The sequence below is a fragment of the Microchirus variegatus genome (assembly GCF_963457635.1).
Source record: "Microchirus variegatus genome assembly, chromosome: 6".
Taxonomy (NCBI): domain Eukaryota; kingdom Metazoa; phylum Chordata; class Actinopteri; order Pleuronectiformes; family Soleidae; genus Microchirus; species Microchirus variegatus.
In genome coordinates this window covers 23,663,560-23,727,997 of record NC_139807.1, presented here as the reverse complement: position 1 = coordinate 23,727,997, position 64,438 = coordinate 23,663,560, and the positions used below count along the sequence as shown (strand labels likewise).

Here is a 64,438-nt window from a genome sequence, read left to right as displayed (position 1 = left end):
TTTGGCAGCTCACAGGGTGACGTAACGTTACTTTGCTTCTCACTGTGGTGGCAGCTAATATGCTGCTGCATGTTGCTCGTGTTGCCGCTATATGTTAGCAGTCTTTTGCAATATTTACATGCTGTTTTGGTTTTGTCTGTCCATTTCTCACCGATTGTATTTGTGTATATAGTGAATCCAAAATGCCGCCACACAGGTGATTTTAAACAGCTCGGTGCATCCTCTATCTCAAAGGTGGGTAAATGAAAGTACATATCTATATCCATCTCTAGACTCTGGGTGGATTGGTCCTGCCAAGTATGTGTGTACTAGCTCTAGAGGGGTTTTAGCCCTCACATCAGGGTCTCTATTTCTGGTCTGGTAAAACTTCCCCTGAGTGCACACTTCACAGTGTAGAGGTTTGTTTGTTGAACCTTTAATTTTCATACCGTCCACATCTGGTAACCTCTGAATGTCATTGTAATTGCAGTGCCCCAGTATCTCATGCCATGTCTGCATATAATGACAACCCTTGCATTGATCATCACATTCATCGTCATCATTATTATTTACTGTGTACAAATAATATAGTCTATCATGTACGTGAATATGGAATTTGGTACTGTCTTTGTGGAGGAGAACGTCCTTCTTGGTGCTAACAGCATGCTAATCATCACCAGGTATACTGGTGGCAGAGCAGCCCGCTACAGCGGCTACTCGTTGTGAACCCAACATACATAGCACCAAACTTGGAGGGAAAGGAAAAAGTCGAGAGATGTTCTGCTGCTTCTCATGGCACTCACTGCAACTGCAATCAGCTGCGTGCAGGAGGACTTTTATTAAATCACGCCCACACCCAAGTGGCTCATCAGTGTTAATCACAAATAAAGTTTTGCACATCATTAACAAAAATAAGCATTCAATAATTGAGAGCACCATTCAACATTTCTAATTTTCATAACTAGCGCAGTGCCTGAAGGAAGTATGTATTCCTATAGTGGGAGCTGAAGAAGATTTTTCAGTTCAGTTTCAGGATAAGGAACGTGCAAGGCTAACATAATACAAATAATGCACAATCTCATTAGGCACAATACTAATGTTTTCATTTTCGATTAGCATTAGCATAGCTAGCTGTCAGCCACGCTGATCGAAAATTATAACATTTGCGTTGTGCCTAATGAGGTTGCACAGTGTTTGTATTATGGGGACCGTACCTATGTTCCCCGGGTCCTATGTTCCCCGCTTTGTATGTGACCGGGGAACATAGGACTCTTTCTCTAACCCTAATCCTAACCCTACACTTTTTCAAAAAAAGGGTCCTATGTTCCCCTGTCACATACAAAGTGGACCTTTTTTGGGGAAAAACGGGGAACATAGGACCCGGGGAACATAGGTACGACCCTGTATTATGTTAGCCCTACGCTAATGCTAATCGTAGCCTCGCTAGCTTACCTTTGGAAACAGCCGCAAAGTAGTAGCATATAGTAGCCGCAAAGTAGTAGCATGCTAATACAAAATTTTCATGATTTTCCTTCATAAATCAGTGGTTATTTGAATAAGAAATTTCAGTTAAATATATATAATATAGGAGACAAACACAGTGATATTTGAGAGTGAAATAAAGTTTATATGATTTACAGAAAGTGTGCAATAATTATTTAAACAAAATTAGGCATGTGCATAAGTAAAAACAATAATTTTGTGCATCCTCCTTTTGCAGAAATAACCTGTAAATGCTTCCTATAGCTTCCAGTTAGAGTCTGGATTCTGGCAGAAGGTATTTTGGACCATTCTTATTTACAAAACATCTCCAGTTCAGTCAGGTTTAATGGTTTCCGAGCATGGACAGCTTTAAATCACACCACAAATTTTCAATAATATTCAGGTCTGGGGACTGAGATGGTCATTCCAGAACGTTGTATTTGTTCCTCTGCATGAATGCCTTAGTAGATTTTGAGCCGTGTTTAGGGTCGTTGTCTTGTTGAAAGATCCAGCTCTGACACAACTTCACCTTTGTCACTGATTCCTGGACATTGTTCTCCAGAAACAGCTGATATTGAGTGGAATTCATACGACCCCAACTTTAACAAGATTCCCAGTCCCTGCACAGGCTTCACAGCCCACAGCATGATGGAACCACCACCAAAGTTTACTGTAGGTAGCAAGTGTTTTTCTTGGAATGCTGTGTTCTTTGTCCGCCATGCACAATGCCCCTTGTTTTGTCCATATAACTCTATTTTAGTTTCATTAGTCCACAGCACCTTATTCCAGAATGAAGCTGGCTTGTCCAAATGTGCTTTAGCATACCTCAATCGACTCTATTTGTGCAGAGAAAAGGCTTTTTCTGCATTACTCTTCCATACAACATCTACTTGTGTGCTGAATAGTTGAACAATGCACAGTGACACCATCTGTAGCAAGATGCTGTTGTAGGTCTTTAGAGCTGGTCTGTGGGTTGGCTGTGACTGTTCTCACCATTCAGAGTGAATGGTTGCTTGTCTCTATGTGTTGGCCCTGTGATGGACATATGAAGTGTCCAGGGTGTGACCCCACCTATTGGCATTAGCCGCCTTCCTCAGCAGAGGTAAAGCGGTAGAAAATGAATTAGTGAGTGAGTATTAATTAGGGCTGTAATCAAACAAAGAAACTTGGTCGACTGAAGCCCTGAAATTTCAACTAAAAATCGACTAATCGGGAGGAGGGGGGGGTGCTTTGCAAGTCCGGCTCTTAATTTGAAAAGACCAGCAGCCGCGGCTGGAGTTCAACAGAGTCTGGACAAGGGGGGTGTTCTCTGAAGACAGGCTGTTACCTGCGAAACACAGGTGCTCTAAAACTAACCTATTAGACTTGGTACTTTCCTCCTAATGAAATTCACCATAAAAAAATAATAATGAAAAAATAATAATCAGTTGACCAATCACAATTTTGGTCGAGCCAGAGCGTGTCGGCCAATTAGTCGACCAGTCGACTTTGACTTTACAGCCCTAGTATTAATATCTTTACAAGAATCTCTGTGAGAAAGTCTCCCGATTAATGAGTGTCATCAGCAGACCACATGACACACAATTATTTATTTATCCTGCAGCAATGAAAGTAAATATAAGGATGAGTAAAGCAGTTTAATCCTGGCCGGTATTGGAAATGGTCGTGTTCAAAGTCAGACGTATTCTAGTCTGGTTGTACCAAGGATATCAAAGGACTCATATTATACCCTATTTCTACAAGTTAACCTCGTTCCCCGGTGTGCTAATGAACATGTCTGTGACATCCTTTGGTCAAAATTGTAAAAAAAAAGATATATTATGCAAAATCAACTTCTTAATCATTTTAATACTTATATTTGGAACTCTGAAGGCCCTATGAGTAGGCAAAGTGTGAAGAATGATGACTCACTCATCTTTTTTTGGTCCACCTCAGTCTAAGTACAGGAGATAAAACACACACTGTTGACTTCTGTCTTGTTGTTACGTATTGATGAGACATTCCTGGAATTGTTGCCTATGGAGCTCTACTTTGTCCCTAAAAAACGCAAGAGTGCGGGCGAGGGCAATAGTATCCAGAAGAGCGGAAGTCCACAAAGTGTTCTATTCTTGGCTGCATAGTGCAGCACAGTGTTCTACACAACTTTCAGCCTCAGAGTCATCTTTAAGGTATTTTGACCGAAGCATGTCACAGACATGTTCCCTAATGAACACCAGGGACACCAACTATGTGCTGCACTGTCAACCATGAATAGAACACTTCACATACTTCCGCTCTTCCGGTTATTGTTGCCCTCGTCTGCACTCTCGCGTTTTTTTAGGGACAAAGCGGAGCGAGACAACAATACCAGGACTGTATCATTGTTATGTAACAACGAGACAGAAGTCAACATTGCATGTTTTATCTCCTGTACTTAGACTGAGGCAGACCACAAAAACATGAGTGAATTATCTTTTTTCACACTTTGCCTACTCATAGTGTGACAGCCACAGTCTATGCCCTTGTAGGTAGGGCGCATCTCTTGGAGACCCTGGTCTAGATCTTAACCACATTGACATTTCCCATCAGAAATAAGATTTTAGTTAACAATCAATGCAAATATGGACTAAAATAAGTGTTAATTTCATGTCATGATGCATGTGATTATCAAACTTATTACTTCAATGTCCCATCACCCACTTTTCTCGCAAATCAAATATTTTGTCCAAGTTCAGCTTTAATCAACAGAAAAACAGGAACTAGTGCAGTTAGACATTAACTGCATTTTATTAACACCTGCGTGTTTTTTTTTTTTGATTAATTAAAATTAATCAGGTTAAACCTGAAATTACAGCATGTTGAAACAGTCTATGATGTTATGAATGTGAAACAGTAACAGTAATGTGTTCACACTCAACACTGTGTGTGTGTGTGTGTGTGTGTGTGTGTGTGTGTGTGTGTGTGTGTGTGTGTGTGTGTGTGTGTGTGTGTGTGTGTGTGTGTGTGTGTGTGTGTGTGTACTTGTATTTATATATGTGTGAGGTCCAAAACAAGTACACACCTGGACCTGGTTTTAGGGTTAGGGTAAGATTTAGGGTTTGGCACTTAGTTGTGATGATAAAGGTTACAGGGCTCGGTAAATGTATTATGTCCATGATGTGTCTTCATTCCAAAAACAAGTTTGTATGCGTGCATGTGTGTTTCTAGCTGTAGTTCCTCAGGTAAACCAATCTGTGAGGCTGGAACTTCTCCCGACACAGAGGACACTCAGCCTGTGAGCAGCAAAATAAACACAAACACAAACAACAATGTTAACATTTGCACAGATAAGTTGAGGTGCAGAGAGTCAAATTTCATCAGAACAACAACGTCAGTACCTGGAGCTTTATACTCTCCTCAGTAAACTTTGCCAAGCCAGTTTAAATTCAAACATGGTCTACATTAAGTCACAGGGTGTGGCTATGGTTTTGTGGTAAAATGGGTTGTGAGAAAAGCTAAAAGACAAAACTATAGTGTAAAAAACTTTGAGTGGTCATTAGGTCTTGAAAATCATGTAATGAATTAGGGCAGCAACACTTAATCGATTATTAACCAATCACTAAATTAATCAATCATGGATAGCTGACACTGCTTCAAGATGTCAAGATGTCATGATTCCAGGATTTTTCAGACCACATGTTGAGCCCGGAAATACAATACAACCCCAACGTTCTCAGCAGTGACTGAGCTGTTTGTTTTGAAACTTTAGGGCTTCATAAATGGGCTTCAATAATGGTGCAGCGTTAATTGGAACTTCCAGTCTTTGGGAGCTTTAATATAAATCTAAAATTCTAAATTAACATTAATGAAACATTAATAATATACACACTTTCAAACTGTCATGTCAAAACATTTGCATTAAAAACAAATTAATGCATCAACAACAAATCTATCAATAACACGAGTATCTAATGACAGAGCCGTCTGAGCCAGCGGATCATTTCACCAGGACAGGCAGGAGGTAATGCTGCAGACTTTGCACATCTAATGTCCACATGACCCCCATGAGTTTTTAAGCTCCTACTCAGAGGTTGCGCTAGACTTTTTTGTTGTCTGTCATTTTGACTGACAGGGTCATAAAAATCCTGTCATAAGCTATTTTTACCGGTCACTAATTTTTTAAATGATAATAAATATTCAATTGCATTTCATTTTAATTCATTTTTAATTAGTTTTCAGTCCAAAAAAACTGAACAAATAATCCACACCGTGGATACACACATCAAGCAGAATATGAAGAATATGTAACTTTTTCTCCGCAGTAACAAAAACATCTGACTGTATGGCCCCAGTACCTACATATGAACAATAAATAGTGGTAGGGATGCACCGATTTTTCAAGAAGTTTGACCAGCCGATTCCGATTCCGATTTCAATTTTTAAAACCACTTTACAGCATACAGAAAGATATATATTTTTGCATATTTTCTTTAATAGAACATTTTAACATAGAAATACAATCAGTTCACATCCAATATCCAACTAAAAATACAAAAACTAATCACTACCTGTATGTGTAGTTTATTTAAGTTTCAACATATTACACAACATAGTACCTTCACACAAATAAGTAAATTAACTAATGACCAAGAGCACACATCTCTCTCTCTCTCGCCCCTCTCTCTCTGCGCACACAGGTTTAAATGACAAACAAACTGTTGTGTCGTGCTATAATGCAGATGTGAACATAGAGGGCGCTGTTGTATGTATGTGAAGTAAAGGTGTGCTTGTAGGCAGGAAGAAGAAGAGCGAATAAAGCGCGTAGACTGAAGCACAGATAAGTTCTCCGGCTATTTATTTTACAATACTAAACACCACATTTTGGCGACGAGGATGGCCGTTTCCGTACCTTTGCCTGCACCTTTCATGCCTTGCCCAGGCGAACCTGCTATCGCTTTTACTATATGGTTGAAGATGTTTGAGAACTACATGCTAGTTATCGATGCTACAGGGGATGGCTGGCCCGATGCTAGCAAACGCGCCATTCTTCTCCATGCACTGGGAACAGAGGGACAGAGACTGTTTTATGCTTTGCCAGATACTGGTGATACTTACGCTACAGTTGTGGGTGGACTGAAAAAGCACTTCGTTCCCAAACTTAATGTAATAGCGGAACATCACAAGTTTCGTCAGCGGGCACAGAGACCGGATGAGACGGTAAACGAGTTTCTGGCTGCACTACGTCAACTCGCTGCTGCTTGTGAGTTTGGGGATATGGAGGAGCAGATGCTTCGTGATCAACTGATAGAACGCATTGGCAATACACGCATACGAGACAGACTGTTGCTGGAATCAGACCTGAATCTGGCTAAGGCTACTGCATTAGCTCTGCAGATCGAGACCGGAATACGCAACGCGGACGTCCTTTCTGACAGCACTGCTGCTGCACCGGTGAGAGCCATACACTCACACTCGCAGACGCGGAACAACCGGTCGCGGGAAAAGAAGAAGCTGGCCCCGAGAACCGCACCTGCTACGGCTCCGCACAACGGTAAACGTCGCTCCTGCTACCGCTGTGGATCTACCAGCCACTTGGCTAATAAGCCATCATGCCCTGCAACCAAAGCCACATGCAACTCCTATGGTAAGATGGGACATTTTGCCAAAGTTTGTCGGTCTGGCCAACAAGAGGTGCGTGAGGTACTGATAAATGAACTAACTGTGCTTTACATGAATGATGCTGTGCAGGATAAAATCATCTGTACTGTACATGTTGATGCTAATGAACATTCTCATGATGTTGAGCTTGTTGTGGATACAGGTTCATCTGTGTCTATTATTCCTGTTAGCATATACCAGAACCTCTTTCCTACATGTGAACTTGCTAAGCCTAATGTAACACTGTGCACATATTCAAAAGAGAAAATACAAGTTGTTGGACAGTTACATGCAACAGTAACTCATGAGGGACATTCAGCTAAATGCTCATTTATGGTTGTTGAGTCAGGTGCTGCTTTACTTGGGTTAAACCTGGTGGTTGCTCTGCATATGTGTATTGAGGGTAACAAAGTTATTCCTGCTGCAAAACCCAATGCCTCTCCTGACCCTGAATCAACAGTGCCAGTTGCACTACCACTGGTTGCTGCAGAAGCTCAGGTACAAGAAGTTGGATGTGCAAGAGGATTTGTGCACACGATACAGCTTAAGCCACATGCCATTCCAGTTCAGCAGAAGCTGAGGAGACTTCCTTTCTCAGTGAGACAGGCGGTTACTGAGGAGCTCAAAGACCTACAAGACAGGGGTATAATTGAACGCATTGATGCGTCACCATGGGTCTCTCCCATCGTTGTCAAGCAGAGACGAGATGGAGGAAAGCCTCGTATGTGTGTAGACTTGAGAGAGCCAAACAAATCAATTGTCTGTGACTGCTACCCCTTACCACACATGGACGAACTGCTCACCAATCTGCGGAGGGCTACTATGTTTTCCACCATTGACCTTGCCTCTGCATATCACCAAGTGTTGCTCCACCCAGATAGTCGTGATATAACTGCATTCATCACACATGAGGGCCTTTTCCGTTTCTGTCGTGTTCCATTTGGCCTTGCTTCAGCTCCGTCAGCTTTCCAAAAAATTATGTCTACCATACTGTCTGGCCTCCCAGGAGTACAAGCTTACCTTGATGATATTATATGTTATGGTGTCACTCAGCAGGATCATGATGCTAGCTTACGGAGAGTGCTGCATGCCTTCAATGAGGTGGGACTCAAGCTGAACATGCGTAAATGTAAGTTCAAGCAGTCATCTTTGTCTTTCCTAGGACACACTATATCCAAAGATGGACTTCACCCTGACAAAGATCGAGTCAGCGCAGTGGCTCATGCGCCTGCCCCACATGACACAGGTTCCCTTAGATCCTTTCTTGGTCTTGCATCGTGGTACAGTAAGTTCATTCCTAACTTTACCACTGTTGTTGAACCATTACGTGCCACTCTTAAAGACTGTACTGATCTGAAGTTCACCTGGACTGCTGAGGCTGAGTCCAGTTTTGCCGAACTCAAAAGGCTGATACTTGAGAGCCCTGCCCTGGCACTTTATGACCCTGAACTGCCTACTCTAGTGACCACTGATGCTTCGGACTACGGGCTGGGGGCTGTACTCACTCAACTCCACCCGGACAACACTGAGAGAACTGTTGCCTTTGCTTCCAGGACTCTTTCCCCTGCTGAAAGAAAGTACTCTACTGTGGAACGTGAAGCTCCTGCATGTGTTTGGGCGGTAGAGAAGTGGAGAACCTACTTGTGGGGACGTCACTTCATGCTTCGTACTGACCACCAAGCACTTACATCTCTGCTCACATCCAAAGGGACTGGTCGCGCTGGTCTGAGAATTGCCAGATGGTCAGCTAGATTGCTTTGTTTTACGTATGATGTTACTTACCGTCCAGGCAAATTGAATGGGACAGCTGACTGCCTTTCCAGGCTTCCACTTTCCACTACGGGAGATGCGTCTGAGGTACCAGACATGGTCGCTGCTGTCTTTCACGAGTCTGTACATGCTGTTTCTTTGCCAGAATTCACTGCAGCCTTTGACACATGCCATGAACTGACCCAGCTGAGACGTCAGATTCAGACAGGCTGGCCCAAATGCCGGAAGAATATGACACCTGAACTTGCTCCATACTTCCAGGTGAGAGATGAACTGGCCGTTGAAAACTCACTCACCATGAGGGGCACCGATCGCTTGATTGTTCCTGTTTCACTCAGATCCAGAGTGATTGATCTGGCACATGAAGGACACCAAGGACTGGTGCGTACAAAGCAGAGACTTCGTGAGCTATATTGGTGGCCGCAAATGGACAGTTATGTACACAATATGATAGCTTCATGTAAACGAGTTTCTGGCTGCACTACGTCAACTCGCTGCTGCTTGTGAGTTTGGGGATATGGAGGAGCAGATGCTTCGTGATCAACTGATAGAACGCATTGGCAATACACGCATACGAGACAGACTGTTGCTGGAATCGGACCTGAATCTGGCTAAGGCTACTGCATTAGCTCTGCAGATCGAGACCGGAATACGCAACGCGGACGTCCTTTCTGACAGCACTGCTGCTGCACCGGTGAGAGCCATACACTCACACTCGCAGACGCGGAACAACCGGTCGCGGGAAAAGAAGAAGCTGGCCCCGAGAACCGCACCTGCTACGGCTCCGCACAACGGTAAACGTCGCTCCTGCTACCGCTGTGGATCTACCAGCCACTTGGCTAATAAGCCATCATGCCCTGCAACCAAAGCCACATGCAACTCCTATGGTAAGATGGGACATTTTGCCAAAGTTTGTCGGTCTGGCCAACAAGAGGTGCGTGAGGTACTGATAAATGAACTAACTGTGCTTTACATGAATGATGCTGTGCAGGATAAAATCATCTGTACTGTACATGTTGATGCTAATGAACATTCTCATGATGTTGAGCTTGTTGTGGATACAGGTTCATCTGTGTCTATTATTCCTGTTAGCATATACCAGAACCTCTTTCCTACATGTGAACTTGCTAAGCCTAATGTAACACTGTGCACATATTCAAAAGAGAAAATACAAGTTGTTGGACAGTTACATGCAACAGTAACTCATGAGGGACATTCAGCTAAATGCTCATTTATGGTTGTTGAGTCAGGTGCTGCTTTACTTGGGTTAAACCTGGTGGTTGCTCTGCATATGTGTATTGAGGGTAACAAAGTTATTCCTGCTGCAAAACCCAATGCCTCTCCTGACCCTGAATCAACAGTGCCAGTTGCACTACCACTGGTTGCTGCAGAAGCTCAGGTACAAGAAGTTGGATGTGCAAGAGGATTTGTGCACACGATACGGCTTAAGCCACATGCCATTCCAGTTCAGCAGAAGCTGAGGAGACTTCCTTTCTCAGTGAGACAGGCAGTTACTGAGGAGCTCAAAGACCTACAAGACAGGGGTATAATTGAACGCATTGATGCGTCACCATGGGTCTCTCCCATCGTTGTCAAGCAGAGACGAGATGGAGGAAAGCCTCGTATGTGTGTAGACTTGAGAGAGCCAAACAAATCAATTGTCTGTGACTGCTACCCCTTACCACACATGGACGAACTGCTCACCAATCTGCGGAGGGCTACTATGTTTTCCACCATTGACCTTGCCTCTGCATATCACCAAGTGTTGCTCCACCCAGATAGTCGTGATATAACTGCATTCATCACACATGAGGGCCTTTTCCGTTTCTGTCGTGTTCCATTTGGCCTTGCTTCAGCTCCGTCAGCTTTCCAAAAAATTATGTCTACCATACTGTCTGGCCTCCCAGGAGTACAAGCTTACCTTGATGATATTATATGTTATGGTGTCACTCAGCAGGATCATGATGCTAGCTTACGGAGAGTGCTGCATGCCTTCAATGAGGTGGGACTCAAGCTGAACATGCGTAAATGTAAGTTCAAGCAGTCATCTTTGTCTTTCCTAGGACACACTATATCCAAAGATGGACTTCACCCTGACAAAGATCGAGTCAGCGCAGTGGCTCATGCGCCTGCCCCACATGACACAGGTTCCCTTAGATCCTTTCTTGGTCTTGCATCGTGGTACAGTAAGTTCATTCCTAACTTTACCACTGTTGTTGAACCATTACGTGCCACTCTTAAAGACTGTACTGATCTGAAGTTCACCTGGACTGCTGAGGCTGAGTCCAGTTTTGCCGAACTCAAAAGGCTGATACTTGAGAGCCCTGCCCTGGCACTTTATGACCCTGAACTGCCTACTCTAGTGACCACTGATGCTTCGGACTACGGGCTGGGGGCTGTACTCACTCAACTCCACCCGGACAACACTGAGAGAACTGTTGCCTTTGCTTCCAGGACTCTTTCCCCTGCTGAAAGAAAGTACTCTACTGTGGAACGTGAAGCTCCTGCATGTGTTTGGGCGGTAGAGAAGTGGAGAACCTACTTGTGGGGACGTCACTTCATGCTTCGTACTGACCACCAAGCACTTACATCTCTGCTCACATCCAAAGGGACTGGTCGCGCTGGTCTGAGAATTGCCAGATGGTCAGCTAGATTGCTTTGTTTTACGTATGATGTTACTTACCGTCCAGGCAAATTGAATGGGACAGCTGACTGCCTTTCCAGGCTTCCACTTTCCACTACGGGAGATGCGTCTGAGGTACCAGACATGGTCGCTGCTGTCTTTCACGAGTCTGTACATGCTGTTTCTTTGCCAGAATTCACTGCAGCCTTTGACACATGCCATGAACTGACCCAGCTGAGACGTCAGATTCAGACAGGCTGGCCCAAATGCCGGAAGAATATGACACCTGAACTTGCTCCATACTTCCAGGTGAGAGATGAACTGGCCGTTGAAAACTCACTCACCATGAGGGGCACCGATCGCTTGATTGTTCCTGTTTCACTCAGATCCAGAGTGATTGATCTGGCACATGAAGGACACCAAGGACTGGTGCGTACAAAGCAGAGACTTCGTGAGCTATATTGGTGGCCGCAAATGGACAGTTATGTACACAATATGATAGCTTCATGTGTGTCATGCCAGTACAACGATAAGACTGCAAAAACTGCACCTGCACCGCTCATACCTGTGGATCTTCCAAATGGACCATGGGAAAAAGTAGGGATTGACATTACAGGTCCTTTTGACCATGCTACATGGGACTGTCGCTTTGCCATTACTCTGATTGATTACTATAGTAAGTGGCCTGAGGTAGCTTTTGCCACTACGGTCACTGCTGAGGTTGTTATTCAGTTTTTGACCACTGTGTTCAGCCGTGAGGGAAATCTTCTCTACCTAGTTTCTGATAATGGTTGTCAGTTCATCTCCCATGCATTTGCCAATTTTCTGAGGGAGAGAGAGATAAAGCACCTGCGCTCTAGTGTATACTATCCAAGAGCTAATGGAGCCATCGAGAGGTTCAACAGAGTGCTTAAGGAGTGCTTACAGACAGCTGACAAAATGCACAGACCATGGTAAAAACTGTTACAGAGTTCTTACAGTACTATCGTGCCACACAACATGGTACAACAGGAGCTACACCATTTGAGTTGCTGAGACACAGAAAGATGCGCACAAAACTACATGTACTCCCTGTCTCACACAACATCAAGACACACGCACAAGTGGAAGAGACGGTAAAACAAAAGCAACAAAAAAGCAAAGAGCACACAGACAGAAAGGTTGGTGCAAAAGTACCTATGTTCCAAGTCAATGATACAGTGCGTGTCCGAAGACCTGAACATGTTCCAAAGGGATCATCCAGATTCACAGAACCCTTGACTGTCATCAAGAAAGTAGGACCTAACACTTACCTGCTCAGTGATGGTCGGAAATGGAACGCATCCAAGCTGACATCCTTCCCTAAAGGAGCTCTGACCTCCACTGGTATAGACAACAACACTACTTTTGATGGATTTATGGTGACTGAGAATATACACCCTAATGTCCAAGAGCTAGGCCCAAGGCGGACCCAGAGAACAAGAAATTCACCCCAATGGCTGACAGGTTTTGTTAGATGAAAGAGCACGTGATTGAAGCACTGATACAGGGGTCCTTATAAAAGGAAAATGTTTTGATACTGTTCCTTTTGAAATATAGGAATAGAGTTGTTGATATAATGACTGATGCAAATAAGGTTCCATACTGTTACAATGATTTGCTACTGTTAATTTGTGTGATGCTGAGAACTGAGTTAAAGAAAAAAATTTTATGTTTGCAAGTGGTTTAACATTTCATACAGTGCATATCATTTAGTTAAAATCACGTGATGTGTACATTTGTTTAACCTTACATATCCTGTGGAAGAAGATGAGTTATACTAAGGTTCATACATTCTGCTATTCATTTATAGTACTTACGGCAGTTGATATTTGTTATTGAAAGAAGAAGAAAAATGCTTCATTTAATCAGTCTGTGAAAGTAATTCCTTCAAGGAAAAGGGAAATAATGTGTTGTGTTATAATGCAGATGTGAACATAGAGGGCGCTGTTGTAGGTATGTGAAGTAAAGGTGTGCTTGTAGGCAGGAAGAAGAAGAGCGAATAAAGCGCGTAGACTGAAGCACAGAGAAGTTCTCCGGCTATTTATTTTACAATACTAAACACCACACAAACAAATGCTGATCAAACGTTTAGTGCAAGTGATTTAAGGTCCTGACTCTTGCCGCGGCTGCGCTGATGTTGTGTAATCAAATACACCGGTATGGCGCATCATACCGGAAATTCACATCATAACGAAACTAAAAACGGTATTCGTGTGAACCGGTATACCGCCCAGCTCTACACTCTACTACATGTGCTGTAGCCGCGTGCACGTGTGTTGCTGAAGATGCGCGATGCGGGTGCATATGACCGGCTTATTAAAATCAGAATATTTCTGTCTGACCGACCGGTCGCCGATTGCGGCCGATCACGTGAAAATCGGCCGGTTCCGGTCACTGGCCAATTAATCCTTCCATCCCTATATGAGCGGGTCACAGATGCGCTCCAAAGCCTCCTGTCCATAGCTCTTTAATGCGCTGTCAGCACCACCCGGAACTCTGTACTCCGCCTCACCTTCTTGCTGTCGCTTCCTCGCTCTGCCGAGGCCAAGGGCTGAGTTTGTTCTTCATCTTCATCTTCATCTGCATCTATCCCTCTTTTTTCACCTCTTTTATCAACATCGTTATTGGGCTTTTTAAAGAAACTTCTGACACTCAACTGCCGTGACATTTTTCTTCTTTTCTACTTTTCTTATTCTACAAGAGCCAATTACTGTAAAATGCGCTTCGCCACCAAGTGGTCAGGGGTGTGAATTGCAATCTGTCAAAATGACGGATGGCCCTCCGATTTTTCCGTCACCGTTTTAAAAAAACGGATAATAACGGAAAAACTCGGTTAACGCGACCCCTGCTCCTACTGCATATTTTTAAAGGTGATATTTTCTTTAAAAGGAACCCTGGCTATAAAACTTGTAGTTCTTAAAAGATAAATGTTAGTATCAGTTATAATACATTGATATAAAAAACCTTCTTGATGTCTTCGTTTTTATAAAATTTGTAAAAATAGTTTAACTCGTAGGTCGCCATTGTTGTTTACGTCGCAATGCACTCTGGGTAGTGACGTAAAAAGGTTGACTGGGGGCTTCGGGACCCTGTTGTGACTGTTCAGCATAAACATGTCATCTGTTCAGCCTTTTCATTTTGAACCCGAGCGAAACATACAGGAGGAGGACAGCACTGACAATGTTTCACAAAATGAGCATCAAAATGAAGCGCAAAAAAGACGGGATGAGGCAAGAGTGGGACAAAACCGGTGGTGTACGTGCGGCAACTGCGTCTCCATATATGGATATACAGTGAAGCGGCGACTGCAGATGCGGGTTGTCTGCTCAGGAGAGCATCCAGCGTCTCTTGTCTCTGCCGCTTTTTAACGCGGATTTCACTCGCTTCACGCGGGCGTTTAGGCTCCTTATGTGGGAGAATTGTCGGACAGGCATTTGGTTTAAGTCTCCGTTTGTATCCACCCGCTCCGGTGAGGTCTTTTAGCAGCTGATTTCACTGGCAACATTTACCAGTGAAATCATTTTAGGCTCAAAAACATGGCTGTAATGTCCATTACTGACCATCAAAGCAGCGATAATAAAAATGAGGGCTAAAAAAAAGAAAAACTCTCCAGTGGCACGGGTGTGTCGCCAAACGGTTCAGGTTTTTAAACCTGCACTCGTTAGGTGTCCACCAGAGTGAAGGATCTTGACTGGGTGAGATGCTGTCTTCATTTCTGTAGAGCTTGTGTTGTGGCCCCCACCCCCGCCCTAAACATAAGCGCAAGCTCGTTTGCACTGCACGCACACACACGCTTGGACACGCAACAGCCACTGGAGAGAACTGCTGTTGTCACCATGTAGGCTAACGTTACAGGTGACTGGCCACACACTCATCCTGCCTTTGAGCACCACGGACAGCGGCCGAAGCTCCTTAGTTACCTTTCCGACCCGCACCCACCTTTCCCATTCACAGAAACGGGCTGGTGACTCGTCTTCCTCAAAGCGCGCATCATCTGAGACTGCATGGAACAAAAAAAGTCCAATCCCTAGTCTGACACTTTCAACAATATATCGATATCATTAGCAACATATATAAAGAAGATACATTCAAATAGCCCGAGGCAACTAGGAGATAATAACTTATACCTAGAGAATTTCCGGCCCATCATCTGAGACTGCATGGAACAAAAAAAGTCCAATCCCTAGTCTGACACTTTCAACAATATATCGATATCATTAGCAACAAATATAAAGAAGATACATTCAAATAGCCCGAGGCAACTAGGAGATAATAACTTATACCTAGAGAACTTCCGGCCCATGCTCTGCTGTGACAGCACACAGTCAGTCAGTGTTCAATGGCGGCGTCACGTCTGTCTCTGTCTCTCGTCGAATTGTTTGTATAGTGTCTAATCCATGTATCGTGAAGTCCCATCCCTGTGTCAACTGTGTCTAGTCTTATCTTTTGTCTGTCTAATGTCTACAATGCTGGATCTACAAAAGATGCTTGCCGTAATACTCTTCATATGGATGTCCACATTATCAAAATAAAGATGATGTGACGCCCACTAATGTGTGGTCACATGGGGGGGGGGGTATTATTATTTTATCTATATTTTATTTTTCTGCCTTCTATGTTTGTTTTGGAGCAACACAATTGAGAGTTTCTGTTCTGGGGATAAAAACCTGCAGTGCGCTTCCAGAACAGTGGGGGGCAGTGTGGGGTGGCGGGTTGGTTTTGGCACGGTGTGTTCAGAGAGGTACCCTCTTGTCCTCATTGTATACAGTGATGCCAAAGAAACTTGAACATCACGTCTCTGTCTCTCTCTTCGTTTGTGATGTTTTCCAGGTTTGTTTTACATGCTTTAGCTACATGATACGTGTACTTTGTAGTGTTGTTTTGATGTACTATATACTCTGTTTGAGTTAAGTTGATCGATGTAACTCGTATGTTTCTCACACACACACACTCGCATTCACCCGCGCACACACGCACTTGCGCGCACACATACACACGCACTCACACACGCGCGCGCACCCACGGACAAGCACACATATATATTTCATTTATTTGCTTGATTTTTGGTATTTGTTTCCTCCAGTGCCTAGTCATATTAACCTGCAGGGTTTTGAATAAGAGGTTTTCTAAGAAGAACAAGGAATATAAGTGCATAAGTGCACATTTCAGAAAGCTGAACCTAAAAGACATTGTCATTGTAAGGTGATGTGAATGTATGATGTATTTGGTGTTATTGTTGTGTGTTGACAATAAGGACAGGTTATAATATTGTTATGATATTTAATATGATAGAACAGGTATTTATAAATGTGTGCCAAATGGACATTTTGTTATGCAATTTAGTAATGCAAATCAATGATAAGTCATCAGGAGGAAATATGTTGAATAAAGCATTGTATTCAGTGATGAAGAAACTTGAACATCACGTCTCTGTCTCTCTCTTGGTTTGTGCTGTTTTCCAGTTTTCCAGTGTTATCGGTAGAGACAGAATTCCAACAGTACCAACAGTAACTATTAGCTGTCAACAAGGTCTCCGCTCTGGGACCTGTAACAATGACACTTGTGAGATTCCACCAGAAGTGGAGTTTCACTGTAGATGCCACTGTGTCAGAGTAAAAGCAGATGTAACCCAGCATAAATGAAGGTATTCTTCCCTTAAAGCAGAACTAGACCGGAAGTTCCTATTATCGCTGTTTTTTTTGGTGTGTATCTGCGTCATTACCTTGTTTATGAAGCCTGACGGTTCGAAACAAACAGTTCAGCCATTGCTGAGAACGTTGTGTTTTATTGTAATCTCGGGGCTCAACGAGATCACTGAAAATCCCGTACTAGTTACGTAAGCAGCGGTTCTCCTGAACAACTGATCGTCCTGCTCCGGGCGGTAGTCCGGGCACATCCGGTTGCGTACATTGAACCGCAGAAGAAGAAGAACGTCCGTTGTGGAGGTGTTTCACGAGCAACAGTGTCTTCTGACTCTGGGTCTGACTCCGGTTTAAAGTCATAAAGGGACTGCGGCGGGGAGTCGTGACGAAGCTATTTTTAAACACTGTTAAAACAATGTTTTGATAATGAGTAGCAATGCATCCACCGCTCCAGAGAGGGAGCTGCGCTTCTGAGAGCTGACGTGATAGATTACGTCACTTCCAGATACCTGGCCAATCACAACACAGGTGGGAAGGCTCTACGCTGGCTGGCCAATCACAACACACTCTGTCTTCTCGGGCGAGATTTATGGCTGAAATAGCGCGACTGACAAGCGCTTCGAAAAGGACATTTCAATCGGCTCGTTTACATCAACTAGGAGGATTTTGACCATAAAAACAACTTAATATATGTAAGTAGACCTCCATAACTCACATATATGTGCAACTGGACCACTCTATGTGACCTTTAAAGAAAATATCACCTTTAAAAAAATATGCAGTAGAAGCTTAAAAACTCATGGGGGTCATGTAAAAACATGTGGACAACCAAAAACAACCCGGTGCTAGGGTTTTGACCTACTAGTCAGCAACAAGGTATCACTCACCTACAGCTCGGCTGATCACCTACTTCTCCAGGCCTCCGAGCACTGCAACCAAAAACCATCAGTTGGACTTCCACCAGAGATCCAAGTAAGACGAAGAGGCAGCTGGGGTGGTGTGCGAACAAGACTCTGGACTCTGGAGGGCGTCCAATCAGGCCTCCTCTTCCCTCCATCATACTAGCGAATGTCCGCACTCTTAACTTCTTCTTTGCGGTTGCCCCCGGGACCAGGGGATCAAACAGCAGAAGCGGAAAAAAACCGTCACAGCGCACTCATTGAAAAGCGGCACCGGAGTGTCAGTGTGATTATGTAAACAAAAGAAACACGTGTCGACTGGACAACAGAAAACCCACAGATTCCAGCGGTACCATTTTTATCACTCTACGACCAAGATTCACGGATCCAGCCCCCAAAATAACTTAAAAATAACAACTGACTTTCAAGAAATACAAGCAGAAATGTTGTCTTACCTTTGCCCTTTATCAAAACAAGTTATTTCCTGTGGAACAAAACCACTTCTAATGAAGAACTACACTTTTCAGCATGCTTTGGGAACAAATCCCGGTCTGATTGATCCTAACAGAGCGACATTAGATTGTTCTGATTAGAGAAAGGCGAACGTCCGCACAAATGCGTCATATGCATTTATGTCCTTTTGACTTGCTAATGAAGTGATTCTCACGCATTTGGACTGAGGTCTGATTATACGGATTTAGAGGTTTAAAACAAGCTGTCAATCACCCTAATTGACCAAGGTAAGCCAGAGCTATGGCGCTGTGTAACTGAAGACGCTGCAGAGTCACAGAGTTGTTATTACGCACCGCACAGGGAGCATCGATTTACAGCGAGTTATCATACTTTTTTTTTTTTTTTTTTTTCAAAACAAGTTCTTTTTAGATCTGTAGTGGCATGTAAATAAAATTGAATGGGTTTTTAATAATTTGGTACCTAAGAAATCTCAAATGACAGATGGTGCCAAACTGTGCCAACAGAGAACGCCTAGACATCTCTTTACTAAAACCTCTGTAATTTGACTCTGCTTCATTTCAACAGCATCAGACTTTGCACAGCTCATGTCGTTACATGACCCCCATGTGTTTTTAAGCTCCTACTGCATATTCTAAAAGGTGATATTTGCTTTAAGAAAAATTTAGGCGAGAGAAAAAAATCCTTCAGTTATGCTGTGTTCCAAGTACATTTACTCTGACGCAGTGGATAGTGAAACTTACACCTCTGGTGGAATCTCACCAGTGTTATCTTTATACCAAGCTATATATACCGAGCTTGTAACTGCAGAGATTTACTCTATTTAGTTTGGGCATGTCATTTTCGAGCAGGGACTCCAAAAAGAGGGTCAGGGAAGAAGTGGTTAACAACAAGACAGAGCTGCTGTATGCTAAGTGCCTGGTGGAGAGAGCCTACAAGGACGCCTGCATAATCACCCTCACTGAAACCTGACTTGACGATGAAGTTCCAGAGTCTGAGGTCAGTCTCTGACAGGACCCGTCAGTCGGGCAAAGAGAGAGGTGGTGGGATCTGCATCTACGTTAACAGATGGTGCGATAACATCAAAGTTCAAACAGGATATGCACACCAGACATGGGGATGCTAACAGTGACTCTGCGTCCCTTTCATCTACCGAGGAGGTATCACAGTCTACAGTCGCAAAAATCGGTGAGTTTTTGGGCATGGGAAAGGCCTCAAAAATGCGATTCATTTGCCGGAATAATAATAATAATAATAATAATAATAATAACTCTTTCAGCACAGTCATGCTCGAACCCTAATAATAATTATAATAACTCTTTCAGTTTCAATAGGGTTCTTGCACAGTCGTGCTCGAACCCTAATAATAATTACTCTTTCAGTTTCAATAGGTTTCTTGCACAGTCATGCTCGAACCCTAATATTATTATTAGGGTTCGAGCATGACTGTGCAAGAAACCCTGAGACTGTAGGATTATTCCCTACAGTCTCAAGAGGGTTCTTGCAGTCGTGCAGTCGTGCTCGAGCCCTAATAATCCCTACAGTTTCAAGAGGGTTCTTGCACGGTCGTGCTCGAACCCTAATAAAGAATTCCTTCAGTGTCAATAGGGTTCTTGCACAGTCGTGCTCGAACCCTAATAATAACTCTTTCAGCTTCAATAGGTTTCTTGCACAGTCGTGCTCGAACCCTAATAATAATCCCTACAGTTTCAAGAGGGTTCTTGCAGTCGTGCTCGAACCCTAATAATCCCTACAGTTTCAATAGGGTTCTTGCACAGTCGTGCTCGAACCCTAATAAAGAATTCCTTCAGTTTCAACAGGTTTCTTGCACAGTCGTGCTCGAACCCTAATAATAATCCCTACAGTTTCAAGAGGGTTCTTGCAGTCGTGCTCGAACCCTAATAATCCCTACAGTTTCAAGAGGGTTCTTGCACAGTCGTGCTCGAACCATAATAAAGAATTCCTTCAGTTTCAATAGGTTTCTTGCACAGTCGTGCTCGAACCCTAATAACTTTTTTAGTTTCAAGATGGTTCTTGCACAGTCATGCTCGAACCCTAACAAAGAAACGTGGTTATGAAGATAACACGAATGCGAACGTGTGGGTGAGCAATCCAACACGATCAACACAAAGAGAAGTTAACAAACAGAAACATAATCTAACTCTGCCCAGAACACATTTCCTCTTACTGTAAGCCGATATCAAGTTGTGTGGTCCATCCGTGGGTCCGGTCCAGTTTGTTGGAGCCGCGGAGTGTGGACGGGCCGTTATTTGGCTCACAGCAGACAGCTGTTGATCCTCTTTGTCTCTGAGTGGAAGCAGTTTGGGCGTCAGGTATGGAGGGATGCGTCGGCCGAGGTGTGATCCCCACTGGCGGAGAAAAGGAAGCTGGCGGCTTCTTCAAAACGGGCATCGTTCCCGCAGCATGGGAGAGCCGCATGCCGGAGGCCATGGCCGTAGCCATGAGGCCCTGGGCCAGGGGCCCTCGGCCCGAGGCCAGAGAACCAGCAAGAGAGGAGGAGCAACAAGGAGAAGCAACAAGAGCGAAGGAACAAGAGTCTGTCTTCCAATTTATATGTCTTATCAGTCAAGGGGCCATAAAACAGAGGCATACAGGCCTTAGACAAAGAACTATTGATTACAGCCACACGTTTAGGTCCCAACATTATTATTATTATTATTATTTTAGTGAGAATCAACACATAAACCATGATGACTATTTTTCTGTTAACTCTAGTTGACCAGCATGGTGATTTAAGCAGACCAGCTTCATAACACTGAAACCTGTGAAGGGAAAAACTGTGTTCTTTCCCTTCTGCTCCTCTCTTTGAACACCAACGGCTTGACCTCCAGTCACCAGTCTGTCAAGCTTCTACTGTTTGCAGAGGACACCACCCTCATTGGTCTGATCAACCAACTCCAGATGTGGTGTCACAAAAGCAACCTGGAGCTCAACACTGCTAAGCCAGTGTAGATGATTGTGTACTTCAGTACGATCCCTATCACCCTCCATGACTCTGCAGTGGACACTGCGCCATTACTTCGTTTATGAAGCCCGAAGGTTCGAAACAAACAGTTCAGCCACTGCTGAGAACGCTGTGTTGTTTGTAATCTCGGGCTCAGCAAGATTTCTGAACAAAAACAGGTCCGGTTACGTTAACAAGCATTTCTCCTGAAAAGTGGATGCTCCTGGTCCGGGCACTAGTCAGGACACATCCGGTTGCGTACATTAAGCTGCAAAGAAGAACGTCCGCTTGTTTCGCTTGCGACTGTGTCTTCTGACTCTGGGTCCGACTCTGGGTCAAAGTCGTAAAAGCGACTGTGGCGGGGAGTTGTGATGAAGCCATTTTTAAACACTGTTAAAACAATGTTTTGATAATGAGTAGCAGTGCATCCACCGTTCCAGAGGGGGAGCTGCGCTTCTGAGAGCTGGTGTGCTGATTACGTCACTTCCAGGTATTGGCCAATCAATCACAACACAGTCTGTATTCTGCGTGTGAGATTTCAGTCTGAAACGAAAGCTTCAGTGAGGAGAGATTTATATTGGCTCGTTTCCAGCAATTAGGAGGTTTTTGACCATAGGGACTGCAACTGTAGTTAACATTGTATTTTAATATTGATTTATAGTTTATCGTTTAATTTAGTTAATATAGTCCATCCATTTTCTACCGATCATTTATCATTTTCTTTTTTATTGTATTTTTGGCACCAATTGCCTGCAGCAAATTCCCTATATTGATTTAAGCATACATGGCAATAAACCTGTTTCTGATTCGGATTATGATGAGTAGGCTCATAGGGGGAAAATATTTTATTATCTGTTAGCACTCATCACTGTAAAGCATATGTTTATTCCAGTGTTTGGAGTGAAACTGTGCTCAAGTTTAAAAATGTTTCAATGAAAAAAAAAAAAAAGAGAAAAGACAGTGTGAACTTACTGGATACACTTTTTGTTCGATGATTGTGTTTATAGCTTTAGTGTGTTAATTGCAGAGTGTTGACTTTGATGTGACATAAGAAAATGTCACATCAACATTTATGTGAATATTAACACAGGAGCAGTTATTACAGGCTGTGTTCATTGATGGTGTGTATTTTTAAAGTGTTGTTAGATTTTGTAAAACTTATTAATGGACATGAGTGACAAAAAAAAAAAAAATGAAATAAAATCCTAATAATAGGTTGATAAACAACCAGCAAACAGGTTTGACCTCTTTGCTTCTGTGTCACCGTGGATGTGGAAAAAGATGCTAAGCCAGTGTACTGTTGACTGAAAATATCCTGACCTTGGTGTTGCACCACTCTGTGATGCACTCCCAGCAGAACAGGTGTCCACAGGGTGTGGAGGTCGAGTGTCTTCTCTCATCCAGACAGAGAATACAGCGGGCGACTCTGGGACTCCCACTTGTTGTGCGCTGAGGACTGAAGACACAAAGAATTTCTATTGTGTATTTCATAAAGGTCTTTTTAAACAACACTTCAGTGAGAGAAAGTCCAGTGACTCTTGCCTTGACCTGCTTGTATGCTAAATGGAAACCTTGACTTTCAGGCTATAATATTTGTTCTTTATTGCTTAATTGTATTTATTTGAGCATTCCCTGAGCCCTATTAAGTCATTTTAATTGGTGACAGTAACACCTTATCAAAGTCAGCTTTGTTGTTGATTCTTCACATCTACCAGACATAAAAAGGAATCTAAATTATGTTTCTCACTATCCTACGGTGAACAAAAGACAAGACAAATATGTCACAAGTAAATACAGTAAAGTGTGAAAGTGTGAAAGTGCGCAAGCACAACAAATAAAGACAGACATATCTTGACACTAAAGTAAACAACAAATACAGTGCACAGTAAATCAAGACATTTACTGATACTAAAACTAGCCTACGCTGTCGGGGGCCGACAGCAAGGGGTATATCCAAATTTGAAGGCAATATCTCATCAGTCTGGAAGATAAAGCCGAAAATGTGTTTTTAGCATAATAAATAAATTAATTTGCTAATTAATAATAAAGCTACAAAGATAGGGATAATTCTCAGGTGGTATGTGATGCCCATGCAAAATTTTAAGCCAATACCTGCAATACTTTGGAAGATACAGGCGAAAATCTGGTTTTTATATCATTAATTAATTAACTAATTAACAATAATGGTAGACAGCTCAAATCAATAGGGATCATCTACAGGGGGTATGTGACCCATAAAAAAAATAAGAAAATTTAATCTCAAACGCCTTTCCAGTTATCGCGTTAACGGCTAAAATCTGCGGACGACGACGCGGACGCACGAGACCGATTCCATAATATCTGCGCGCGTTTCTCGCGGATATAATAAACAATAAGAGAGTATTTCAGTGTAAATGTGACCCGCCACGGACCAAGCGGGAACAAGTCGGCCGAGCGCAAAACGAGAAAAACAGGAAAACGTGTTTTTTTTTCAAAATTAGGGATTTCCGTTTTTTTCAAAATTACACAAGTTGAAGTTTTGAAGAAGCCACTACATGCTTCAAATCACAGTATTGTGGGTCTTAAAACCATAAACTTTGTGTTTGAATAAAGGTTGTTTTATCGCTGTGACTCGCTCCTAGTTTGGGTGTGGCGATCTCACATTCCAGAGCCTTTGTTGCTTTTTCAGCCAATCAGCTGACGATCACTGAGAATACACATGGCTAATTAATATGCAGCTCTCACTCAGAGAGCGAGAGCGAGAGAGAGAGAGAGAGGGAGGGGGAGAGAGAGTGTGTCGAATGTCCAGCGTATGTGCAGTGTGTATGTGTGCAGTGCGAAATGAAAGCGTGATTATCATCAAAGCAGTCATCATCAAAGCTTTGTTTGACAAATGAAGGCAAAGAGAACAGGACAATGAGTCTGTGGCTGAACAGCTTCTTCGCGGACAGGGACAGAGAAAGCACAGAGACGGCTGTGTGTGGACTGTTAGCATTTTAAGCTAGCGATCTTTATGCTAACGTGTTAGCAGACGTCATTGTCACAAAAACAACAAACAGATGGATTATTCAGCGGCTGAAAGAGAGCAGGACACACACGGTAGTTGTCTGAGATGATGACATGACGCCAGCACCGCTCTATCTCCTATCTAATAGGACTTTTGGAGGCGAACAGACGTAAAACTGACGAAAAGGAAGCACGCCCGGACCTCTTATCTGATCGGAGGCACTGAAGTCTGCCGGAATACCTTTCAGTTTCTTATGGGGTGAGTTTTCATTAACGTTGTTAATCTATGTTATGTTAGTGTTCATTCAAAGTCACATACAGACGCACGTAGGGACGCTGTCTTTTAATAATCCACTGTGCGTTTCATAACGCCGTTTGGCTACATTGTTATTAGCTATGCTTGCTTAGCTCGCTAGCTCGGTACTGTATTATTACAATGAGAATGATGCGCACATCGAAACTTCTGTTCGGTCAGATGAGCGTATTATAAGCCGTAAGAGGAGCATGTCACGGCCCTCTTTGAGATTTTGTACACCAGCAGGTTCAGTTTGATAATTCAAATGCTTTGAGACGAAACTCCCGTGTTCGAAACCTAACATTGCATTGAATGATGTGTGAATGCCACACCTTTGCATGCATGAATCACACATGATTAACACAATGTGTGATGAACGTGTTAATTACACGTGCAATTCATGCACATAAAGGTGTGGCATTCACACATAATGCAAGCAATACTACGGATCAATCTATACTGATTCAGAGATAAAGTGCCTGTTAACATGAACCATGATCTGAAACAAGTATTTTTTTATTTTTTTTCAGAATCCTGGGCATAAGGATTGGCATTTGAAGTTGCTGCCAACCCATGTGTCCAAGGCCTCAGTGTGTTGTCTATACATGAGGTCGGCTAAGGCTCTTGGTATGTGTATAAATTGATTTCTATACAATAGCCAAATGCTTATATAGCTCCCACAGATCAAGAGTTATCAGCACTTTAGGTATTTATATTCAAAATTCTGCATTTTATGAATAAAAAAATCACGAATGGACATGATAGTGTTCCATGTGAACAGTGAGCCATGTTTAAAATATCCTGTTGTGTGCTTCTATTCTGTCACAGCTTTGATGCCAACAGACCAGGTGTGGTGCTTGCTCAAACTCACAGTGATGCAGAGCTTCAGCTACTGCGCAACCCAGGAGTTCTGCCCCCTGTTGACAGTCTTCCCGTCCTGGCCCCACCTGGACTGACCATGGACAGGCAGACGTATCTTTTTGAAAAAATCAGGCCTTTCTGTTCTGATGAGACAAAATACTTCACATGCCCAGCACCAAAGGTTACAGCACAGAAGAGTAAGCAGAAGAGGGTGCGCTTGTGATGTCACCATTTAGCCTGCATATCAACTGTGATGGACAGAGTGGGTAGGTACAGCCACATTGTGGGGGAGGAACTGGTATTGAAGATGATAATATAGTCCATGGTCTGGAAAATATTGAACTCTCCTTCACACACTTAGATATATTTTATTTGATATTTGAAGTATGTATCTATCTTTCACCTTTCTTGTTTCTCATTTTTATTCAAGTGCTTTTTGTAACAGAAGGATTTCCCTCTGGGGATCAATAAAGTAAATTCTGATTCTTATCAGTCCACTGAAGTACTTACAGCAAATAACACTACATTGACATGAACTACATTCATTCCTTTGTTTTCAAACTGCTACACTGTTTCTGTCCTGTGGGCTAACAGACATCAGATGTCACTGACAGCTAGACTGGGTGGGGGGTTGTGACCATGTTAATGTGATGCAAATGAGCAGCTATTGGCCTGGCTGCTCAAGAAGGTCGAAATCTGTCAGGCTGAATTTCTCCCTAAAGCAGTTTGAGGAGTGCCTACATTCAAATGGCCACATCTTCTTCAAAAATGATCAGATGGACAGGTGTTTGACATTGTTGGAAAGCTTAGAAGTCACACTTTCAGGATATGTAAATAACTCCAAATGTCCCAAAGTAGACTTGTGAACCCTTTTGCCATGGCTGGACACAAATGTAAGAAGTAGCAGGAAAACGTTTTTATGTATAAGTTCGGAGTTGTAATAGTGAACAGACAGTCAGTAGTAGCAGCAGAAGTGTTCTGTTTGAGATAAGTGTGCAAGTGGCATAGTAGTGAAAAGTAATTTTTGTGGGTCACAGGGGTTCAGAGTACAGAGTTTTCTTTTTTTTTCGGGGGGAATTACGATTGGTGGTTTGTATCACTCACAACTGTGATCACTTTTCGGGTGAGGCGGATACGTATCACATTTACATAGCACAACCCCCTCCCGGTCTAAGCTGTCAGTGAAACCACACCCTGCTCTGTATGAGCACAGATAATATAGTTGTGAGCTACACTGCTACACAGAACAATACACATACAATACATGAAAAAACTGGACATAATAACCTCTTAAGATTTGAAATTAAATAACCTAAAAAAAATATAGGGGGGGGGTGGCTTATTCTGTTATCATTTCTTGTCCTTACACTTGTGTAGTCATACAGTGGTATGCAAAAGTTTGGGCACCCCTGTAAATTTTCATGATTTTCCTTTATAAATCATTGGTTGTTTGGAAAAGAAATTTCAGTTAAATATATCATATATGAGACAAGCACAGTGATAATTGAGACGTGAAATGCAGTTTATATGATTTACAGAAAGTGTAAACACACACACACACACACGCGCTTCAATAACTGTTAGAAAGTTCCACACACTCTCCCCCCCCCCTCTAGCAGTACTCTCCATCAGCTGATTGGCCCGAAAAAGCAACAAAAGCTCTGGAATTTGAGATTGCCACACCCAAACTAGGAATGATTCACAGCGATCAAACAACCTTAATTCAAATAGAAAGTTTATGGTTTTAAGACCCACAACACTGTGATTTGAAGCATGTAGGGGCTTCTTACAAACTTAAAGTAATTTTAAAAAACGGAAATCCCTACTTTTGAAAAAAAAAAACTTTTTCCTATTTTTTCTCGTTTGTGCTAACCATGTGCTTTCACTCATGGTTAGTGGTTGGCTGAAGCCATTTATTGTCAAATGACTGTGTTTACTCCTTTTAAATCATAATTACAACACAAACTATCCATGACCCTGATCAAACGATAAAAATAAAAAATTTTGGTCTCATCATTCCAAATGACTTTGTGCCAGAAGGTTTGAAGCTTGTGCTTTTTGGTGTATTGTAAGTGGAATACTTTTGTGGCATTTGTGTAGTAATGGATTTCTTGTGGCAACTTGACCATGCAGCCCATCTTTGTGCAAGTGTGTCCTTATTGTGCATCTTGATACAGCCACCCGACATTTTATCAGAGATTCCTCTATTTTACCTGAAGTTATGAGTGGGTTTTTATTTGCATCCCGAACAATGTTCCTGGCATTTGTGGTTGAAAATGTATTTGGTCTACGTGACCTTGGTTTGGTTTCAACAGAACCCCTCATTTTCCACTTCTTAACTAGAGTTTGAACACTGCTGATTGGCATTCTCAGTTCCTTTGATATTTTATTATATCCCTTTCCTGTTTTATAGAGCTCAACTACCTGCAGATCCTTTGACAATTCTTTTGCTTTCCCCATGACTTGGAATCCAAAAAAACGTCAGTACAGCACTGGATGAAAGATGCACGGGTCTGTCAGGAGTCCAAAAACTCATCGACCTTTTATACACACCCACAGATATAATAATAATAATAGTCATAACTACTAATAGTCATTCAATTCCGTTTGTGTCAAATTGTGTGCATGTCAGGGTCATTATGGGTAATTATGATTTAAATAGAGTAAACACAGTCGACAATAAATGGCTTCAGCCAACCACTAACTATGAGTGAAAGAAAAGTTTTTGTGTTATCATTCATATTTTCTGAAAAATGGCACATAATTCATAAATTCTGCCAGGGTATGTAAACTTATGAGCTGTATACGACACTGCAGTTCCCGGCCCACACAGTGATGCAGCTGTGCACTTGTCACTTTTGTCACTTAAGACAAAAGTTAAAGCGGACCTAGACCGGAAGTTCCAATTAACGCTGTTTTTAGTGTGTATCTGCGCCATTACCTTGTTTACGAAGCCCTGAAGTTTTGAAAACAAACAGTTCAGCCACTGCTGAGAATGCCGTGTTTTATTTTAATCTCGGGCTCAGAGAGATCTCTGAATAAACCCGGTCTGGTTACGTAAACAGCAGTTCTCCGGAACAGCAAATCGTCCTGCTCAGGGCACTAGTCCGGGCACATCCGGTTGCGTACATTGAACCGCAGAAGAAGAATAACGTACGTTGTGGAGGTGTTTCGCGAGCGACAGTGTCTTTTGACTCTGGGTCTGACTCCGGGTCAAAGTCATAAAAGGGACTGCGGCGGGGGGTCGTGAAGAAGCTTTTTTTAAACATTGTTAAAACAATGTTTTGATAATGAGTAGCAGTGCATCCACCGTTCCAGAAGGGGGAGCTACGCTTCTGAGAGCGGGGGTGCTGATTATGTCACTTCCGGGCATTGGCCAATCACAACACACTCTTCTGGGTGTGTGATTTCAGGCTGAAATATCGTGGCTGAGGACAGCTTTAGAAACGAGAGAATTTCTATCGGCTCGTCTACAGCAACAAGGAGGTTTTTGACCATAAAAACAAGTTAATATATGTAAGTAGACCTCCATAACTAAGATATATGTGCAACAGGACCACTCTATGTGAGCTTTAATATCAGGTCCAACATAATACTCTTTAGAATATTCTGATACCAACATCACTCAAACTACCAAGTGGTTTGAGTTGACCACCGAGCCATAACCACCATTTTAAAAACATAGAAACATAATTGTTCTGCTTGGATTGGATTTTACATTTCCCTCTTTCCAATATTTGATCCAGCGATTCTGCCCGGTGTCAGACCATCACCGTTAGTCTGAACGGGGTCTGTGTTTTGGACCCTGTCACTCCAACAATGAATATTTACATAAACATACCAGTCAGTTGCCCAGGGTATCTGCAGGTTTCAGCAAGTCAAATTGAATCATTTTTAAGACCTTCAATTCCATGTTGAATGAAATTTAAGCTAGAAAACACTGTCATTCAATGAGACTCATTCAAGTTTTCTTCGTTTGTCTGTTGTGATACTCAGTGCTGTCTGGTTCAATGGCTGTATACATAGAAGTGCAGTTTAACTGCATGTTTCCGGCCAAGTACATCTACTAGTCCGGAAAAAAAAAACATTAAATAGAAAAATGTAAGACCTTTGAGTAATGTATTTAAGACCAGCATATAACATTTTTAATGAATTTGACATTTTAAGGTCTTCATTTTAGATACATGAATGTAAGACTTTTTAAGGATGCACAGACACCCTGGTTGCATCAGTCAAACAGTCTGACACATGAAGCGTACACAGACAGCGGGTTCAGTACCTGAGCTTCCTGTATCGCTTCCACTCCTTTCTGGCTCTTTGTCTCTGTCTCAGGTTGTTGAGCTGGAGACTGACAGTGATGACCAGCTGAAAGAGGGACACTGTGCCCAGCAGCCTGTAACTGTTCCTGATGGTCTTGTCACTTCTGTCCAGGCCCATCATGTGCAGCTACAAACACAAAAAATATTAATTACAGTACTGTGCAAAAGTCTCAAGGGGTCACCACCTTTGTTGTTATTATGTCTGCCAAATACTGTGTTCATTAGTATTGGGATTGGAATGTGACTAAAGGTTGGGCTTATATAACTGCTAACTGTCCATGACTTTACCTGATACACCGTGTGTTTTTTGTAATGCTGAAGCACGTCTTGAATAAACCTGATGTAATGGAATTTTGTCGCAGCAGATGTTTGTCAACTTGAATAGTAGATATTACCAGTAACATTCATTAGATTCCACCCCAGGTTTAAGAGAGCCAGGGATGTTGGGCTGAAGCTTCTCACACGTTTCCCATTTTTCAGGATGTGTTCCAATGAAGTGATCGAGAAATAATTATAATCTATGGTCATAATAGCATTGCTACAACAACAAATCTGATAGTGACCAGATAATTTTTCATCGTATAGTATATATAACATGGTGGTTTAACTTGATCTCCATATGATCTAAAGTTCTTTATCAACAGCAATAGTTTTTTGTGCAGATATAATGAGGTCAGCATGGCTCAGAGGTTAAGTGGTGACCAGAGCGTGTTGGAGTCACCTTGAGCAAAACCACTGAACCTCTAACTACTCCTGATGCTGCACAATTATTGTGTGAATTCCAATCACTTTCAAAGAGGCAGAAGACATCATTTTGAAGCTAATTATGAAGATCAAATGTTTTAAAGTGTTTGGTAAATGTGCTTTAGTTTATTTGTAGCTCAGAGTGAAAAACATCTCCACTGAGGACACCATCCATGCATTTTACTGAAAAGTATAACCAATAAAATAATAATTACTCAGTTATTATTACTCAGTCTCAGGGCCCTGTCAGAATATCAAGGAGAATCAGCTTTAATACTTTTTTGCAAATATTCACTTGAGTCAAGTTTGAATGCTAAAGTAGTTCCATCACTCCTAGGCTGGAGCTACTTATACAAAATAAATATAACTTTTATAATCTTTTTAATGAGTAATATATTTAAAATGTAAAAACAATGACCTACATAGCTTATACCAGCCATCCTCTTAGATAGGTGATAGAAGGAGCCTCTGATGTAGAACACGGCCACATGGAATCTGTGCAGGAGGCTCAGACCCTGATGTAGGACAAAGATGGCTGGCAGACACGCTCTCCTCTGAGACTCCGACAGCAGCCCCACTGCCCTCTGCATCCACTTCCTCAGCCAGGACTCCAGGCTCCATGTCCCAGATGCTGCCTGCCGCCGCCGCCTCACAGTGAAGCTCTCCTGCTCACCTTCAAGCTCGTTCTCCAGACACACCAGGAACTTGTCCAGGAGATAAGGCAAGAAAGCATGGCAGAGGACAAAGAGGTCACCTCTGGCCAGAGAGGGTATCTTCCACTTAGAGGGATCCACCTGGATAATGCTGACGTACTCTTCCCCTAATGTTTGGTTACCTGGTGAGCAGGATGTTTTAAATACAAAGGTGATTATAAATAGAAAGAACAGTCAAAAAAATGTCTCAAATTAAAGCTACAGTAGGCAGGATCACTGGAAAAATAGCTGATTGTGTAGTTTTGTCTGCACTTGACTGATTCTAAGGTTTCTGTGCAGCAGTGAAAGGGGTCTGTATGCAGAGGATGTGTAGAAGAAAAGCCATGACCCTAAGTGTCTGCTCCCTCTCTGAACTGCCCAAAATGAGCTGATGATGTGCTAACTCTCAGTTAGCTAGCTAACTCGCACTCACTGCAGCAGCAGCAGTAGTAGCTGCTACTGCCTCACGTCATGTGCATATTAAAGAGATATTTCACTGCTGGGAAGTTGAATGTCTATTAAAAAAGGGTCATCTATGGAGTAGAAATGGAGTGAAATAATATTTGAAGAAAGTGCCTTCTTGGCTGAGAAATTCAGAAAAATGTATTTATTGCTCATGTACACAAACGACAACAACTCCCAGAATGCTCCGCTCACTTCCGGCTCCAAGTCTCGCAGCATTGCTACCTCGCTTCCGTTACCACAGTGGAGAGTGAGTGAGGATCTGCAAATTACTGGGTTTTTTTCTCTATGGTGCTAAATTGTACCGGGACGTGCAGTAAAAACAACGAAAGGACAAGCAGTAAGTGATAGAGATAGTGACGATAAGACAAACAGCCTCCCTGGGAATCAGTAATTTCTCATAAAATGTGAATAGATGAAGACAATGAGGGGGTTTCGTTTACATTTTTAAAAATATTATCACAAAGCAGGTTTTAGTTGTTTATTCGTCGCTCATTAACATTTATTTTCAAACGTATTATCGATGTATTAACGAGCTGCTGTGTGGATTCATTGAGGAGAGGAGACTGACATGCTGCACTTTATCACTGTCTTCAGTCCCGGACATCGAGGCACTGATGATTAGGGATGCACCGATTGCCATTTTTGGGGCCCGATTCCGATTACCGATTTTTCAAGAAGTTTGACCTGCCGATACCGATTTTAGCCGATTCCGATTTAAATTTTTTAAACCACTTTTCAGCATACAGAAAGATATATATTTTTGCATCTTTTCTCCTTAATAGAACATTTTAACATGGAAATACAATCAGTTAACAACCAATATCCAACTAAAAATACAAAAACGAATCACTATAAAATAGAAGTATATATAAAAATACAAAAACAATTGTCATGATACATTTGAACATGCTACCATGGAACATAATAACTTGAAGTGTGACTTTTTGAACAGATTGCCACTATAAAATATAACTAAATAATGCTGTGGCATATTCACACACATCTTAAAAGTGCAGTGTTATGGAACCATGTTGTTCACATCCAATATACAACTAAAAATACAAAAACGAATCACTACCTGTATGTGTAGTTCTCTCTCTCTCTCTCTCTCTGAATGTTGGGAGTGAGCGTGGCTGAGAGTGTGGTGAGTGATTTACTAACTTTTTCTAACAAATTCTATCATCTTCTTTTTTGCTGGTTGGTGGTTTTTTGTTGATAGTTAATTTTTCTTTTATAACCAGTGATTTTGATTTGTTATTGTTTATAGTTGTAGAGTTATTTGTGTTTGCCGGTGTCTGCCGGCTCTGCAGCCCTGCAGACAATGGCAGCACCTGGAGTCTCCGGGTTGGAGAAGCTGACACGCCGACACGCCGTTAGACTGTGTCCGGGTGTCGGCGTGTCAGTGGAGGCGTGTAGCCTCGCCGTGGGCGCAGTTGTTGGCTATGAAAGGGTCAAATCTGCGTCCAGGATGAACAGTGCTGTTGTTATCTTTTTGGACAGCACTGACAAAGTGAGTGTTATTGTAGAGAGTGGTGTGGTGGTCGCAGGATCACTGGTGCAGGCGTTACCTCTGGTTACTCCTGCCAAAAAAATTATTATTTCGAACGCACCTCCGTTTCTGAGCAACGAAGCTCTGGTGAAGGAACTGTCGCGGCACGGGAAACTCGTGTCTGCCATCAAAATGATTCCGCTCGGGTGCAAATCTGCTCTCCTGAAGCACGTCGTGTCTTTCAGGAGACAGGTGTTTATGATCCTGAAGGAATTTGGCCCTGAAATTCCGAGTGGATGATTTCGATTATACTGTGCACGTTATGTCGGACTCCCTCAGGTGCTTTGGTTGCGGGGCAGAGGGACACATGGTCCGCTCATGCCCGGGTAGAGCAGCTGTCAGCCGGCCTGACGCTGCTGCTGCTGCTGCTGCCGCTGCGGCGGAGACACCTGTCGGAGCCGACGGTCCCAGCGCAACACCTGAGACACACGCACCACAGACACACACACACGCACCACACACACACGCACAACAGACACACGCACCACAGACACACGCACCACAGCCACACACACCACAGACACAGACACGACGATTCTATGGGAGAATCTCCCAAATGCTCTATTAAAAGGAAAAATGTGGAACCGAAAATAAACGTCACAAAAAAACAAGAAAATGTTAAAGGAACACACACAGGTGTCCACTGAGGGGTCAGAGGACGGTGCACAAGAAGACACACTGGGTGACACACTGGGTGACACACTGGGTGACACACTGGGTGACACACTGGGTGACACACTGGGTGACACACTGGGTGACACACTGGGTGACACACAAAACGACACACAAGAAGACACACTGGGTGATGAGGAGGACATTCAGAGCACACAGGGTGATGAGGAGGACAGGGAGGTGCACAGTGAGTACACCTTCTCACATGTCAGGAGTTTTTTAACTAAGACAAAGGGAATGAAGGGAGTGAACGTTGAGGATCACTTCCCTGATCTGCGTCTCCTCAGTCAGTCTTTGAGGACTCTGATGAGAAATAAAGGAGACCTTGGTCAGCCCACTTTTATGGACACCGAAATGTTTAGGCTGAAAAAGATTTTATGCAAAGTTCGGAACCAGTTAGAGAAAGAGAGTCCTGAATGAGTGGTTTTATTCTTTCTTTCTTTAGCTTGTTAAGTGTGTTTTTGTTTGGATGCAGCTTTTATATTAACATGTGTGAGTTGAAGCTGGGCTCTTTAAATATTAATGGTGCACGTCAAGATGTGAAGAGGGCTTCACTCTTCACTCTCATTCGAACGAAGCAGCTGGATGTAATTTTTCTCCAGGAGACACACAGCACCTCAGAAAATGAGTGTGACTGGAGAAGGGAGTGGACTGGGGAGGTGGTTTTAAGCCACAAAGACAGTAACAGTGGGGGGGTCGCAATTCTCTTCTCCAGAGAATTCACACCCTCGTCATACACTGTCGACGAGATTGTTCCAGGACGGTTTTTAAAAATAACAGCAGAGTTCGAGAGAACTAAAATGATTTTTATGAATGTATATGCTCCTGTTGTAGCTTTAGACAGACTGGTGTTTTTAGACACTTTAAAAGAAGCGCTTTTAGACTGTTCTAGTGACACTTATCTGTTTTTAGGAGGTGATTTTAATTGCACTGTAAATCCTGTGCTAGACAGGAATCACCCAGAACCCAATGCTGCTTCCAAGAAATGTTTAGCAACAATAGTAGAAACCTTTGAGCTGTGTGACGTGTGGAGATGGATCCACAAAAAACAGCGTCAGTTCACCTGGACTCACTGCAGGGATAACCTGTTGTCTTTGGCCAGGCTTGATCGTTTTTATTGTTATGAGCACCATGCTAATGTTTTTAAGACCTGTTTTATTTGTCCTGTGGGTTTGTCTGATCACTCTCTTGTACACTGTGTGGTTTTTATAAAGAAGATCAGATGTAAAAGTGCTTATTGGCATTTTAACACCACACTGCTGTCAGACACTGGTTTTAAGAATGTATTCAGTTATTTTTGGTTTTATTTTAAACAAACTAAATGCGAGTACAGCTCGTTACAGCAGTGGTGGGACATAGGGAAGGTCCAGATTAAACAGCTTTGTTTGCAGTACACTCTCAATGTGACGAGAGACATGAGAGATCTGAAGAGAGAAGTGGTTCAACTGCAAAGTCTAGCAGATTCCACAGGAGATCGAGAACAAATTAAAGTTCTCAAAGCCAAACGCTCAGCTCTGTCAGACCTGCTGGGTTTTCATGCACATGGTGCTCTGGTCCGGTCATGCTTCCAGAGAGTCATGGAGATGGATGCTCCCACTCATTTTTTCTTTGGGCTGGAACGCAAGAGTGGCCAAAAAAGACTGATGCACTCACTGAGGTCTGAGGACGGACAGATACTTCAGGAGGACGCTGACATTCGGCAGTGTGCTGTCAGTTTTTATCAGGAACTGTACTCCACAGAATTTCAGGAGGAACCGGAGGTGGCGCTGTCTTTCTTTGAAGGACTGCCAAAGGTCACAGAGGACCACAGAGACGGTCTGGACGCACAACTTTCTGCCCAGGAGCTGCAGGAGGCGCTACAGACTCTGCAGAGTGGGAAAGCTCCCGGCATAGACGGCCTCCCTGCAGAGTTCTACAAGACCTTCTGGGCAGTCATTGGGGAGGATCTTCTGTGTGTCCTACAGGACAGTCTGTATAAGGGACGACTACCGCTGAGCTGCAGGAGGGCTGTCCTCACCCTCCTCCCAAAGAAAGGAGACCTTCAAGCTCTCAAGAACTGGCGTCCAGTGTCTCTACTGTGCACCGACTACAAGCTGCTGTCCAAGGTGCTGGCCATGAGGCTCAGGAAGGTGATGGAGCAGGTCATCGGTGTAGACCAGACCTACTGTGTGCCCGGCAGGCTGATATCTGATAACATCACTCTAATTCGTGACATTTTGGAACTCTCTAGTTCATTAGGCTCACAGTTTGGTCTGATTTCTCTAGATCAAGAAAAGGCTTTTGACAGAGTTGAACACCTTTACCTGTGGCAGACGCTGCAGGCTTTTGGCTTCAGCTCAGGTTTTATAGCTAAGATCAAGGTCCTGTACAGTGACATTGAGAGTGTGCTGAAGGTCAATGGCAGTTTAAGCGCTCCTTTTAAAGTTCAGAGAGGTGTGAGACAGGGCTGCTCAATGTCAGGAATGCTGTACTCTCTGGCTCTGGAGCCTTTTCTACACAAGCTCAGGTCTCGTTTGTCTGGTCTGTCTTTTCCGGGTTTTGAGAACTGTTTTAAAGTGTCAGCGTATGCTGATGATGTCATTTTCTTTGTGAGGTCTCAAGGTGATGTTGACAGCATCTCCCAAACTGCCGCTGACTTCAAGAAGCTTTCCTCTGCAAAGATCAACTGGGGGAAAAGTGAAGCTGTGGCAGTGGGGGAGGGGCTGGAGAATGCATTGTCTTTACCAGGGGGCTTAGTGTGGAGAAGGGGAGGACTGAAGTATTTGGGTGTTCATCTTGGAGACGAAGCCTCTACCTCCAAGAACTGGGATGGACTCCTTGAACAGGTCGAGGGTCGTCTTAAGAAGTGGAGGTGGATTCTGCCTAAGATGTCCTTTAAAGGTCGAGTCCTCGTTATAAACAACCTGGTGTCTTCCATGCTGTGGCATCGGCTGATGTGTCTGGACCCGCCAGAGAAGCTGCTGTCCAGAGTGCAAGCGGTTCTGGTGGACTTCTTCTGGGATCGTCTGCATTGGGTTCCACAGAGTGTCCTCTTTCTCCCAAAAGAAGAGGGGGGCCATGGATTAGTCCACCTGGCGAGCAGGAGAGCAGCTTTCAGGCTCCAGCACATCCAGCGCTTCTTAACTGGACCCTCGGACCTGGTCTGGAGGCCAGTGGCTCGTGCCATACTGGAGCGTTGTGGCGGACTGGGTCTGGCAGACTCTCTGTTTTTAATGGATTTACGTGGTTTTAACCTGGGAAACTTCTCCACCTTCTACAAGGGGCTTTTTAAAGTGTGGGGACTTTTCTCTAAGACACGAGGGAGATGTGACTCTCTCTTCTGGCTCCTGAATGAACCAGTGACTCACGGGACACGCTTTCGCTGCATCATGGGACCGTCCCTACTGCAGAAACTCTATGATGCCAGGGTCCTGACTCTGGGCCGTGTGGTTCAGGTGTGTGGACCTCACCTGGACAATGCTGCTGCCCTGACACAGTGTCTGGGGACCAGGTCAGTCAGGGTGAGCGGTCTCCTGCTGAAGGACTGGAAGCGGCAGCTAACTGACTCTGAACTGACTCTTTTAACTCAGTACTGTAATGGCTCAGCTCAGCCTGATCCCACTGACTCCTTCCCAAATATGAAAATCACCCCTGTTTTTGAAAGTGACTCTGGTTTTTATTTAAAAATGAATGTTTTTAGTGATTATGGTTTAGACAACATGACAGGTAGGACAGTGTACTACCTGGTTTTAAAAGCATTACTGCAGAGTAAGCTCAGGGACAGAGTGGACACTCCCTGGAGGACTCACCTGTCCCTCACAACTGTCCAGAAGCCAGAGTGGAAAACTCTGTATAAGCCACCGCTGACCAAGAAAGCTGGAGACCTCCAGTGGAGGCTTCTCCATGGAGCGGTGGCTGTAAATGCTTTTATTTCTGTCATTAACCCTAACGTCACTGATTCATGTCCTTTCTGTTCACACAGAGAAACCATCTTTCACTGTTTTTTACACTGTGTCAGATTAACGTCTCTGTTTCTTTTTCTGGTTCAGCTTTTTTCTTTGTTTGATGAAACGTTCTCTCACTCTGTTTTTATTCTTGGTTACAGATATGACAAGAGGAAAAAAACTCACTGCCAGTTATTTAATTTTTTCGTTGGTCATTCAAAAATGGCCGTGTACATAACACGGAGGAACAGAGTAGAGAACAGCGTGGATGTGGACGCAAAACGCATGTTTGTGAGGATGTTAAAAACCAGACTAAAAACTGATTTTACTTTCTTTAAGTTAACGAATAACTTGACGGAATTTTTGCAAGTGTGGGGAGAGAAGAGTGTTTTATGTTCTGTGGAAAACAATGTTTTAGTTTTTGGTCAAATCCTGAGTTGAATGTTTTTTATGTTTGTATTTTTTCTTCTGTTTTTTTCTCCTCCAGAAAAATGTAAAAGATAATCTCTCTCTCTCTCTCTCTCTCTCTCTCTCCACACAGGTTTAAATGACAAACAAATGCTGAGTTTTGTGCAAGTGATTTAAGGTCCTGACTCTTGTCTTAAATATGACAGGCTTCGTTCAGTGATTGAAACAAATATATAAACATGAATGAAACGTTTACATGCAGAGGGCGCGCTCACTCGCAAAGCAGACGGCAGCGGCGCGGATGTTGTGTAATCAAATACACCGGTACGGCCGTATATTAAAAATTCATATCATAACGGAAAAAAAACGTATTCAGTGTGAACCAGTATACCGCCCAGCCCTACACTCTACTACATGTGCGTGTAGCCGCGTGCACGTGTGTTGCTGATGCTGCGCGATGCGGGTGCATTTTGATCGGCTTATTAAAATCGGAATATTCTGTCTGATCGGCCGGTCACCGATTTCGGCCGAACATGTGAAAATCAGCCGATTACGATCACTGGCCGATTAATCGGTGCATCCATACTTTTTAATCTCTGTGTGTGCGCTAGGGCTGGACGATATATCGATATATTTTTTAAATGCGATATGGAATTAGACCCTATCGTGTATATCAATATAGTTCAAATTAGCGCTGTGATCCTTGCTCCAGACAAGCCGCTGACCGGAGCTCTCTGCACTGCTCCTCGCGCCCCGCCCCTCTTTCATGCACAGAGAGGGGAGAGGCAGGTACAGACACTCCACTTCACATGGAGAAAGCAGCAACGTCTGCGGAGTGTGAGGAGAGCGTCTGGGTTAGTAAAAGAAAAAGCAGTGGCTCAATCACTCAAATAGATGGTTTGGATACAAATCATCGGACGAGCAACAAAACCATGCTATATGTAGGGAGTGCCATAAGCACGTTGCAGCCAGTGATGGGAGCAATACGAATCTTTTTCACAAATTAAAAACGTGGCACAAAGTACAATATGCAGAGTGTGTGAAACTGCGCGCTGCAGAAGCCACAGGCGCAAGCCGTCCACAACCCGACAAAACTCCAGACAAGTGGTGTGCAATAACAAAAGCGGTGTCCTTTCACATGGCCAAAGACACGTTAATGAAAAGCTAATGAAAACGATGGACCCGAGATATGCGCTTCCCAGTCGCAACTATTGTGCGCGAGAAGCACTGCCGCAAATGTACAGTGACGTCAGATAGTCTTGCAAACCGGCTCCCAAAGTCACCCATTTAGCGTCGACCAGCGATATGTGGTCAAGCAGCACATGTGACAGCACTACTGTTTATCAAAGTAAAATAAAAGAGGGGGAAATGTTTATTGAGTTGCTGCTCTGTTTCTTATGCAACTGGTTGAGACTGTTCAGAGAAGTTAACAAAAACGAAAAGGTAATCTGAAGCTGATGTTTAAAAATGTTTTTCTTAAAATGAGCACTTTATTTTGTTCTCTCTATATATAAATGCTGTCCTTTACTATTTACTATTTTCAAAAGCCATTTATAGTTGTCAAACTAAAACATTTTGATATTGTACTTTTCTCATATACACATATTTTTTTCAGAAAAAGATTGGCCTATTTTATAGGCTATTTTTATTCAAGATATTTTTTTTATTTAAATGTGCACCTTATGGAGCTTTGATTTTATAAAAGGCACTCCTGTTGATATACAGTGCTTATGTTTTCATTTTATTATTATTATATTTGGCTTTGACTGAACATTTCATTTCACAGCTCTCACTTTGCGGAAAAAATATCGAGATATACATCGTATATCGTTATTCAACCAAAATATATCGAGATATGACTTTAGGTCCATATCGCCCAGCCCTAGTGTGCGCTGCTCGGATCCCACGGCATTTACAGACCCACACACACGTTCCGACACGTCTTTTTTGTCATATATATCCCTGTTGACAGGGTACCAAACAAAATCTCCCTGCGTGTCTCCACTTCATTCACTAGAATCTCTTGCTAAGACTGTGTGAAATTACTTTTCTTTCCATTGTCCATTGTTATTTGATCAAAGAGGTGAATCTCAGGGCTTATTTAAATGGGGCGTGGACAGGGAGGAGTTTGGCACCTCTGCATGTGTGCTCAATTCCACATTGATTTGGGATGTACAAAAGAAACGTGCTTGGATCCATGCGTACGCACACTTTGATACATCTGAATTTATTAGTGCGTACGACAGTTTCTGGGTTTTGGCGTATGCCAAGTTTCAGTAGGAAATCCACGCAAGTCTTTGTACATGAGGCCCCTGGTGTATTGGCAGCCAGGTGTAAGAAAGTACTAGAGTTACTATTACAGTGCTAAATCATGGATGGTTCTACCTGAGAATGTTTGTACATTCTTACTGAGGGTGGAAAATTGTTTAATATGTCTTTCATTATGAGGTCCACTATTCTGCATGACATGCTATGTACATTCCTTTGTAGGCATGGCAGCCATTTCGGATGTCTGACAGTGTTTCAATGATGTGTTCTGAGGTGTGATGTAGGGCTGAACGATATGGACAAAATTTCATATCTCGATATTCATGCCAGATATCTCGATATCGATACGATACGATATGACTACAGGTTTGGTGAAAACCAAGCATTTTTCATAAACATTTTTTTTTTATAAAAAAAATAAATAAAAACATTATACAAAAGACTGTGGAAATTTTCCACATGGAAAGTGCAGTTTTATTGATGAGAACTCACTGCCAGTCATCAACATTAACATAAAGTTACCAAAGAATAAATAAAAAAAATGTCATCATCACATTTTTTACTGCAGCTCGGCTTTAATGTTCGATGCGTTATCAGTCATCACGCAAACCTGTTGGTCCTCCTTCAAGTCCCAGTCTGCTAACCGTTAGCAGCTAACGCAGCTCTCATCTCCTGCGCTATATCATCACCTGTATGCTGCCCGGGGAAGAAGGACGTCTGCAGACATCGGCTCTCGAGTTCGGAGTTTGTTGTAATAAAATGGATGGTTAAACTGATGTAAGGTTCGGTTGTCCGGCTTGACCACAGGTCCGTGGTTGTGGCGAAATGATCGATGATTTATGTTTTGGCACAAAATCGCCACCGGCCTCATTATCTTCCGCACTCATGTCACTTTTCTTTCTTTTTTTTTTGATTTTCCCACTGTATGTCGTGTGTGTGAGTGTGCGTCTCAGTCTCCGTCTCCATCCCGCCCTCCTATGTTTGTCATTGGTTTGCTTCAGCTGTCGATCCACAGCAAGCATGAAATAAGGTTTGTGATTGGCTGGCCGTAGTGGTGCATTCAAGGGCAATCGTAAAAAAGAGATTATTTCGACTGCCGGAGCTGTACATTCAGGGCGAGCGCGGGGGAAAATATATATCGCTTATATCGTCACTTTTTCGATATTAATATCTTGAATGTTCATATCTCGATATCGATACGATAACGATATATCGTTCAGCCCTATTGTGATGCAGGCAATGAGAATGTCCTCATTGAGTGCAGTGTTCTTGAGGAATGTGTGAGACAGAGTGATCAGCAGAGGGAAGACATGCAAGTTTTCCCTGAAGTTTCAGTCCAGTCCAGTGTTTTTGTTGTTGATGTTGGTGCAAGTTGAAGAGTTCGCCGGGCACCTACAGATGTTAGCAGGTGACTGTGACCACCATGTGTTGCTGTTGCCTTAACGGCAGTGAGAGGGTCAGTTATAATGTCCTCTGAGACAATCACAGTCCCAGAGTCAGACCGCACCCACTCCAGTGACACAGAAACAAAGGTCATTCAGATCTGGCCAGTCTGACCAGACCCCAAAACCAGTAAAGTGGGTATCAAGTTTTCCAAGTTTTTGAATCCTAGAAAGTGGGGATCTGACCCCATGGCCATGATTGATGATTAATTTAGTAATCAAGTCATAATTGATTAATTGCTGGAGAACTATAAATAACAAAAGAGAATCCTGCCTATTTTACCTATAAGTCAAAAGGTTTGGTTAGTAATTACCTGATAATGTAGTTAATCCATAATATACCAGGTCTGATAGCAGCTCTAACTCTTTCCTCCAGTCCAGCCATCTTTTAGATCCTAATGGGGGAAACAAAGAACAAAAAACCTTTAATATTGAAGCACAAGTCCAGACCACAGCCTTCACTTAGAGGATGAACAACATACCAACCAACCACTTTAATAGGTGCAGAGGGATCCTGAAATTGTTAAAAACACCACCCTGGGTTGATGTGCTCTTGCTGATGCCCATCGGTTTCAATGTTTGATATGTTGTTTGTTCCGAGTCTTCTTCATACCCTGATAGTAATGGTCATTACTTTAGTTACTGTTGGCTTTCTAATCCCAGTTAACCATCTCAATGGGTTTTTTGTTCTCTGTGAACACTAGAGATTGTTGTGTGATAAAATCTCAAAATAGACATTAAAATATTTCAGAAAATTATGTAAGAGTATTGAACTATATCAAATCGTATCGAATCGACTTGTTGGCTGAATATCGCTTTGGGTGATTTGGAGTGTTTTGGTGTTTATGTTCCAAAACACTCCAAATCACCCAAAACGTGGTCCTAACCACTTTCCACACGGTCCGTTTTTAATGCGGCACTAGATTGAAATTTAATTACCTTTCTCGAAGCACTTTGCTCTATTAGAAAATCCTTCGAATTGACGGACCATGCTCTATTGAGTTTGTACACCCAAGTGTACCTTGGTGTGGAACCTCGCTCCCTTTGAAAGCAACCCCGTAGTCTAGTTATTCAAACATGTATCCAAACAAGAGGCTGATACCAAAGCTTCATCTCATGGTGGATGACCCTATGTGTTAGGGATGTCACGGATACCGGTGTAGTGGTAAACCCCGATAAAAATGTTGACTATAAAAATTACCGTCTTAATTTCAAAAAAATATAAGAGCTGTCAAAATTAACGTGTTAACGCAGGATGATTAATTTGTGGAATTAAAGCGTAATTTTTTTTTAAACGCATCAACGCACTCTCACTTTCATCGCGCTACGGGTAGACGTGCAGTTTATGAACAGGCAAGGCGGCGGGCAACTGCTTGGGAACCCGAGCCGATAGGGGGGCTCCCGACACTCGGAGCCTAAATGCATCAGTGACCAGCTGAATCCCCGCCCCCCTTAAACAACAAGGGTTGATTTACAATGACATCTCAGTAGAAAACCTCCCTAAAGGGGCCCCACGTCTCCTCACGTTAACCCGTGTGAAGCTGAAGGAAAATGAAGAGGAGTTATCAATCAGGAAGTTAGAAGAGGATAAAAAAAAGAGGATGAAGAAAAAAGAAAGAAAGACACACAGTTGTAAGTGACGCTACTGGCGCAGATAATGATATAATCATAACATTAACAGTCATTGTCTAACTAACAGAGACACAGACAGCAGCTAACATTAGCGTCGAAATGCTAGCTGAACCGAACGCTAACTAGTAGAAGCAGTGCTTCAAAGGTGCTGATGAGGAATTTCCCGCTGTGGGTTTAGTACCACAAGAAAACTATTTAACTTCTATACTTTATATTTTGTTTATAATGTGAGTTATTTACAGTGCAATGTATAGCTTTTTTTTTTAAGTTATTTACAGAATTTTATTTTTTCTATTTATTTATATTGTCTTATAATGTGAGTTTATTTTTTTTACTAGGTTTGTATAGGTTTTTACAAGTTATTTACAGTATTTTATTGTTCTTTACATTTATATTTTCACATACTTTATCTATCTCTCTGTTCCTACAACAATATAAAGAGAAAATTAGAACTTTTTTGGCATATATACGAATTGTGATTAATCGTGATTGATCGTGATTAATCGTATCCAAGTTAGGGATGGGGCCGATCCGATCCAGTATCGTATCGGGTTCCGATACAGACTAAATTGACGGATCGGAAATCTGTACAGTTGGATCGGAAATTTCCGATCCGTGTGTGTGTGTGCTGAAATGTCTCCACAAGTGATTCACTGAATGCTCTGTTGGCTGGCTGCAAAAAGTGGAATGGGTTTCCTGAACTGAGACGTGTCTCGATGAGACGCGGAGTAATGAATCACGACTCCGTTCAGGAAATCCACTCCACAGTTTACAGCCAGCTAGCAGGCGAGCATGATTGAACCAGGAAGTTCAGCAACCTGCAACCTGCAGCCGACGTAATCCCAGCCGTCACCGTTTTAAACGCCTGCTCGCTGAGGAGAACAGTTCTGGCAGCGGCATAAAAACAATGAAAATCACACTCCTCCAAGCCAGGGTTCACGTTAGCCGGTATATATGTTGTCACGTGAATTTAGCTGGCGAAATAAAATATCGCCGGCCAAAATGTCCGGTGAAATCAATGATTAACACGGAGACGCAAATTAATTTATTTAAAACGCCGGCATCGCGTTGTGTTTGGAGTGTTTGAAGATTCACGGCTCTTCTGTGACTCTGTTTATGTGTGTGTGTCTGTGACTCCGTTCGTGTGTGCGCTCACTGTGTGTGTGTGTGTGTGTGTGTGTGTGTCGCCAGGGGTCTGTAAAGTTGCTGTAAACGTTGTAAAAGTCGTACATATCACACTTGGCTGTATAAAGGAGTTTATTAAAGCCTTATAATCAAAATGATGACAAAAACAATGATAATAATATTAAAGCAAACAGAGCATCTATATCGGAATAGTATCGGAGTATCGGCAGCTATCTAAAGTCAGATATCGGGATCGGATCGGAAGTGAAAAAAGGTGGATAGGTGCATCCCTAATCCAAGTCTGCTGAAGTTGCCGCGCAGGCGCACTCTGTAGTCTACAACGAAGTCAAGTCAGTCAAACTTTATCGAAGCTGGAATCATGGCCGAAGGAGGAGACGACAGCCCTCAGGACATATACGTATATGAAAACTCACCCATAACAATATAGTGCGGTGCTGGTGTCACATCATCATCTCAGACAACTACCGTGTGTGTCCTGCTCTCTATCAGCCGGTGATTAATCCATCTGTTTGTTGTTTTTGTGACGATGAAGTCTGCTAACATGTTAGCATAAAGATCGCTAGCTTGAAATGCTAACAGTCCACACACCAGCAGTCTCTGTGCTTTCTCTGTCCTTGTGAAGATGTTCAGCCACAGACAATTATTGTCCTGGTTTCCTTGCCTTCCTTTGTCAAACAAAGCTTTGATGACAATCACGCTTTAATTTCACACACACACACACACACACACACACACACACACACACACACACACACACACACACACACACACACACACACACACACACACACACACACACACACACACACACACACACACACACACACACACACACTCCCCTCCCCTCCCTCTCTCTCTGTGCGTGCATATTAATTAGCCATGTGTATTCTCCGTTAGCGTCAGCTGATTGGCTGAAAAAATCACCACACCCAAACTAGGAATGATTCACAGCGATAAAACAACCTTAATTCAAACACAAAGTTTATGGTTTTAAGACCCACAATACTGTGATTTGAAGCATGTAGTGGCTTCTTCAAAACTTCAACTTGTGTAATTTTGAAAAAAACATAAATCCCTAATTTTGAAAAAAAAAAAACTTTTTCCGTTTTTTTCTCGATTTGCGCTTTGCCGACTTGTGGTCTCATATCAGCCTTCAAAAAAATGCATAGCTTTTATGACTATCAATGCTTTCTGAACATATTCACACACTTTTAAAAAAATACCGCGATAATACCGAAAACCGTGATAATTCTGGTCACAATAACTGTGAGGTTAAATTTTCATACCGTGACACCCCTACTATGTGTATTTCGAAATCAGACCTTTTCCATACTTGGTGTATGCGATATGAAGCGAAACAATATTTCTTTAAAAAACGAGTTAACAACTTCAAAAAATATAACAAAAACATTGGCAAGGAAACACCAAACACAAATGGCATATAAGTGGCAGACATTTGACCCCAGCAGAGTGACGACAGGCCCTTGTAAAATGTTGTCTTTACAAGTGATGGAATGGGGCTATGAGATGGCAGAGATGCTTCAGGTACCTGTTGACACCAATGTATTATATGTGAGATGGGCCAAACACAATGGAACTGTGTATTGTCCAGGTTTAGTTGTTCGTGTGTGAGTTCATTGTGAGATGCCAGTTTTTCAGAGAATCCACCATGTTTTGTTGTCAAAGATGGGAAGTTGCTTTTGGCAACTCTTTCCTTACAAACAATAAGTCTTGATGAGCATTTCAATGCTTTTAAAATTGTGTGCACAAAAGTTAGGCCTCATGTAGTTGATGTCAAAGACCTTTTTTTCATAAAGCACTTGATATACAGACAGCATATGGTAGTGATAATTCAAATCTGTTCATTGTTCCCAGCTGTGAAATGGGAAAGTGCACAATAACGGTGAGCTTCCCACCCTTAGCGTCACATCAAGGGAATATGGCTGTTGTGTGAATAGGGTCCATTGTCTTCTTTTACATTTTTTAATGCAGTTTCTTGTATTTTATTTGAATATATGGATTCTATTTGTTGTTGAACAGGCCACAATTTTGATTTCTGATGTATGACAGGGTTCTTCTTGAAACAAATCTGCTGGAATTGACTGGCAACATGGTGGATGTATTGCAATGTGTTTTTCTGTTGCATTAGTTTGTGTAATGCAAACATGTTTTGATTGTATGATTAATAAATGTGCTAAGTTGCTTTGCTGAATTGTTTCTGATTCACTGAGTTCAGAGAAACTTCACAAATGTCACTCCAGACAAGTGATGTGCATTTTTTAATGCTGTAACATACAATTTTAATTGAGAAGCAAACAGTTAGATAATATTAAACTATATAGTGTTGAATATAATCATATTTTGAGCAAAATAGATTTCTATTTCGAGTGCCATTATTCTAAAGAGAGTATCATACTATTGTATATGGAGCAGAATACAATTTGGTGAAGAGTAAAATATGAATCAATAAGGAGGAGAATATAATTCTTGCTAGAGTGAATTCTATTTTCGGTAAAATATTATTCAGTAAAGAGTAAAATACATCACCACATTGAGGAAAGTGACTGTAGAGTTATTTTGATTTAATACAACATAGAGTAAATTATCATCATGTAGAGTACATTATGGACACTAAATAGAGTAAAAACTACTCACTCTGTGGGAAGAGTAGTTTTTACTCCATTTAGATTGGGATCAAATGTTATATTTTTTAGGGTACATTTTTCTCCAATTTGAGTCAAATTTACTATGATACATTTCCTGTGAGGTACCGTGCGATTCCCAACCCTAATAATGTGGCCGGTGAGTGTGTGTGTGTTTGTTTGTCAATTTGTTAGCAATTAATAGCTTACACTCTTCAACTCTGCAGTTACCCAAAATGCGTTTATTTCACCTGATTTAAAGGAGACCGTACAGTTCATTTACTCATATCAATCATTTGAGCACAAAGACAGCATTGTCTGTACATTTTCATACGTCAAGGTTAGTGACTCAATGAAGATGAAGAAATTGAAAGCGTCCCAGTATTTATTTGTATTAATTGATTTAACACAATAAAATGACATATTTCGGATAGGTTTTGCAACTCAGAAAAATTAGCATATGTTTTGAGTGTAAAGCTCGACGCTACAGTAAGCTAAGGAAGCAGAGAACTGCTTTATAGTATGTTTAACTTACCAGCAAGTGTTTGAAAAGCTTCGTTGGCGTTGTTCCTCAGGAAAGTTTGATAATATTCGTCCTTTTGGCTGGACCGAATCAACTGGGACTGGTTTGCCGGGGCGAGGGGCATTATTATTGTTAGTTAACCGCAGGATGTTAATGTCAGAAGCGAGCAAATGTGTCGTTCATGGCGAGATATGTCACGTCTACTGACCAAGGTTATTATTCAGAACAAAAACAAACCCGTGCGAGTCTCATCAGTTACATCCACAGAACAGACGTCTCAGCCACTTTGAGCTGTTTTGTCAAACTCAAAATACTGTAGCGTCACAAGGCCGCAGCTCCGCTAACGCGCTAAGCTAACTCACTTCTCTGTCCAAGGTGTGTGACCACCTGACACAATATGGACCCGTTCCTAGGATTACGCTTTACATTTCAATGAATGTAATGAATCCGTGACCAAAGAAATAAATGAAATAAGAACGGAAGTTGCCGAGAAGATCGCTATTCTTCTTCGTTGACTTATTTTGGCAGGTGTTAACAGTGTCGGTGTATTACCGCCACCTAATGAGCTGGAGTGTAACTCAGAAGATAAGAGGAAAGGAAACAATGAATAAATAAATAAATGAATGAATGCATTGAATAATAATGTATTTTAATGCTGTATGTTATGGAGGACCATAACTGACATATCAATAAATAAATAAATACAGGAATAAATAAATAAATGCACCAATAAATGCATAAATAAATAAATACAGAAATAAATGCATAAATAAATAAATAAATACACAAATAAATAAATAAATATAGAAATGCATAAATAAATAAATAAATGCTTTATATTTATTTCTACATTTCTGTTCACCTACATTTATGTATTTATTTATTTCTGTTCACCTACATTTATTTATTTCTACATTTCTGTTCACCTACATTTATTTATTTCTGTGTCCCTATGTTAATGACGTAGGAGGTCCTAACCTCAGTCAGACAGCATGATTGGTCAAATCGGAGAGCCAGACAAAAGCAAACGATTCCCACCCCGAGTCGTGCTACCTTTGACGTTGCAAATAAGCTCCAGTCAGGCACGGCGCCAGGATTTTTTCTCTCCACACCTGTGCCAGCGGAGAGACGGCTCAGGTTTATGAACCTGCGCTTGCAGTGTCCACCCCCGTCTTAAACATAAGTGTGCAAACTTCCCTGCTCTGCCGTGTTCGGGACGTCAGTCACGTCACCGAACGACGCCGGAAGGACCCGAGTAGTCCCGAGTGACGCCGAAGCCAGCGAGAGTTACCTGTTGAGTGCTGTGCACGTCTTCTTCATCTGTGACTGTATAGAACGGAGTCGAATCTGTATGAAGGTATATTTGGTGCAAAAGTCACAAGCACATGTAACTGCAGATTTCACATGCGCAAACTCAAGTCACAAATGTGTAACCGTAAAGTTGAAGTTGTACATGAAAGTCACAAATGTGTAACCGTAAAGTTGAAGTTGTAAAAAAATGTTTATACCTTGTTAACACAAATCCTTATTACAGGTACACAAATCCTTTTTACAGGTACACAAATCCGAAACAAGGCTTAGAGTGGGCGGGGCTTAGGAAGCTCTCTGCTGAGTTTTGAGCGACAGCTCGGAGTCGCAGATTCACGACATTAAAAGTGTCAAATATACGAGAAAATAAAGTCGCAGATTTATGAGATTAAAAGTACATTTCCATTTTATTAAATATATAGACTCACGCCCACCATTTCTCCCGCTGTTTATGTGTTTTATACATATGAACCGTATCTATATCAGTTCAGTCTGTGGGCTCCCGGCTGCCTCGCTGCGCTGGGGGAGAGACGGTCTTTGTGTGTGACAGCGGCTGGATAACCTGCCTTCACCAGCAGACTCAACCAGAATAGTTTTAATATCGGTTCCATGAGAAGAAATCAACAGTGTTTAACTGATTAATTTACTTTTTTTCTTCGCCCAGGCAAAGCCGTGATCGCGCACCTATCTCTGAGGAGAGGCGGAGGAGGGTGCCGTGTCTCGCCAAGCGTAGCGACAACAGTAGTGACAACAACACACTGGCGTGACAGATTTTAATTTTTTAACTTTATTTTCTTTAGTTAGTTTTACAAATAAACTTACAACAGTAAGTGAGTAGTAGTACAGGGAAGAAACCTTAATATCGGACAAGGCTTGATTAGTTAATAGTGTGAAAAGGTGAAAAAAATGTTTAACAGCGGAGCTCCAGGGGGTGTTTGTTCACAATACCAACAAACGAGAGAACGGAAATTTCCTTGTTTCGTATTGAACCAAAATACGAAAAAACGGAAACAGCGCCCCTATTTCCTTGTTTCGTATTCAACCCAAATATGAACAAACGGAAACAGTGCTCCTATTTCCTTTTTTCGTATTTAACCAAAATACGGAAAAACGAAAGAAACAAAACAAAATAACGGCCCAAATTTGTTTTTTGCAAATTCCTTCTTTTGTTTTTCGTTTCTTAATTCTCGAGACGGCGGCTGACAGACCGGAAGCGGAAGTGAAGTGTAAAAACTTCAAAATAAAAGCGTGCTAATTTATTTTCATACAGATTATATTATATTCTCTTTATACACTGTAATGTAGTACATGTATTTTTGTGAAAAGTGAAACTATAACAGCTGGTTGTTTGGGAGAAGGACATGTAGGCTATAATTATTATTTTAGCTGAGTGTGTGAATGGATATTGTAGAAAACGTTTACCCTGCCGAAATAAGCTAGCATCTAATGTCACCAGCAGAGGTCGCCATCAGCCGCAGTCAAGACAGACATGGCCAATAATAGTGTTAATAATTATTTGAAAATCAAAACTTGTGATTAAGTTCTAATGACTTCAGCGTCGATGTTTAGCCACAAGGTGGCGCCCGCATCCACCCAGGGATTTATTATGTTTTGTCTTATAGCCTATAACCCTGTAGGATTTGGTATACAAATATGCTGAGATGGAGCTATAGTATGTAAACTGGCTGGAATACAAATCAAACGTACCTGTCTCAAATGGATCAACATCTATGGAAGTCTTGTATTGTCGTCCCAGGGCAAAATACAGTAATGTAATAATATATATCTTTAGATGCATATTAATTATTGAATGTTTTTATTATTTAATTAAGGTTTTCTTATTCACACTCAAGTTCAGTTTTGTTCCTTCTGTTATAAACTCTTCCAATTGGTAATATTGTGTTGTGATCAGTTCAGTAATTAAGTAAGTAAGTCATTTTCATTTGACAAATGCGCTTTTAGACAGAAGTCAAGTGGAAAAGGTCACCTTGTGTCACTGGAGTGTGACACAAGGTGAGAGGGAACCCAACAATCTTCAGTGTTGCTTTGATTACACCCTGAAGCCTCTTCCTGTTGGTCTCAGGTCCAATACCATACTGTGATACAGAATGCCAAGGAGCTCTCAACACATGATGGTATTGAGAGCCTGTTACAGTAAAATACACCTGACATACTGTAAGAGACATACAGGCTGAAGATGAGCAGCACGGTGTGTTAGAGTGTGTGTGTGTTGCAGAGGGGGTGGTTCACCTGGGAGTGGGCGTGTGTGCGTGCGGAAGTGTGTGTGCGTAAAGGTGGGCACTCACCGGTGACGCGGATGAGGGGGAGAGAGAGAGAGAGAGAGAGAGAGTCAGGGTTGGGAGTAGCCGTAATTTTTGTTGACCGCTACCGCTACTCATTCATTCATTTATCACCCTTTTTTCCTGTTTAATCCGCCAGTCTCATTTTCACGTTTATCCATCCTTGCTGCGCTGTGATAGCTCTGTGCTGTTTGGTTACAATAAATGCACCTAAGCATATTTGGATCTCAGCGTATCTTTATCATAATCTACTATAGCGCGTCACAAATCTACGTACCTGAGTACCCAAACCTCATAAACTCTCAGCGGCTAAAAGGTTTGTGTTTGGAAGCCGCAACACATACAGTTAAGAGTGAACATGTCAGAGCCTGTAATGTGACTGTACATTTTGCTCATTTGAAAACAGCTTAAAGGTTGCAGGTGTACTGACAAAGGGGAGTATCATTTCAATGGTTTGAATGTGTGAAAACAAAGCAATTTTAGGCTATTCATATCTGTGTATTATGTGATTAACTAATAGAACTAGCACTTGAACCCCAACGCACAACCCAGGAAACAAATAAGTACTCAGTCAACAAAAGACTACAAACAAATTGTCATTAATCTAATCCATAATCTCAACTGAACTACTGTATATAGCACTGTTTTGAACTATAACTAACAAAAACTACAAGTAAAAAAACAAACAATTATAAAAAAATCAAATTAATATTTTCAGTGAATTAATCACAAATAGTGTCTTACACTATTCTCCTCAATCCCTGTTATTGTCCTGTCATGAAAACATGTTATGTTCACCCTTAACTGTATGTCAGGTGTATTTTACTGTAATCTCCAGCGATCCAGACATGGACCCAACAGTGAGGAGCACGGGACCTTTTTCACTTGACTTCTATCTAAAAGCGCATTTGTCAAATGAAAATTTTCACTTACTTAATTACTGAACTGATCACAACACAATATTACCAATTGGAAGAGTTTATAACAGAGGGAACAAAACTGAACTTGAGCGTGAATAAGAAAACCCTTAATTAAATAATAAAAACATTCAATAATTACTATGCATTTAAATATATATATATTATTACATTACTGTATTTTGCCCTGGGACAACAATACAAGACTTCCATAGATGTTGATCCATTTGAGACAGGTACGTTTGCTTTGTATTCCAGATGATCTGTCATGAGCCAGTTTACATACTTTCGCTCCATCTCAGCATATTTGTATTCCAAATCATACAGGGTTATAGGCTATAAGACAAAACATAATAAATCCCTGGGTGGATGCGGGCGCCACCTTGTGGCTAAACATCGACACTGAAGTCATCATAACTTAATCACAAGTTTTGATTTTCAAATAATTATTAACACTATTATTGGCCATGTCTGTCTTGACTGCGGGTGATGGCGACCTCTGCTGGTGATATTAGATGCTAGCTTATTTCGGCAGGGTAAACGTTTTCTACAATATCCATTCACACACTCAGCTAAAATAATAATTACAGCCTACATGTCCTTCTCCCAAACAACCAGCTGTTATAGTTTCACTTTTCACAAAAATACATGTACTACATTACAGTGTATAAAGAGAATGGTATATAATCTGTATGAAAATAAATCAGCACGCTTTTATTTTGAAGTTTTTACACTTCACTTCCGCTTCTGGTCTGTCAGCCGCCGTCTCGAGAATTAAGAAACGAAAAACAAAAAAAGGAATTTGCAAAAAACAAATTTGGGCCGTTATTTTGTTTTGTGTCTTTCGTTTTTCCGTATTTTGGTTGAATACGAAAAAAGGAAAAAGGAGCATTGTTTCCGTTTGTTCATATTTGGGTTGAATACGAAACAAGGAAATAGGGGCGCTGTTTCCGTTTTTTCGTATTTTGGTTCAATACGAAACAAGGAAATTTCCGTGCTCTCGTTTGTTGGTATTGTGAAAAAAACGGATTATACTTTAGTACCCGGACCGGATGGGCTCTACATCAGACAATATTTATATCTGTTAAAATTGCTTGTGATATATTGTCATGATGCGGTCTGATGCGCCCCCGTGTGGCCAATAGAGAATATCATTTCTATTCATCTTTCTTACTGTATTTCATGTATAGTACCATTTGTGTGCTTAGTTCAGTTATATTACTTTATAATGTACTAATACATTATTGTTCCTTTATTTATATACTTCAGGAAACCACATAACAACACATCCTGTACACTGTTCCTATTTGTGGGCAATAAAGAAGATTAAACGAAACCTCTGGAGTAGCTGCAGTTTTTCTGACAGAAGACTAAGGTCAGACTGTGTACGCCAGCATCAAAATAATAATAATTTACAATTAGCGCAAGCTCGTTCGCACTGCACGCACACACACACACGCTTGGACACGCACAGCCACTGGAGAGAACAGCTGTTGTCACAATGTAGGCTTACGTTACAGGTGACTGGTCACACACTCATCCTACAAACCAGCCTTTGAGCACCACAGACAGCGGCCAAAGCTCCATAGTTACCTTACTGACCCGCCCTCACCTATTTCATTCACAAAAACGGGCCGTGTCTCGTCCTCCGCAATGCGTGCACCATCATGTGAGAGCGCAGGGAGCCTGGACAGCAGGATCACCTTTTCGTGCACAGCTTATTTAACCTCGCTTCTTTAACCCCCCTACCCTGATCTTGTCCCCTCACACACACACACATATACATTTATATATTCTATATTTTATAAAATATAAAATAAAATGCTTGAGGGGCTTAACTGGGGCTACACAGATTTTTGACGGGGCTATAGCAACCCCTATCCCCGGTGTAGCAGGAATCAGCGCCACAGGCAGAAGAAGTAGACCCAAATCGAGCACACTCCTGTAACCAATCATGCTGTCTGACTGAGGTTAGGACCTCCTACCTCATTAACAGACGACACAGAAATAAATAAATGTAGGTGAACAGAAATGTAGAAATAAATAAATGTAGGTGAACAGAAATAAATAAGTACATAAATGTAGGTGAACAGAAATGTAGAAATAAATATAAAGCATTTATTTATTTATTTATGCATTTCTATATTTATTTATTTATTTGTGTATTTATTTATGCATTTATTTGTGTATTTATTTATGCATTTATTGGTGCATTTATTTATTTATTCCTGTATTTATTTATTTATTTATGCATTTATTTATTTATGTATTTATTTATTTATTGATATGTCAGTTATGGTCCTCCATAGTATGTCGTAGGTATATTTAAATGGATTATCATTGCCCTCCATTCAGCCCGTGATGTTTCGAATAGTGAATTAAATAGGGGCTTTTTCTGCCACTAAAAATCGAATTTCCTCCTCTTCTAAGCATAAATCCTACACCCATTCATCCTTTCCAAAGAAGTGTGTAGTTAAGCCCATGTGTGCCCTTTAAACTGGTAATGACTGTCTTTCCCTTCTGGCTCCACACCAGTGGTTTTTTGGATAGCGTAAAGATGTTGTCCAGTTTCATTTTTTCATTTTTGCATTTTTTGTGCTTGCTTTACCAGTAGTTTCACCTGGAGTTAAGCTTAAAGAGTTAAGTATAAAAAGACAGCATCACTGGAGCCCGATTCAACGAGTCACCATGGCAACGGGAAAGAGGAGGGCTATGTTTTTCACCCCACTGGAGTTGAAAATATTAATGTGCTCATACAGTGAGTTTGAACGTGTTGTTCGAAGAAAGTGTAAAACCACTGTCAATGTTTAAAACTTTGCAATCACAATAATATTACAGGGGGAAACGGCTTGAGTGGTAGCCTATTCATTTATTTCATTTAGGTGGGAGAAGCTCACTTGGCAGCAGCTTAATATGAAACATAAAAATATTGGTCAAACAGGTGACCTTGGCATAATCTCATGGGGGTACCTCATTTTGATCATGTTTTACATTGTAAAGTAAATATTAAGTGGCTGTTTGACTGTACAGTTGTTTTATCCCCAACAGCGGTTTTCACACACATAAATGACTTCTCATCTATATCGTTTTGTCGCTCACCACCTCTAACGGAGGCAGAGGAGCTGGTCCTAAGCCAGAATTTAGGAAGGCCAGTGGCTGAGGGAATCCCTGGAGGGAGCTCATTCTCTGAGCTCACCCCCCAAGACACACATGCTTTTATAAAATGTAATACGCCTGGACCTATATATTTTTATTTTTTTGTTAAGCCTATTATTTATTTCCCTTTCATTACTTTTTTTTTACTTTTGTCCTAACAGATTCTGATGGTTCTATCTGCCTGGTGGAGCCCCCTCACTCCACAACAGACCTTGTAACTGTAAGTAGGCAATACTCCAAAGATTTTGTCTAATGGTAATTTAAATTATACTGAAACGTATTAGTCATCTAGGCCCTAGGGTGAAGAGTACTAGGGAACTGTATCTGCTGCCTTTACAGAGGGGGATCCAGAAAGGCCTATAGAGGTAATATCTTGATATGTTACTGATAGTTCTCTTCCCATTTACATTTTTTAACATGCTGGTGTAGGCCGATCACGATAACACATTTTTGCATTTTTTGTGCTTGCTTTACCAGTAGTTTCACCTGGAGTTAAGCTTGTGCACCACAAGTATAAAAAGACAGCATCACTGGAGCCCGATTCAACGAGTCACCATGGCAACGGGAAAGAGGAGGGCTATGTTTTTCTCCCCACTGGAGTTGAAAATATTAATGTGCTCATACAGTGAGTTTGAACGTGTTGTTCGAAGAAAGTGTAAAACCACTGTCAATGTTTAAAACTTTGCAATCACAATAATATTACAGGGGGAAACGGTTTGAGTGGTAGCCTATTCATTTATTTCATTTAGGTGGGAGAAGCTCACTTGGCAGCAGCTTAATATGAAACATAAAAATATTGGTCAAACAGGTGACCTTGGCATAATCTCATGGGGGTACCTCATTTTGATCATGTTTTACATTGTAAAGTAAATATTAAGTGGCTGTTTGACTGTACAGTTGTTTTATCCCCAACAGCTGTTTTCACACACATAAATGACTTCTCATCTATATCGTTTTGTCGCTCACCACCTCTAACGGAGGCAGAGGAGCTGGTCCTAAGCCAGAATTTAGGAAGGCCAGTGGCTGAGGGAATCCCTGGAGGGAGCTCATTCTCTGAGCTCACCCCCCAAGACACACATGCTTTTATAAAATGTAATACGCCTGGACCTATATATTTTTATTTTTTTGTTAAGCCTATTATTTATTTCCCTTTCATTACTTTTTTTTTACTTTTGTCCTAACAGATTCTGATGGTTCTATCTGCCTGGTGGAGCCCCCTCACTCCACAACAGACCTTGTAACTGTAAGTAGGCAGTACTCCAAAGATTTTGTCTAATGGTAATTTAAATTATACTGAAACGTATTAGTCATCTAGGCCCTAGGGTGAAGAGTACTAGGGAACTGTATCTGCTGCCTTTACAGAGGGGGATCCAGAAAGGCCTATAGAGGTAATATCTTGATATGTTACTGATAGTTCTCTTCCCATTTACATTTTTTAACATGCTGGTGTAGGCCTGTCACGATAACAAATTTTGCTGGACGATAAATTGTCTCAGAAATGATTGCGATAAACGATAATATTGTTGTTCTGAGATAATTTTAATCGAATACAATGATAATGGTATAATAATGCAGGTACACCTTTTCAAAGAGAAATAAACTTTTATTTTTAAAGAATATTTAACACTAGAACACAATAAATTAACAAACAACCAAAAGCAATAAATAAAATGGACTCTCAGTCTCTGTTAACAAAAAATGAACTGGAATATGAACTGGAATAAAACTGCCAGGACCTTTGTAAACAAAGTTATGAAACAGATGCCTCAATAGGCCATATGCAAAAATCCTTTTAGAAATAATTTCTCAGAGAGAGATTTTATGGCAGATTCCGAGCAAGAAATACCAACATGTTGACTTTGTGTGGCTTAAGACAGGATCTCTCAGGAGTAGCAATGTTGCCAGCTGTGCTAAACATTCTCTCTGAGCTGGTGCTAGAAACTGCCATACAACAACACCAGGAGCGTGCGCATGCGCTGAAACTTCCTTCTACTTCTCTCTAGTAGCGCTGAATAGCCCACAGTCGAAAAACCACAACATTAACTCGGCGTAATTGCTGAAATGACTCCTGGATAGGTATCAGAGCAGCTAAGGCAACTTGAATGTCCGACTGATAGATCGAATCCGACATGTTTGTTGTTGTTTGGCTGCACATGGATCTGACGTCAGCGTACATAGGGATAGCCAGCGTGACGTGGCTGAAGTTGGTACCACATTCGCCCCCGGTTCGAATGTGTTGCCAACTTCAGCGTCGAATGCGGTGCCAACTTCAGCGTCGTACCAGCGTGAGCAGCTCAGAAAACACTTTTGCGTTTTCAACCCTTTAGACGGGAACGCGACAGCGGAGCGTTTTTAAGATTTCCACTCTGGAGGGAGGGTTAATTTTTTTGTGTTTTTAAGCCCCAAAAACGCTGTCGCCGTCTAAACGAAAGGCTGATAAAATATTTTGTCGGTTTCACCCGGGAGCGTTGCCGTGTAAAGCCAGCAGAGAGGGAGAGAGAGAGAGAGAGAGAGGGAGAGAGAGAGAGAGAGAGAGAGAGAGAGAGAGAGAGAGAGAGAGAGAGAGCGAGAGAGAGAGAGAGAGAGAGAGAGAGAGAGAGAGAGAGAGAGAGAGAGAGAGACGGGGAAAACAAAAAAGTATGCAAATGGCATTTATCGCGGCCAGAAAAATGATCGAGCTAATTTTAATTATCCTGCGATTAATTGATTTATTGAATATCGCGACAGGCCTATGCTGGTAGAATATAAGCCCAATGTATACTTCTGCGTAAAGTGCTCTAAGTAGGAGACCCCTCTACACAGTAAACCCGAATAAGTTCTCAGAACAAAAAAAAATTGAGGCAATCGATTGCCTCAATTGTTTTATTGTTAAGTTGTTTAACTTAAAAGTCAGAATTTTCCAGAACTTAAAGGTTTGGATAATTTGCTCTTGTACCTATTGATAACGGTGTTATTTAAGTTCTCATTTAGCTCAACACAAATATTTGCAGTTAATATGACAGTTTTTCTGTTAAAACAACTCAATTATTTATAGTTATATTACATTTTATAGTTTTCTACTGGAATAAGTTCACAGAACTTAAAAAAACAAGTATGCAACCACACAATTTATGTTATCCAAACTCATGTTAATTAGTTTTTGTTGCCATTGTTTTAAGTATATGTTATTCAATGATGTTGTTTTTGTTTACTTAAAAACACCCAGACAGTTTACCACTTTGCAAAATTCACAAAGCTAGTAGTAGATAGTAATCCATTTACCTGTTCATCGTGGATCTGCCGTCTTCCTAGTTTTCAATGCCTTCTGTCTGAATATGGTCATCAGTCGAGGAAGATGGCGGTCGAGCTCAGCATAGATTGTGTTGAGCAGGTTCTGATTTGTAATCCCTTGGAACTCGGTACAACTACATTGAAATACAGTAACAGCAGGAAGAGAATAAAGTAAAAAAAAAAACTAGCACACTAGTGACTCATGAAGTAAGGGCAAGCAACTAAAAATGGAAAAAACCTGAAAAAACGAAATTAATTATTGTGTCAATTTTGTAACATATTTATTTATTTATTTTTTATGTAATTTTGTTGTTATGGCTGGGACTGTGTGTACTGACATCACTAAAGTCAAGGCATTGCATTGACTGTGCTCTTTTCTCTCCTGCATTGTGCGGACACCCTGCTGGCTAAAAGGCTGCTTTATGAACTGATTTGTTCCTTTCTTAGTTCAGTTGAGCTCAGCAGTGAGCGTGGCGGCCGGGAGTGGAACTGCTGAGTTCTGTGAATCACTCGTGAAGTCTTTCGCTGTCACTCAACGTGCCAACGTGCCAACGTGGCCGAGCGGGGAGGGAGTGACTAGTAAGAAGGACTGTGTCTGCCGTGCTGCTGTGACTCGTTTGTGCTGTCAGTCACTGACTCACTCATGATTTACGAACGTACTAAGACAGAGAGAACTGTAACGGATACGGAGGAGGACGTGAATCACATTCGCAGCTAGTGCTGTCACTGACTCTTCATGATTTGCGAACACGGAACTGTCACAGATTCACGTCCATGGCGAAACAGTTGCAGCGGCACTGCTGTGTGTCTATTATAGAAGACTTCTACAGAAACGTGTGACAATTTGGCGATTTGGCAATTTCTCCAAGCTAACGGCTAATGTTGAGTCAAGCTACGCTACTTGAAAACAAGCACGCACACACACACACACACACACACTCGCCCCATTAACAGACTTAGGTACACATAAAGTAATGAGAGGAGAGGAGACACAGAAGAGAGACTCACCAACAGCTGCAATATTTAAAAATAATAATAACAAATCTATATGTGCATATTAGTATTCCTTTATGTGCCTCTATAATAATACAAATACAAAAAAAAAATAATGATAATACTTATACTTTTTGTTTAAGTATTATTAGATTTGTTCACCGATTCGGTGAACAAATCTTTTGAACGAATAATTTTAATGAACGGATTCTAGTGATTCAGTACACTCAAATGAACTGCCGATCCCATCACTACTTTCCAGAGACGTGCTTGGCTGCGCTAGGAAACCGCTGTGACGTCACTCTGAGAAATAAGATTTGTCTGGGCTTTTTATGGCCTTTAGGAATGTTTTTCAAATATGAAACTCCATGAATTAAAAATATAGAATTTAAAGATTTATAAAAGCCCATATCCGTGTCTCAAGGTGTGTCCTGTGGACACTTTTACTATTGCGGTCAATGGGAAAATTGCTTTTTGGGCCCCATGGGATTCTTTGTTGCACTACCCACATTGGCCACCATGTAAAAATTGTCTTCAAGGCAGATGGGGCGGAGCTCTATCCAGTTCATATTATACATCCATGATACATCCATGGTTGCGACCTAGCGGATTTCATGAATCACGTCACGTTAAGTTCGGCTTTAGCTTATATGTGTTACAGGAATAATGCTGTTTTTGTCTGATTTCCCTTATATAATTGTATAATTATTATTACGAACAATAACAACGTGTTAAAGTAGTTTTATAACTCCCGATTCTTTCACTCAACACGTTTATATTCAACTATAATTCCCGTGTTCATCACATTAAACAGTAACTTCATGAACCGATAGTGACGATAAGACAAACATCCTCCCTGGGAATCAGTGGTGAAGTGACCGCAGGTCTCAGTGCATCACACGGTCAGAGCTCCACAATCCACACCGTCATCAGTGTCACAATGTCCGGGACTGAACACAGTGATAAAGTGCAGCATGTCAGTCTCCACTCCTCAATGAATCCACACAGCATCGATACTACGTTGGAAAATAAATGTTAATGAGCGCCAAATAAACAACTAAAACCTGCTTTGTCATAATATTATAAAAATGTAAACGAAACCCCCTCATTGTCTTTATTTATTCACATTTCTCATTAAGTTTTCATGTCGTACGGTTCACTGAGAGCAGCGCCGTTCCCGAGACGCCACATGAACGCGCTTGGCTGTGCTCGTGCAAAGCTGTGACGTCACTCTGAGAAATAAGATTTGTCTGGGCTTTTTATGGCCTTTAGGAATGTTTTTCAAACATGAAACTCCATGAATAAAAAATATATAATATAAAGATTTATAAAAGCCCGTGTCCATGTCTCGAGGTGTCCTGTGGACACTTTTACAGACGTCTCTTTTACTATTGTGGTCAATGGGAAAATTGCTTTTTGGGCTCCATGGGATTTTTTGTTGCAGTACTAAAATTGTCTTCAAGGCAGAGGGGGTGGAGCTCTATCCAGTTCATATTATACATCCATGGTTGCGACCCACCGTTTTTTTTCCCAAAGAGCGGCAAAGACGGTTAAAGACCACCTGGTACAGGCTGGTAGGCGCATTAGCGCCACCTGCTGCTTCAGAGTATGAATCGGAGATGAACTCTGGTTTAAAAAAGGATCCCTGCAGCTGCTCAACAAAAATAATATATATATATATATGTATATATATATATATATATATATATATATATATATATATATGTATGACAATGCAAATACAAAAAATAAAAATAATTTTTGTCTTCCATCAATGTCTAATGCATTTTAGACCATTTTCCCCAATCAAATGATCACTCTTTTAATAGGCTATGATTGCAATTTGTTTGTTATGATTGGTTTTACTTATTTGGTGAAGGGCTTTAAGATTTTACTATATTTTAGCATGTGCTATATAAATGTTTATCTTTTTAAAATTATCCCTATTTGAAACAATAGTAGTAACAGGACTTGATCATTCTTAGCATGTATTTACTAAAATCTATTAAGTTGTCCTTATCTATTTTCTTAGGTTGTGCTCACTTATACACAAAATAGTTAAATTAAATCAAAAAGTATTAGTTGCAATTATTCAAAAAAAATGTTACACCAACTTGACATAATTAAGTTATCAGAACTATTGAGTATACAATACTTGGGCTGAATCCCAATTCCACCCCTTAGCCCTCCCCCTTCCCCCTACCCCTTTTTTTTGCGCGTTCGTGTGAGGGGTAGGGCTGTCTCATTTCTCATTAGGGTTAAGGGGTAGGGCCAAGCCGAAGGGCTACGTAGCCCTTGAAACGAAGCTTCCTCAGGACCACACTTGAAACGGAGGGCTTTGAGGAATTTCCCAGCTTCCGCTGCGTCACCTGTCAGCGAAGTTTGAAAGCTGGCCGTTAAAGACTCGCACAAATGTATTTGCAGTATTTTAATCACGACAGTCATGTGTAATGATTGTATTGCGGTCTTCTTCAATTGTCAACGGTGTTTCTGAATCACTAGTCAAGTTTGTTTTGAATTACTAGCTAGTCGTAGCCGATGCTATCCCGGCGTTCCTTTTGTAAGTGGTTAGCTAGCTGCTATCGCTATTTTTTTAACATTAACAAATTGTGCCGGAGTGCACAGTTATGTCTTCAGGACAGAACAGGAGATTCTGTCCCCGCTCTACTGCGAGCAACTTTCTCCCTCGGCACCGTGTGTGTGTGTGTGTCTGGCTATGGTAATGCAGTGGGTCTGCAGTCGCTGTAACTGTGTGTGTGAACACTCCTCACAGCGTCGCCGCCGATGTCATTGGTTAGCAGCTGACAGTCGTAAAAACAGAAAAATAGCCCAGGCAACAGACATTACTTGTGAGGACGGCATTTTTGGATTGTTACATCAACAAGCATCGCATCGGCTTGTTGATGTAAGTCCGGACGACGTGATGACGTAATGGAGGTGTGTCTCATTTCTTAGGGGAACGTTCGTACCCCTTGCTCCCTCAACTCTGTATTGAGGGCCAAGGGGAACTCCGACAAAGGGGTAGGGGGAAGGGTGAGGGCTAAGGGGTGGAATTGGGATTCAGCCTTAATCTATTGAATTACTTTGATGTTCGGGTTTACAGTGTACGTCGCCAGAGAGGCTGTCGGAGAGTCTCTGCATCAAAAATATATTTCTTAAAATATTTCTTAAGTGTCCGTCACTCCGTCAAGGGACAATGGAGACGACAAGGACTGCGATTGGTCCTCAGGACAGGCCGAGGTAACGCTGCTCTGTGCTGGCCACTGTGCGCACAGAGGGTCCACAGAGGTGGACTATGGAAGCCCGTTTCCACCACTTGGGGAAATGTCATAATTATGAGCTAAAATGTCATAATTATGAGATAAAATGTCGAAGTTATGAGATAAAAAGTTATAATTATGAGATAAAAAGTCGAAACTATAAGATAGTATCTCATAATTATGAGATAAAAAGTCATTATTATGAGATAAAAAGTCGTAATTATGAGATAAAAAGTCGAAATTATGAGCTAAAAAGTCGAAATTACAAGATAAAAAGAGAAGAACATTTTACTTTATTCACCAAGAAATAAAGTCATAATTTCGACTTTATATATCAACCAATAAAGTGGAAATTTTGACTTTATTGGTTGGTGACATCGGGTCACTTCCTTCCAGCTCAAAACTGTTGCCGGATTACCTGCGAGTTTACCTGCGACTCATGTGGGCTTGACAGTCTCCTGGTCATTCTCCTAATACAACAAGGTAAATGTATTTGTAGAGCACCGTTTCACCAGAGTGCATTTAATCGTTTATTGGAAATGTGCGTGAAGCTGACTTGTATGTAAAGGCTGCATTTATTTGCTAACCGTCGCATAGGACACCGCTAGCATGTTTTAGATTCGAGCCTCGAGCGAACGGTAGGCAACTGATTGGCTTGGCTTTACGCAGATAGACATAAGAACATTCTTTTATAAGACATGATATTGTCCCAACATTCCCTGTTGTCCTAATTAACATTAAGGGGAGCTTACTGAAAGTGTATGAATAACTCATGTGTCATTAGCACTATTTTAAATGTCAAGATATGTTCTGGACGCTATAATATGTTTGCGGTGTATACCTAGTGTATAGAGACCATGGATGTATAGCGCATATTATTATTATCATTATTATTATGCTAAAAAGGTTTTTGACCTCCGCATTTATTTCCGGGTAATGGGGCCCATAGAGCATGCACAGTAGTGTCACTCCCATAATGACCTGTCATGAGCTACTTTACATACTATAGATCCATTTATCAGCATATTTGTATTTCAAATCATACAGGGTTATAGGTTTTAAGACAAAACATAACAAATACCTTGGTCGACGCGGGCGCCACCTTGTGGCTTAACATCGACACTGAAGTCATCATAATTTAATCCCTTTACTCTGTCTCTGTAAACCGAGGGGGTCCTTGACCTGCTGGATTATAGAATG

At 41.7% G+C, this 64,438-nt stretch overlaps 1 protein-coding gene across 1 annotated transcript; it reads right to left on the bottom strand.

The window, feature by feature from the left end:
- Positions 1 to 4,246: 4,246 nt before the first annotated feature.
- On the bottom strand, positions 4,247 to 48,425 carry LOC310928690 (peroxisome biogenesis factor 10-like). The gene is made up of 6 exons (XM_083891329.1): positions 48,047 to 48,425; positions 42,406 to 42,486; positions 31,095 to 31,507; positions 29,889 to 30,055; positions 22,789 to 22,924; positions 4,247 to 4,712 (listed from the first exon to the last, which is right to left on the bottom strand). The coding sequence occupies exons 1-6, from the start codon at positions 48,156 to 48,158 to the stop codon at positions 4,644 to 4,646; spliced, it is 978 nt and encodes a 325-aa protein (XP_083747455.1). The 5' UTR covers positions 48,159 to 48,425; the 3' UTR covers positions 4,247 to 4,643.
- Positions 48,426 to 64,438: the final 16,013 nt, after the last annotated feature.

Bases quoted from the DNA above. Each gene is read 5' to 3' on its own strand.
- LOC310928690 (XM_083891329.1), bottom strand. From the start codon at position 48,158: ATGCCCCTCGCCCCGGCAAACCAGTCCCAGTTGATTCGGTCCAGCCAA. The intron at 30,056-31,094 runs GTAGGTCATTGT...TTGTGTTTGTAG, and splicing joins GGATGGCTGGTATAAGCTAT to CTGCACATGATGGGCCTGGA. The intron at 22,925-29,888 runs GTACTGAACCCG...TTGTGTCTTCAG, and splicing joins AAGCGATACAGGAAGCTCAG to TCCTCAGCGCACAACAAGTG.